General features: G+C 42.2%; 2 protein-coding genes and 4 long non-coding RNA genes across 6 annotated transcripts; 2 read left to right on the top strand and 4 right to left on the bottom strand.

The window, feature by feature from the left end:
* The first annotated feature begins 7,495 nt into the window (after positions 1–7,495).
* On the top strand, positions 7,496–8,515 carry LOC122757845. The gene has a single exon (XM_044011411.1). The coding sequence runs from the start codon at positions 7,496–7,498 to the stop codon at positions 8,513–8,515; it is 1,020 nt and encodes a 339-aa protein (XP_043867346.1).
* A 165-nt stretch (positions 8,516–8,680) lies between these two features.
* Positions 8,681–9,598, top strand: LOC122757844. The gene has a single exon (XM_044011410.1). It carries the CDS (start codon positions 8,681–8,683, stop codon positions 9,596–9,598), a length of 918 nt encoding a protein of 305 aa, XP_043867345.1.
* A 1,345-nt stretch (positions 9,599–10,943) lies between these two features.
* LOC122757656 lies at positions 10,944–18,859 on the bottom strand. The gene is made up of 2 exons (XR_006357762.1): positions 18,290–18,859; positions 10,944–11,001 (listed from the first exon to the last, which is right to left on the bottom strand). It is a non-coding gene; the product is annotated as an uncharacterized LOC122757656 (long non-coding RNA).
* An 8,791-nt stretch (positions 18,860–27,650) lies between these two features.
* Positions 27,651–28,765, bottom strand: LOC122757835. Its single transcript, XR_006358011.1, has 3 exons — positions 28,332–28,765; positions 27,876–28,268; positions 27,651–27,803 (listed from the first exon to the last, which is right to left on the bottom strand). It is a non-coding gene; the product is annotated as an uncharacterized LOC122757835 (long non-coding RNA).
* A 36-nt stretch (positions 28,766–28,801) lies between these two features.
* On the bottom strand, positions 28,802–29,406 carry LOC122757862. The gene is made up of 3 exons (XR_006358023.1): positions 29,045–29,406; positions 28,914–28,987; positions 28,802–28,835 (listed from the first exon to the last, which is right to left on the bottom strand). It is a non-coding gene; the product is annotated as an uncharacterized LOC122757862 (long non-coding RNA).
* A 6,537-nt stretch (positions 29,407–35,943) lies between these two features.
* On the bottom strand, positions 35,944–36,375 carry LOC116804662. Its single transcript, XR_004364665.2, has 2 exons — positions 36,172–36,375; positions 35,944–36,094 (listed from the first exon to the last, which is right to left on the bottom strand). It is a non-coding gene; the product is annotated as an uncharacterized LOC116804662 (long non-coding RNA).
* Between the last annotated feature and the right edge of the window lie 24,573 nt (positions 36,376–60,948).

Below are 60,948 nucleotides of genomic sequence, written 5' to 3'. Positions count from 1 at the left end.
ACGGTGTCATAGGTTTGAGGTTGCTTTTGCTGTCTACTACGCCATGTTTTGTGCGGTTCGTCAACTCCTCAGGGAAGTCTACCTGTTGAATCTTACGTAATATAACAATCCTGGCACGTTCCAACTCCTCATGTGTGAGTGTATTACCATTTTTGTTTGGGTGTCGTAGCCGCATTATATATGCTATAATGCGTTATAGTCTTCGGAAGGAATTATTGTGATTGATGGAATAGATTACATCACATGTTTTTGCGACAGGAGCTGCTACAGCCCTTGGGTTTCCCTTTCGTCCCAATGTGTCGTTAGCGCTGCGCATTTTGACGAACGGCTCTGGCCATTTTGATGGTGATCCATGAAGGAATAATGGCCCGTGTAGCCACAAGGTCGTTGAATCCAGATTCTTCGCTAATGTTCCTCGTGACAGTATATCTGCAGCGTTGTTTTGTGAGGAGACATGACGCCACTGAGTTGCTATAGTCAATTCCTGGATTTTTGCAACTCTATTTGCGACAAAGGTTTCCAAACTGGATGATTGTGAATTTATCCATGATAGTACAATTCTTGAGTCTGTCCATAAATATGCTGGATTGCAGCTGCTCTTCATATTAAGGTCCTTTCGTACTCGAGCAGTGAGTTCCGCTCCTAATAGTGCTGCACAGAGTTCCAGACGAGGCAGTGATTGCCTTGATAATGGTGCTACCTTAGATTTCGCACATAACAAGCGTACAGTTATTCCATTGTCTTTGTATGTCACCCGAATGTACGTTGCAGCTCCATATGCTTTTTCCGAGGCATCAACGAAGGTATGTATTTCCCGTGCTACTGGAATTTTTCCGTCAAACATGTGTCGAGGGATCTTGAGCTTGTTAAGACTTTGTAGATCGTCTCGGTATATTTTCCAATCTTGCTGAAGGCTTGGCGATAACTCCTCGTCCCATCCAATTTTTGATTCCCATAGTTGTTGCATGAATATTTTTGCCCTGACCACAACTGGGGCAAAGATTCCGAGAGGGTCAAATATTTTTGCCAATTCAGAGCATACCGTTCTTTTTGTGATTTTCGTTGCCTTTGCCGCTTCAGCTCGTCCATGCAGGCTGTCAGATTTTGGACTCCATGTAAGGCCCAATGTCTTAATACTGTTGTCTTCCGTATTATCCAATTTCACCATTTGTGTTGTATCTTCCTTAGAAATTCCCGCGAGAATCTGGTCATGGTTAGCACACCATTTTCGAAGCCTTAATCCTGCTGGTAGAAGTATTTTGTTGATTTCATCTCGAAGTCTTATGGCTTCCGTTATTGAGTCTGCTCCCGTTAAGCAGTCATCAACATAAAAGTCATATTCTACTGCCTTTGCTCCGACTGGATATTGATCCTTGCTTGAATTTGCTAAATGCTGCAAACATTTTATCGCTAAAAATGGGGCTGATGTTGTGCCGTATGTGACAGTTTTTAGTCGGTAGTACTTAAGCTGTTCCTGAGGTGAGTTTCTCCAGACAATCATCTGATGAAACTGATCTGCCGGATTCATCCATATTTGACGATACATCTTTTCAATGTCAGCGGTAAAAACATATTTATGAGTTCTAAAACGCAGTAGAATTGAAAATAATTCACTTTGTACCGTAGGCCCAGCGTACAGTATATCATTTAGGGCCTTGTCTGGCGATGATTTAGCAGAAGCGTCAAACACAACTCGTAGTTTTGTGGTACTGCTATCTGGTTTCAACACACAGTGATGCGGAATGAAATAATGCGATTTCGGAACCATCTGCGGTGTTACTTCCTTCATGTGGCCGAGTTTTTCGTAATCCTTCATGAATTCCACGTAGTTGCCTTGTAGGTCTGGATCACGGCACAGTCTCTTTTCCAATGCTAAGAAACGCCTTATAGCTAGCTCCCGAGACTCTCCCAGTTCTGACACATCTTCAGAAAAAGGTAATTTTACTATCAATTTTCCGTCAACTGCCCTTTGTATATTCTCTTTAAAATGTGTTTCACAATGTGACTCTGCTGGTGTCCGATAGGGCTGTGTTGATTCCAGATTATCCAGTTTCCAAAATCGTTCCAATAGAGTAGTTGTGTCATCAGTTGTAGTTGCTACCGAGCATGTGGCGACTGTCGAAGTTGATCTGTTAACTCTTCCAGCTATTATCCAGCCTAGTTTAGAGTTTTGCATCACAGGTAATTTTGGGCTCCTTTTGATTTGCTCCGGTAGTATGAGCTCGAAATAATGTTCGGCTCCGAGTAGTAAGTCAATCTTTCCAGGTTTCGCAAAGGTTGGGTCCGCCAATGGTATGTTGCTTGGTACCCAAGATATGTTGTCTATTTTGTGGTTTGGTTGATCCGCCACAATATGTGGTAACACGAACGCCTCTACTCGTGTCGTGTAACTTCCATTTTGAGATTTTATGAGGACATTGACCCTGGATTTCATTGAACTCGGGTTTCCTCCAATGCCTTCGATTCGCATGGTTGAGTTTTTGACTGCAAGTGATAATGTTTTTACAGCTCTTTCAGAGATCATATTTATCTGAGAGCCTGAATCCAGGAGTGCTCTGAAACTTCCATATTGGCCGTTGTTTCCATGCACTTCGACTCGAGCAGTGGCGAGTAGCACATAATTATTTATTGTACTATGTGCTGCGGCAGTTATTTTGATGTCATCTTTGTTCTCCAGATGTAGCAACGTATTATGTTTTTGGTTGCACTTCATGTAATTGCGTAGGAAACATGATTTTGCCATATGATTGGGCCGCAGACAGTTTAGGCACAGTTTTTGGTTTAGTGCCCATTTTAGTCGTGCGTCTCCAGATTTTGACGCGAACTTGTCACATCGATAAATTTTATGTTCTGCTGAATCACAGAATTGACAGCCTTTATTCTTTTCTGTTGAGGCAGACGCGCATATCCTTTGCTTTTCTTTAGGGACGTAATGTTTCCCTCCTATCGCTTCCAGTGCCAAGAATCTTTGTTCTAAGAAGGCTAAGAATTCCTTGATGGGTTGTAGCTTTCTTGTGTCTTTAATGGATTGCTCATACAGTACATGAGTAGTCCTGTCCAATTTTCTTGCCAGTAGCATTAGCAAAAGTGGATCCCAATTGTTGACTTCTATGCCGCCGTTTCTCAACGTAGCTAACTTTTCTTGAATAATATCGTGGAAACCTTTTATTGATGATGCATCGTTTGTCACTGACGGTTGATCCAAAAGTTTGTGTAGAGACGTTGTAGTCAGGACTCGCTTGTTGTCAAAACGCTCCTTCAGCATCGTCCAGGCAGTTTCATAGTTGGACTCTGTTAGATCAAGTGTCTAACCAGTCTTTCAGCATCTCCAGAGAGGTTTGATTTTAAGTACCACATTTTTTGTACTGTTGGCAATGTTGACTCATGAATCATTTTTGTGAATAGATCATGAAATTGTTGCCATTTTAAATAGCATCCGTCGAATTGTGGTATGGATACCTTTGGTAGCTGTACTTGCGTTTGGGCGGATTGAATTTGGAATATGGCTGCTTCTGCATTCAAATAATTTTCCATGTTGTATCCAAGAGCTATTGGATCTTCGAACAGTCTGAAGATCTCGAAGTGAATATGGTTTATTTTTTCCCAATATTCTGTTACAAGGGGCCTGAATCGGGCCTGTGACTCTTGTGTTATCTGACCAATCAGTCTTTGTAGCGCTGCTAGTAACGCGGTTTGATGCCTTTGGAGAGGTATCAAGTCCGAGCGTGCTGTATCTGGAGGGCTTAGCTCGTTCAATTTTGTGGAAAATTCCTCCTGATATTTAATTACGATGTCCTTGATCTTTGAGAAGTAACCTTCCCTTACATAAGGATTCTCCACAGGATTTTCCGCCATTAGATTCCTTATTTTCTCATTTCCTTGATCGAAGGCACTCCAAAGCTGATTTAACTGAGTATGTTGCATTTGACTTCCGTTCCTGAGGATCCTTTTTATAGTTCCTAATTAGAGCTTGGATCTCCTCACCAAGCGTGGTTTGGTTATTAATTAAACTCTCCATTTTTAATTAATTTGTTTTATTTTTTATAAATTCGTTTCTTTTTTCTTAATTCTTGTTGTCTGATGTTTCATTAATCAGAATGATGCAGTAGTGCTGATGCCTATGCTGACTTGTCGCCAAGATGACAATCCTGGTGAGTCTGGTTGATTGAGTTGAGGCCGATTCAGCGCTTAGTTTGACCACTTGTTGATCAATTCGAAGATATAGGATTCGCCAAATGAATCCACTGTATTTTGTTTGGTTATGAAGATGTTGGTCGTTAAGTTGACCACGTCTACCGGTTGATTTAGAAATAGGGTTCGCCAAATGAACGCTATGATTTCTAAAAATTAGTCTTCCATCACGTCGGGGTCACCAAAATGTTGAGTATCTATTAGACCTTGGTACAAACCAAGACTAGGTAGTTGTATTTGTATTTAATTGTAAGCCTCTAGTACAGAACCAGTGACTACGGGCGTCGCAACAAGTACTTGAACCAGTTGGACAACGGAGATGAGTATCAAATAGTGAAAGACGAGACTCGTTGCTCTATTTTCAAGTGCTATTTTCTTACTAATTTATTTTATGAACGTAATGGCCTTATATACTATTTTTAGGTGGTAGGTATCAATACAAGATAGTGATTATGGAATTTTACTTAGTCAATAAACCTAAATAAATATATAAAAGGTTTTATTACGGTCAGAAAAGGCTATCTTATAACAGATAACCCAATACTTATACCTAGCGATAATGATGGGTTATTTGCTAATTGTCTGGTACTGCAGATAACCATTCTACCTACTATCTTAATTTGTTTAGGATGAGTTATGTAGATTGTTGATTGTAGATTGAACACAAAACTCAGACACATATAATACCATAAAATCTAAGAAAAAGGCTACTACCTATATACCATTAAAATACTTTTGAGCAAAATCAGAGCTGATAAAATACCAAAAAGTATTTAAAATACCATACTCGGTCTCACTGCCCAGGTTGCGGTACAAGTGCCCATTCTCCACCACGTAGTCTCTAAACTTCTCCGGCTCTCTGGCGATGCTTGCTGGCAGCTCTCCAAGGGTTGGCGAGACAATGCATCGGCCGCCACGTTCAGGCTTCCCCGGCGATAACGGACGTCGAACTGGAATTGCTGTAGTTCCAACGCCCACCGGGCGATCCTGCCCGTGGGGCTCTCTATCGAGTTTAGCCATTTCAACGCCAGGTGATCTGTGACCACGTTGAACTTGTAGCCTTCCAGATAGCAACGCATCTTCCTGATTGCCCAAACGATCGCGAGGCACTCTTTCTCCGTGGCCGAATAGTTCACCTCCGCTTTCGTCAATTTTCGGCTGGCATAGGCTATGACTCCTTCCCGTCCCTCGATTTCCTGAGTTAGCACCGCGCCCAGCCCGCAATCGCTGGCGTCGGTTTGCAGCACAAATTTCTCCGAGAAGTCGGGGCATGCCAAGACTAGTGCTGTCGTCAGGCTCCCCTTCAGCATCTGCAGCGCATCTTTTTGCTCCTCAGTCCAGACCCACTTCTGCCCCTTCTTGAGCAGCTTGGTCATTGGTTGGACCAATGAAGCGAAGCTCGGCACAAACCGCCTGTACCAAGACGCCATTCCCAGGCATTGCCGTAGCTCTTTCAGGTTCTTCGGTGTTGGGAAGTCTCGAATCGCCTCGACCTTCGCGGGGTCGGTGCAGATCCCTTCACCACTAATGACGTGGCCTAGATACGCCAACTTTTCCCGGAAGAAGCTGCATTTTTTCTATTAACCTTGAGGTTAGCCGCTCTCAGTCGCCGGAAAACCTCCCTCAAATTGGCCGCAGGTATGCGAACGCGTGGGGCTCCATCTCGGGTCCGATCACCGTATCCAGTGCTCTCTGGAACGTTGCCCCCGCCGAGTGCAGTCCGAAGGGCATTACCCGCCACTGGAACAAACCTTTCGTAGTCGTAGTCGGTAGTACCTCTGTTTAAGAGGTTTATCGTCCCGGATCCTAATGCTGTGTTCCGCTATGTGGGACACTCCTTCGAGCTTCTCGAAGAGTGCCAGCTCGGTCTCCAGGAACTCCTTTAGGCAAGGATCCAGATCTTCCGGCCACATCGCGGCTTCGGGGGCCGGCCTTGCGTCGTGTTCTTCTTCCGAATCTATTGCCTCTCGTATCGGGGGGTGCTCTCCCAGCTTCCGTTCGAGCCGCTCGTTTCCCTTCCTGTCAGTCCTCGCGCAAATGTCCGGCACCCTCTGCGATCCTGCGTCCGCCCAAGCATTCCGCTTCTTCGACGGCGGAGTCCAGCTTGGCGCCTCGGGGTTCAAACACCTCACTTTTTTTTTTTCACTTTCATCATTTAGTTTATTTCAATATTCGACTTAAATTCTAATCGGCTGTTTGCGCTGCTCGAAAACTAATAATAATTTTTCTCCTAGTCAGCCGCCTTCACGCCTCCGCCGCGCGATCCGCCTCGGCGTCGGCAGTGCAACTCACCACAGCGTCGGCCCTTTGAACTTTCGCCGCGAAGGACAGGGTTGCATTGCTGATCGCCGCGACTTGCGCGCGTCCCTTGACCCATTTGAAAATAGCAAAATTATGTGAGGCGGTTCAGCGAGCCGCCTTACAATATTTTTATTCGGTAGTGTTCATGCACATGCATGAACATAGAAATATGATAAGTATGGGAACATATGAATATACGAAGATCGTATACATGCCTCCGACGCACTCAACGACTAGCATGTAGTGCGCTGGGAAAAGATAAGGGTCACATGTACGGACTGTATAAATAGACAAATGGACACCAACCCTTGCAACCCCAGAGTCAGATATGTAAGAGACGAACGCTGAGCCTTACAACCTCAGCGATAGGATAAGAATAGATAATAGAACCACGCGGAGCCTTACAAACTCTGCGATAAGATAAGAACATGCAATAGACCAATGCTGAGCCTTACACACTCAGCAATAGACGCACTAGATTTAAGGGTTGAAATTATGCATGAGTCTGGGTATATAAACCCAGGCTCAGAAGAATAAAGATCAATACGAAATTAAACACCAACATAGTCAAGTGTATTCGTTCATGGTCCTTCAAGCCGGATCACAAGTCTACCAAATACCAAATGTTGTGACAGTTGTATATTAAATTTAAAAAAAAGTGGTTTCTTCTTTGGCTTACCAATCCACGCTGTGAGTAGAGGCACAGCAAGATCAACAAGGCGATCAAAACAAAAACACCTCCAACGGGTTAAGCCAAAAAGAAGATCAATCACAAATAAACAAAAACTACAACAACCGCAACAAAATGCTGTCAGGAAAGGCTATTGATATGCTACAAAAGCAATCAGACCTGTATGACAGAACTATAAAGGCCATAGCTAATAAGGATGCGTTAGAAGTCGTGGATAAGTTGGCAGAAGAATTCACTGCCAACCATTCTACACTGACTAAAATCTGTACCCCAAACCATATATATTTTACTGAGAAAATATATGATGGATTAATGGAAAAAGTCAGGATCTACAAGGAGGCCCTGATGAAGGTCGAAGCTACCGACCTCGATATAGATACCGACAAACCATCCACTAGCAAGAATTGGCATATGCAAACTGAGGTATCCAGGAAACAGCAAACTCAAAAGGAAGTACTGTTTTCACGAAGTGGTTCAACCTCAATGGACTATCTGGTAGAACTTGTGAGTAAAAGAGCTCTAGTGTTAAAGCGGCACATTGAAGAGGTGCATGCCAATCTAGAGCTCAGCAACCAGGAGGAAACTCTAGATAGCAAAGAAACACTAGAGTTCCTCTGGAATAAAGTCCAGTCTACGCTTACCGATTTGGAAGTAAAATATGATATACCTTCCCATGAAATCGACGGCATAGACGCATTGGAGCTTAAAGTCCATACATTGTCGAAGAAACTTAACAGGAAGTTAAGTGTCTTTCACAGTATGAAAGAAGACGTTCCAGAGATGCCAAAATCGGATCTTCCTCAATTTAATGGAAGTCCCAAAGAATGGCCAACGTTCTTCAACTTGTTCTCCGACATGGTTCACAAAAGGAAGGATATCAGCGACACAAGGAAGCTGAACTACCTGAAATCATGCCTCAAAGGAGATGCCCAAATGGTAGTGAGCCATTTGTTAAGTGGATCAGCTGCTAGCTACAATTCGGCGTGGGAACTTATATGTAAGCGCTATGAAAATAAGCACAAGATATTCGCAAACGCCGTTAACCAGCTAGTGGACATGGAACTGCTGGAAAACAATGATGAAAGCAGGATCCGCCAATTCTTGGATACAGCAAATGAGAATATTCACATCGTTAAAGAAGTAGCCCAAATTGGTAACGATGCTGATGTACTAATCGCTCAAATTTTGCTACGAAGATTCTCGACGGAAGTCCTACAACTTTACGAGCAACATGTAAAGAGGGCCAGAGAAATTCAGTCCTTGAAAAATGTACTCGAGTTTATTGATCAACTATACAATTCAATAGACACAGTACAGATAAGGGCCGTCTAGACGGTTATTGAAGCAAAGAGAACGAACTACAAAAGATGCCGTTTTTGCAACCTGGACAACCACGAAATTACCAGGTGTTCAAAATTTAAAGCAGAGCCAGTTAAAAAACGCAAGGAGTTTGTAACTAAAAGTGGTCTATGTTTTAAATGCCTAGGTTTCCATAGCATGAAAGAGTGCCAAAAGGATTGGTCATGCAAGTATTGTACCAAATCACACAACAATCTGCTTCACGAGGATGCGAACGAAAACGAGACCTTCAGCAGCAATTGTCTTAAAGAAAGCAACGGACAAGATACGTTGTTGGCAACTGCGCTTATTCGGATTAAAAACAAGTCCGGAAAATATGAGCAGCTAAGGGCCCTCATCGATGGAGGCTCGCAAAAGACATTGATATCTGAAGAGGCCGCTCAACGACTACAACTGCGCCGAATCAAGCGGAAATTGGGAGTACAAGGAATTTCACAGAATGTTGAAGTTCTAAAAAACAGCGTTTGCTTGACAATCAAACCAAGGATGACAAGCAAATTCGTCACCAGAACGGAGGCACTTGTTATGCCAAAACTGCAAAGAGCTCTACCGAGCAAGAAAATTGAAATGGACATCAATAAGGACTGGATGGGCTGCAAGCTGGCAGACCCACATTTCAATGAACCCAGCAGAATCGATGTTGTGATTGGCGTTGATTTACTCCACTCAATAATGTTGGGAAAAGTTAAAAAAGTCAACGGTATACTGGGGCAAAAAACTGAACTTGGATGGATTGTTTCGGGGAACATAGCTAGAGCAGTAAACAACAAGGTGATCAGCGCAACAACGACGATTTGCCTGGATAACCTCGAACGCCTCTGGAAGCTGGAAAATAACTCAAGCTGTTCAAAAAAGAACAATAAATGGGATGGCCAAGGCCGGCTAGTAGTCTCCATACCATTTAAAAAAGATTTCGAGTCAGGTAAATCGCGCAAGCACGCTATGACACGATTACTGCATATGGAGAACAAATTCAGAAAGCATCTACAAATATTCACGGAATATAAAGACTTCACTTGGCATGGGAACCGCCACCTGAGTAAAGGACCAAAGTAAGGTTCATCTGGATGTCACATTCTCTGGGCCCCGCAGAATGTTCAAGTACGAACATGAGACCTCAAGGATTGCAAGCATGGACATTTCGTCAAGATTATCAATAATTATCATATCTCTATTTCTCATGTACACAAGTAAGAGAAGAAACCAGGGACAGGAATTGTCAGCTATTACTTTCTCTGGCCCCCCGCAGAATGTTCATGCACATGCATGAACATAGAAATATGATAAGTATGGGAACATATGAATATACGAAGATCGTATACATGCCTCCGACGCACTCAACGACTAGCATGTAGTGCGCTGGGAAAAGATAAGGGTCACATGTACGGACTGTATAAATAGACAAATGGACACCAACCCTTGCAACCCCAGAGTCAGATATGTAAGAGAAGAACGCTGAGCCTTACAACCTCAACGATAGGATAAGAATAGATAATAGAACCACGCGGAGCCTTACAAACTCTGCGATAAGATAAGAACATGCAATAGACCAATGCTGAGCCTTACACACTCAGCAATAGACGCACTAGATTTAAGGGTTGAAATTATGCATGAGTCTGGGTATATAAACCCAGGCTCAGAAGAATAAAGATCAATACGAAATTAAACACCAACATAGTCAAGTGTATTCGTTCAGGTAGTGTAAGAATCATTTGTGCCAATCATATTCAAGTATTTTGAAGGCACTTCAAATTTGTGGCAACATTTATTAGATCTTCGCAATCCATAACTATAAATAATTAATCCATGCTTAGAAGGAAGTTACAGTTTTTAATATTGTATTAAAATTATTATTTACCGTATGTGTAAAGTCGAATTAAGCGTGCCAATGTTCATTGAGTTCCATAGCTTCGATTTTACAATGTTCATCTGGCTAAATACTCGTTCGGCTTCCGCGTTTGACCACGGCAGCGACAGTAGTAAAAAAAAATTGAAAATTGAACTTATTTTTTGATTATAGACACAGTAGATAAGAAAAAAAAGTTTTTTAACAAATTTTCAAATTGGTGTCTTTTACAGGTGAAATTTAACAAATAGAGCCGTGTTTCGTGGTGTATTACTTGTTCTGAGCGTGCTTGAGCGCGCAACTAAAAACGACATATTCAAGATTAATGTTTATATATTCGGAATTAATAAGTTTCTTCTGCCCCTTTTTGTTCCTTTTTGAATAAATTGACATGTTGCAGCCAAATATGAGTTTCGGCGCTTAACGTTGCTGGAAGTTTGGGACAACAACAAGCGCGATGATGGTGCACTTATCATATGGGTATTGGAAAAAGTAAACAAATCTGATCTCAGTGCTGCTCAGGTGGATATATTTACTGAAAAAATCAGGATTTTACTGAATCACGTCAAAAAATATTTGCCGCAGTGCAATCGAATGTTGCAAAGATTTAAGGCTCGACACGCAAGGTGGCTTTCGCAGTCAATTACTTTGACGTTAGATGAAAATGTGACGCATCTGGCATCTTGATCTGCAATGGGTAGACCGAAGCTAAACTATTCAGATGCTGGAGAGCGCCTAAAAAGAAAGTTAGCATGTGACCTAGCATCGGATAATAATTTTTCCACGCCTCATTTGCTTCACTCGGCTTCAGTTTCTGCAAAGAAAGCCACACAGGATGAATTAGCGACAGTTTTAAAAGTCGTCAGGCATGAAGACTGCTCTGAACTAAAAAAAAACCTTATTTCCAAATGAAGTCACACCTCTTACTTCGGAAGAAGCACTGGCTTTTTTATTGGAAAATGGATTGACAAAACAGCAGCACATTAACATCCAACAACTTAACAAATCTCGTGGATGCGATATTTTTCCACCGTACTCATCCCTCCTGGAAATGAAAACGGTTTGCAGATCACCCCAAATACACATTTCGGAAAGTTGTGCACAGGTTTCAATGCAAAATATCCTAGACCATACAGCCGAAAGAATTATGGAATTACAACAAGTAAGACGGCTCCAGTCGAGACTGCTCGACTGGAAGATACCCTGAACCCTCCAAGCTTTTATTCTTCTCATTCTGCACTTCTTTTATTCACACATGCATACACACGCATCCACACGCACGTATATCACGCGCTCTGCTGACTGCGTGGTATCCAAAATCTGTTAATTACAAAATCTTTGTATCCATCAACTTTATATACAACGCAAATTTGAAGACTCCAGGTCTAAAAGTGTTCAAATTAGGCTAAAAAACAAAATCAATTTTTCGATTATTCTCGATGCACGTGCACACATACTCAGAAGAGAATTTTAATTTTTGTGTCCTGCTAGCTTGTGCGTGCGTACATACATTTATATGTACATATGTGTATGAGAGCACAGCGATAAAGAGAGAGAGAGAGAGAGAGAGAGTAAGGCGAATACCGCACATATGGTTAAAAAACAAAATCAATTTTTCGATTATTCTCGATAAAAAAGTTATCGAATTATCGAAAAAAATAAAGCAAACTCGTACTGCGTATGGTACTCACGAGTATGCATGCCAAATTTCAGCTCTCTAGCTCTTATAACTTCTGAGATCGACGCACTCATACGGACGGACGGACGGACGGACGGACGGACGGACGGACAGACGGACAGGGCTATATCGACTCAGCTTGTCGCGCTGATCAAGAATATATATACTTTGTGGGGTCTGCCACGCCTCCTTCTGCCCGTTACATACTTTTTCACAAAACCATTATACCCTGATTTCCCATTTTCAATGGGTTCAGGGTATAACAAGTAAGAAAGCTCTAGTCGAGACTGCTCGACTACGAGATCCCCTGAACCCTTGGAGCAATAGATATTTCAATAATTTTTCGCGTCTTTCAGCTTACACAAGAAACACGCACACACACACACACGCACGTACGCACACACAGGCATACATACACACACACGCATACACACACGCATACACACACGCATACACACACACATACAAACACAAACGCATACAGGAGTTCGAGTTGCGTTTTCACGGAGTGCGGTCGATGTCATCGTGGTCCATCGTAGACAATAGCTTGAACTGTGTTTTCCCCTGTGAAAGTGGAAAGAACTGAAGTCAACGTGTTTGCTGTGGGCGCGGCGTACCCAGCGACCTCAAAAAACTACCAGAGACTTACTGCGCGGCGGTTCGTGGAATTCCCAAGCGGTATAATTCGGTGGTGCAAGAGAGGGGGGGCGATAGCGTCAGTGTTTTGGCGTCAGGGCTTCTTTCCTTTCCTTGTCTTTTGTGGGCGCGTAAATTTTGTTACTTTAGGCGTCACACTTGCGCAATAAGAAAAATCAGGGTGCATTCACTCTAACAGCTGTTAGTAGTGCTGGAAATTGCATCGGGCAATCAGCTGCTCACTAACGTTGGTGAGTTGCTAAGCCTTAGCAAAGACAGCAACCTAGCTGCTGGAGTGAAGTAGCAGTTATTAAAAGTAGTGCATACTTTCGGGCTCTCGCTGTAGTCAAGTTGAGTTTAAGTTACTGCGGGTTGTAAACTCAGATTATATTAGTAGCCATTGCCCACTACAGGCTTCACGCCGTGGTAGTCGGAGCAGAAATGGAAGCCATAATGGAGGACGAGCTGCAAGCTTTTGCGCGTCGTTCCTCGTTGCAGCGATCGCCGCAGCAACAACAGAGGGTGTTGGCGCAGCCGTCGACTTCTAACCAGGCTCCAGTGGCTGAGTGTCAGGCACCCAAGTCACTAAAAGAAGCGTTAGCTCAAATAGGAGCTACACTAGAGGGTCTGTCTGCCTTATTTGGGGGTCAGCGGCATATAAATGCCTTAATGAGAGAGGAGCTGGCTAGGCTGCTCAGCCTTCACAAGACGGCCGAAGCGTTCTGCAACCGTTCGGTTAAAAACTGTGAGGTGCAGACCACGCCACTCAAAGTAGGCGAAAACCTTAAGGCAGCGAGCATTAGTGCTACAGTAGGTAGCAATACTCCCAAGCGGTCGAGGGAAGTTGCCTCCGAACAGAGGAAAACTCCCTCAAAAAAGCCGAGGACCAATAGAAGTGCAGCGAACCCAAAAGAACCAATGGCTCTACGGGCTACAGCTGAATCTGAAACTTCAAACCAGGCCGCCCGACAGACAAACCAGAGCAGCTGGACAGTCGTCAAAGGGCGAAAGCCTATGCAAAAACGTCCCAGGACTGACGCGATTGCGATTTCAGGCGTAGGGGGTTGCAGCTACGCGGACATGCTTCGTGTAGTTAAAAACGACCCAAATTTGAAGCATCTGAGCAGCGACGTTCAAGGCATTAGGAAGACAGCTAAGGGGGACCTTTTACTGCAACTGAGTAGGAAGCCGGAGCATAGCGCTGAGGCTCTGCACGAAGCTGTAGGCAAGGCCTTGGGAGACCGAGCGGTAGTTAAAACACTTACCGAATCGGCGCAAGTTGAGATTCGCGATCTAGATGAGTTAGCGACCAAAGAGGAGATCTTGGAGGTAATTAGGGTGGAGTTGAAGGATAGCTCACTCCCCATTGAGGCTATCAAATCGCTTCGGCCAGCTTTTTGGTGGACAGCAAAGAGCTACGGTTGCTCTTCCAATTGGGAAAGCTAAAACTCTGCTCGAGCTGTCCAAAATTAGAATAGGATGGGTAGTTTGCCGTATCCGAGCCGTGGAGCAGCCTAAACGCTGTTTCAAGTGCCTCGATTACGGTCATATGGCAGCAAACTGCGGCAGCGACTGTGACTTAAAGGGCGCCTGTTTCAGGTGTGGAGAAATGGGTCACAGTGCCAAAGCATGCACCAAGCCACCAAAATGTAGCCTCTGCATCCGGAAAGGTGAAAAGCAGACGGACCATTCAGCAGGCAGCTTCAAGTGCCCATCTTACCGTGAAGCTGCTCGTAAAATGAAATGTTAAGGTTTTTGCAGCTTAACTTAAATCATTGTGTTGCTGCCCAAGATCTTCTAGAGCAGACCATTAGGGAAAAATGTATAGATGTAGCTTTTCTCAGTGAGCCTCACCACTGTAGAACCAGCTGCCCTAGGACATGGTCAACAGACGTTAATGGCAAAGCTGCGTTGTGGGTATGCGGCAACTCAACGAACGTACTTTCGAATGTTAAGTCATTCAATGGGTTCGTACGTGGCCGATATGGTAGCTTGTGGCTTTACAGTTGCTATCTGGCCCCCAGCATGCAGCTCAGTGAATTCACGACGGTGCTCGACGAGCTTGCCGAGGATGCTAGGGGGTCGGAAGGCCATTATAGCTGGAGATTTTAACTCCTGGGCGCTAGAATGGGGTAGCCCAACAACAAATGCCAGAGGTCGTATCCTACTGGAGATCTTCGCGACACTAGATGTTGCACTGCTCAACACTGGCCATGAGTACACCTTCAGTCGGGCGGGATACGGGTCTGTTATCGACATTACTTTTGTCACTTCATCCCTCTTTCGGGGAGCAACATGGAGCCATTGCGATAGCTATACAGGCAGCGATCATACGGCACTTCTGTTCACAATAGGTGAGCCACCTGCCAGGGCGTCAACATTGTGGAGGGAGTCGTATCGGCAAGATACTTTTGATCCCGCGGTCTTTTCAGAGGCCATTCAGTCTCTGGGTACAATTGGTAATGCTGAGGCCAGAGCATGCCAAATGGTAGCCCAAATACAGAGTGCCTGCAATAGCAGCATGTTACGCCGCAAGCAGTTCACGCGACAACATGAGCCTACGTATTGGTGGAATACGCAAATAGGTGACATTCGTCGCAAATGCATCCAGGCGAGAAGAAGCTACCAACGGGCTCGCGGTAGGCCAACGTTTCTTGAGAAACAGTTAGCTTACCAGGCAGCTAGAAGACAGCTGAAGAAGGCCATTCGGGCAAGCAAAAGAGAATGTTTTTTACAGTTGTGCGACTCAGCCGAATATGACCCTTGGGGCAGGGCATATAAGATAGTAGTTAAAAGACTATACGCAGGTAGACAGGTGCAGCCTACGGATCGTCTGGAGCTTAAATCGATTGATCTGCTCTAGGCTGGAGACTGCGATTGCAAGCGCCGGAGGCCTGTCACCAAACCAATTTGGATTCCGGAAGGCCCGGTCAACAACGGACGCGCTTAACAAAGTTGTTGGTCTGGCCACTTCCGCTATTCAAGGCACCAGATGGAGGCACGGGACGAAGGAATACTGTATCATCGCGACCCTGGATGTAAGGAATGCCTTCAACACAGCTAGTTGGGATATGATACTGAATGCGCTGTCACAATATAATATCCCTAAATATCTAAGAGAGATAATAAAGAGCTACTTCAGAGGAAGAACACTGGTATACAACACGAGTGAGGGTCCCCAAACTCATACAGTGTCAGCTGGAGTACCCCAAGGCTCAGTGCTGGGGCCTCTCCTATGGAACATCATGTACGACGGCGTACTGCGCTTGGAACTACCAGCAGGCGCGCACACCATTGGCTTTGCTGATGATGTAGCTGTCGTAGCCATAGAAAAGGAGCTCAAAGATACAGAGGATATGTGCAGCGAAAGTATCAATCGCATACGAAGCTGGTTGACAGGAGCTGGGCTCGAGCTAGCGGCACACAAGACCGAAGTGGTACTAGTCAGCAGTCGCAAAGAGTGGAAACTGCCAATATAAAGATCGGCAGCGTCACCATTGCGTCAAAGAGGGCGATAAGATATCTTGGTGTCATGATAGACACAAGATTAACTTTCCGCGAGCACTTAGAATATGTGCATAAAAAGGCAGCTGATTCTTGTAGAGCTCTCTCGAGAATCATGCTTAACACGCGGGGACCTAAACAGCAACGACGTCTCCTCCTAATGAGCGTCATTAGGTCTGTCATCCTCTATGCTGCGCCAATATGGGCAAGAGCGATGGCAACGCCGAGCTACAGCCGAGGCATTTGCGCGATCTACAGGCTGAGCGCAATCAGAGTCAGCTGCGCTTTCAGGACTATCTCCGATGACGCGGCGCTCGTCATAGCCGGTATGGTGCCACTGGAGTATTTGGTCGCCGAAGCCGTGGAGCGGAATTCGCACGGGCCTACGCGACTCAACGCTGTCAGGGCGAACAGCATCGCACGATGGCAAAGAAGGTGGAATAGCTCAGCTAAAGGGCGGTGGACGCACAAGCTCATCCCGGAGCTTGAACCATGGGTTAACCGCAAACATGGCGAGGTTAACTTCCACCTTACGCAGATCCTCTCGGGTCATGGATGCTTTCGGAGCTATTTGAAGCGCTTTGGCCACGAGGAATCTGACGAGTGCCCCTGGTGCGAGCGAGGGCATGTGGAAGACGCCAACCACATTCTTTTCGAATGTGGACGGTTCCTGGAGGAGAGGCGTCGTCTGGAAGAGGCAGTGGGCCGCTCCATCAGAGCGGACAACTTAGTCAACGCCATGCTGGAATCGGAGGAAGCTTGGGAACTAACAAGCACCTTCGCGGCCACAGTGATGATGGAGCTCCGCAGAGTCGAGCGACTGAGAAGACGAGCTGTCCCAGGCTAAGGTAGCGCATAGTGCTTGCGAAGCAATGCTTTACGGCCGTCCCGCAAGCACCGCGCGCTATCCTAGCCACCACACAACTTGCAATTTTTATTTTGTCAATAAATGAATATAAAAAAAAAAAAAACACAAACGCATACACCCACACATACACACACAAGCACCCACGCATAAACACGCATGGGCTGCAGTGTGCGCTTACTATGAGAACTTAATTGTTTAATAACTTTTTTTATGGACTTACGATCTTCATGAAACTTTCAGATTATGATTATAACATGAATATGCATGCAATTGCCAAAGCACAGTCTCTAGTATTTGAAATACGTTTTTTACAAAAGTGAGGGTGAGGGGGTGAATTTAGAGGTGGGGGTAAATTTTAACAAAAACCGAAATTGTATAAATTGCATATAAGCATACATTAAAAATTTGGAGACTCTAGCAATAAAGGTGTAGAAGATATAATTTTATTACTGGTTTTCGATAAGGTTTTTTATCGATCGAAAAAAGATCGGGATGAGTTATCGATTTTTAATGATAAACTTGATATGCGCGCTGTAATCACGGACATTTTAAAAAAAAATTTGAAGTCTCTAGGTCTTATATCTTCGGAAATCGACGCGTTCATACATACGGACAGACAGACGGACGGGGCCAAATCAACTCAGCTCGTCGCCCTGATCAAGAATATATATACTTTGTGGGCCACGCCTCCTTTTGCCTGTTACATACATTTCAACAAAACCATTATACCCTGATTTCCCATTGAAAATGGGTTCAGGGTATAAAAAGAGGTTTTAGCTGAAATTGATGATATTTCACATTGCACATTAATAACAAGCTATGCCTTTGATGGATCAACGGGTCAAAGCATTTATAAGCAACAGTTTCATTCGGAGGAACCTGCTTCCCTTGATCTTTCACTTTTTGTCACCACAATAATACCATTGGAATTAAAAGATAAAAATCAACGTATCATCTGGAAAAACTGCTCTACAGTCTGTTAGGTTCTGCCGGCCTCTAAAAATTGAGTATGCAAAGGAAAGCCAGACTAAAATATTACTCGAAAAAAAAGTTTGGATGTTCAAATCGCCACCTTAAAGAATTATTTATATAAAAAGGGGGACAACGAAGTTGTCATTAAATATGCTACGCAAATGACACTTATTGATGGCAAGGTGCTTAACACCTTAACTGGAACGACATCCACTCAGTGCTGCCCAATATGTGGTGTAAAACCAACAGAGCTTCTGGAAACCACAGATTTTTATTCAGGAAACTTTGCACCAAGACCTGAAAGTCTTCAATACGGCGCGAGTTCATTGCATGCCTGGATTCGTTTTTTTGAATTCGTTCTAAATGTGTCATATAGGCTCGAAATTCGAAAGTGGCATATTAAGCAGGCTGACAAAATGGAAGTAATGTCTCGAAAAAAGAATATTCAAGACATGATGTGGAAACAAATGGGTCTCCATATAAACATGCCCAAGCAAAATGGTTGTGGCAATAGTAATGACGGAAACACAGCCAGAAGAGCCTTCTCTAATACCCGTTTGTTTTCATCAGTAACAAAATTTGATCAAGCCCTTCTACACAATTTCTTCGTGATTTTGATTACCATTTCGTCTCACTATTCTGTAGATGTTGACAAATTTAAGGAATTTTGTAAGAGCACATTTTCAATGTACTTAAGTATATATCCTTGGTACCTAATGTCTCCGACTGTCCACAAAATATTAGTTCACGGCTGGCAAATTATGAACTCATCCTTAGTTCCGGTTGGATGTTTAGGCGAAAATGCTTCAGAAGCTCGGAACAAATATTACAAAAGTAACAGAAAATTACATGCAAGAAAAAAAAGCCGACTAAACACCATAGCTGATGTGTTTTATAGAGCAATGGATTCATCAGATCCGCTTATATGTGCCGTGTGTGTCCGCCGACCCAGAAAACTATTAATTCCGATCCGGAAAATTCAGATTCGGATTCTGATTTAGATCACGAATCTGACTGTGATGAGCAATATAACATTATTTTAGACAACGAGGAAGAATAAAAAAAATGTATTAAAAAAAAACATTTTCATAAAATTTTTTAATGTGCTAGGGCAGGTGGGTGAAGACAAAAACAAAATCCGGAATTCTATAAAAGTTTAGCAAAAATATGTACCAAATTTCAAGGCTCTAACTTTAAAATTGGACTTTATGCCAAAAAATCTGACTTTCTGGCAATAGTGCAATGGCGGTACTATAGATACGTGTTCAATGCCGATATCACAAACATGTATCGCCAAATTCGTGTTGATCCTAAACACACTCCATTCCAAAGGATCCTTTTCCGCAAGCCAGATGGCAACATCGGGGACTTTGAACTAAGCACCGTCACATTCGGAGTAAACTTTGCTCCCTTCCTGGCTTTGACAGTTCTCAAACAGCTCGCAAATGACGTGAGATCCCGTTTGCCTCTCGCCAGCAAGGTCATCTCCGAGTGCATGTATGTCGAAGAGCACACTCCAAGGAAAAGGTGATCGCAACTATTGCTGAGCTCATAGAAGCCCTGGAGAGTGCGGGGTTCCCCTTAAGGAAGTGGTTTTCTAATTCCAAGGATTGTTTAGAAACTAGAGGTCTGCATGAATGTATTCATTTCTAAAACCATGTACAGTAGTAAAATGTTCTCAAAATACTGTACTCATTCCTTGCTGTACAGTATATTCAACTGTAAAAAAAAAATGTTGTTCAACATTTTACTGTACTCACTTAGAATGAGTGACAGTAATAGCTGTACTCTTTTCAAATGAGTACACTATCTTTCTCTTTTTCACATGTTGTACACTATACAGGCATTTGGGTGCAGTAAGTGACAGATGTAAAGATAAATTTCAAATTTTGTACAAAGTAGACATGGTTGGTAAAGGAAATAATTTAAACGCAATAAATGCGAGCGAAAGTGTAAGTTTCTGAAAAATAATATTATAGTTTGTCTATTAATGGTAAATTAATAAAAAAAAAAAAAAGTGTTACATTATTTAATAATTGTGTTTGTTTTGTCTTTGTATTTGTCTTTTGCAAGTTTATGTATATGTAAAATCGTAAAGTCACACGCAAAACTGTGTTTGTTAATATATGTCGCATTTAATGTTTCATCAATAATTTAAAATTACACCAGTTCTCATCGTTGAACTGTTCAAATACGGGAACAGATTTTAAGCAATACGCAGCTAATATAAAAGCAAAATTATTAGCAAATGAGCTGCACCCATCTTTAAAACGAGGTCGGAGCAAGGTTTGGGACACATTTTCTCGAATTGTTGATGAAGCCGGCGTAGAAAACCATGATGTGGTGGTGTGCAATACATGCAAAAATGTGTATAAATTTGAGAAAAGCACATCAAATTTAGTAAAGGACAAATGCTACGTAATGGCAAACAGTCATAGGCGCAACCATTGTGAGGCGGCTCGCCGATCACCGCCTCACGATGATTATCAAGTTGAAGTTGGCGGCGCAACCCTGCGCGGAGAGTTTTGAGCGGAGAGTTGCGTCGCCGTGGTCGAGCGCTTTGGGCAAGGAAGAAAAAAAAGCGAGAGTTAGTCGGGATCGAGCAGCGGAACCCGTCGGATGAAAGAAAAACTATAACTAAATTGTGCAAGTAATTTTCCTTTAAGTGCGGTTAAGTTAGTCGAAAAGTGAAAAATAAAATAACTTGGCGGAAAACAAATAAAACAAAGAGGATAGTTTCATTGAGAGAGGCGACGGCGAAGCTAGCAGAGGATCAGACGGCGGCGAGGCAACGGCGAGTGTGAGGTCGGATTATAAAGCAAGCGGTGCACGTGAGTGGCGGTTCCCATATTGAATTTCTCCCCCCTCTTTCCCTGTTCCCGGTCACATTACTAAACATCTATTGGTGCGAAGTTCGGAGAAGACGTGAATGTTGAATCGTTACTGCCACATCCCACAACAATTTCACGGAACATCGAATCTCTGTACGAATTTCATTTCAATGAAATAAAAAAAGAGATTAAGGAGCATACGAAGTTTGGGTACAGCATAACGTCGGATATATGGACAGACGACTGCTACAAAGTTTCATAAATATCGTTGACGATACATTATGTTGCAGATGGAACCCTTAAAAATCGATTGCTTGCAAACAAGTCTATGGAAGGACAATCCTGTACCGGTAAGAAATATTGATGATCATTTGATAATACGCTTCCAACTATCCAACACTGCACCTAGCTATTCCACATATAAATAATTTTTAAAAATTTTTAGCAGCTAATGATAATGATGTGGAAATCGTAAAATGCAAGCTTGCTCTTGAATCAAATTTTCTAAAAATAGTTCTAGATAATTTTTTTTATTCCCGCCGACAAATTTACGGAACTGGAGAAGGAAGAAACTCTCAAAGATCTTGAATCCATAATGATAGAATCTCACCTAAAAACCCAAACAGAAGTAATAGATAACATTAATCCACCCAACTTAGCAATAGATCCAGTTTGTGCAGATTATATGCAACCCAAAAAAAAACTTTAATATTAATTCCCTTATAAAAACTGAAATAAGCGCATATCAACATGTAAATTTGCTATAGATCAGACTTTCATGTTCTGCATTGGTGGAAAATTAACCAACAACAATTTCCACTACTTTTTAAAATAGCATGTAAGTTGTTAGCAGAGCCTTAAGAGCCTTTTCGGTTGATAAAAACCTCATGCACACCAAAGTAGTGTACAGTGAAAGCACTGTACAGTATTTTTTACTGTACTCATTTAATACTGTACAGTATGAAGTTAAGTGATAACATAAACTGTTCATATACAGGGCTGTACAACTTAAACTAGTACTCATTTAATGCTGTACAGGAAAAAAAGTGTGCTCATTTAAAAATGAATGATTCAATAGCCCTTTTGAATACATCCATGCAGATGTCTATTAGAAACCATCCCGAAGAGTCGCCGGCTGTGCGACGACTTCTTAGAGCTAGAAGATTCCAGCACAGCAAAGACTCTAGGCCTCCGTTGGCCGACAATTTTCTCCTTTCCTCTCCAGGACTCCTATACGAAAAGGTCGGTTCTCTCCCAGATCGCCAAGTTGTTCGACCCGGCCGAGTGGCTGGCACCCTTTGTCATCCGTTCCAAAATATTTATGCAAGCGCTCTGGCTACGAGGTTTAGATTGGGACCAACCTCTGCCTGGTGATCTCCTCACCCAATAGCAAGACTTTCTCCTCAGCTTCTCCAGCCTTCGGGAGATTCGTGTGCCTCGATGGGTACATTTCCAACCTCGAGCCACGATCCAATTTCATGGGTTTTGTGACGCATCTGAGCGTGCTTACGGAGCGGCTGTCTATCTGCGTGTAGAACTTGGCAATCAGATCTTCGTCAATCTGCTCTCCGCCAAAACGAGAGTCGCTCCGATAAAGTCCCTTTCGATACCCCGCCTGGAGCTTTGCGGTGCTGTCCTTCTAGCCGACTTATGCTCGGTACTGCTCCCGGCATCCCCGGCAGTCAGTTTTCAGTCCTTTTACTGGACCGATTCGACTGGCTAAACAAGCCTGCTCACAATTGGACAACCTTCGTCGCTAATCGGATCAGTAGAATAACTGAGCTCACCAATCCTGGTGACTGGCATCATGTGAGCTCAGAACATAATCCTGCGGACCTAGCTAGCAGGGGAGCTTATCCACAAGAGCTTCTCTCAAATCCGCTATGGCTCCATGGCCCAGACTGGCTTCGACTTTCTCAGTCTCACTGGCCACTCGTTCCCGCTCTTAGCTTGGAGACTGCTCTGGAGCAAAAAGCAGCTAAAAGTCAAGCTGCAACCTTGACTCCTCCAACTGAATTCACAAGCAGGTTTTCAGAGCTTCATCGGGCCCTCCGTGTCACCGCTTGGAAGTTTCATTTCATCATCCGGTGCAGGAGATCCGCCCCCTCCGTCGCAAGAGCACAGTGCTGATGAATTGCACTTTATTCAGTCCAGGTTCATCTCCTTGTGCCAAAAAAGAGTTTACGCAAAAGAGATCAGGTGTTTACGCGCAGAGCAACAACTTCCGGCCTCAAGTCCCCTCCGCAATCTTAATCCTTTCCTGGATAATAAAGGAATCCTGTGCTTTTTTCTTATCTGGACGCTCCACTACAAACATTGGCCCTTCGAGCCGGATCGCATCTCTACATATCTACACCTACATCTACACTCCAGCGATTCACTGGCATTCAGCTAAGTCTTTCATTTCATTTTTATTCACCCATAGGTACATCCTAATACACATCCATACATACATATAGTCCGCCATTGGTCCCTCATACCACATATTAATTACCTTAATCCCACGTACCAGTAAAAGTTATCAAATTTCAAGTTCACTGTGACGACCCATTTCTTTCATTCATTTGCCAGTCACAATATCCTTTGTGTTCTTAATTACATATGTACATTATATCCGTAGAATATCCTTTCTGCTCATAGCTACATATGTATATTATTTTCACCGATGATTTAACTTGCTTTTGCATGTATGTACATATGTCCGTATAAAAGATCTTCGATCGTCCGAATTCTAATTTCTACACACATACATACAGTCCACCACACCACTTGATACATCCAAATAAATATCAATAAAATAACCAGCAATATTCTTTGAATTTTTATACCCTGAACCCATTGAAAATGGGAAATCAGGGTATAATGGTTTTGTGAAAAGTATGTAACAGGCAGAAGGAATCATCGCAGACCCCATAAAGTATATATATTCTTGATCAGGACGACGAGCTAAGTCGATATAGCCCTGTCCGTCCGTCCGACCGTCCGTCTGTATGAGCAAAAGGCTCTCAGAAGATATAAGAGCTAGAGAGCTGAAATTTGGCATGCATACTCGTGTATACCATAGGCAGTACGAGTTTGCTTTATTTTTCCGATAACTCATCCGATAAATTTTTTATCGAGAATAATCGACTTGGTTTTTATACTCATTCACGAAAGTAAATCAGTATATTGGTTTTGTGCAATGTCCGTCTTGCTGTCCGTCCGTCTGTCCGTCCGTCCGTCTGTCCGTCTGTCCGTATGAACGCAATCTATTTCGGCGCTATTGAAGCTAGAGACTTGAAATTTGGAACACATACTCGTATATATCTCCGATTTATAAAGTGTTAAAATTTTCCCGATCCGCCCACTAGGGGCGTGGCAAATCGGAAAATGCATTTTCCGATATACCAGAAATCATGTTTGTTGAAGAGCTAAAAAGCTGAAATTTGGTATGTAGGTCCGCGTTGACCACCTAAGATCACGAGCTATGGCGGATATATCTACGCCCATTGGGGGCGTGGCAAATCGGATAAAACTGTATCTCCTAAAGTTGTAAACCTAGAATGCTGAAATTTTGCACGTCAGCTAATGGTATGATTCTATAAAGTCTGAAGATAAATTATAAGTCTACGCCCATTGGGGGCGTGGCAAATCGGACCTGAAGATATAGTGATTTTTTAAAAGTTTATATCTCCTAAAGTATAATAGCTAGAAGCTTCAAATTTGGATAGTTGAGTTACTGGTAGCCTCCTCTATCGATTCCCCAAAAAATAATTTTTACGCCTCTTTAGGGGCGTGGCATATCGAAAAATACCCTGTAATTTTCACATTTTTTGAGGGTAAGCATTCAAACTTTGCAGTTAGGGTACCGTTATCTCTTTCTAAAAACTGACCAAAAATGAGGTGTCTACGCCCAGTTGGGGCGTGGCAAATCGAAAAAACCTGTATATTCTACAGTATTAGAGCGAAACTTAACTACTAAATTGTTGATGGGATGTGAATGAGTATTCCGCAGTCGGTAACGCCCGACTGCAACGTTCTTACTTGTTTTAGCCTAGTTTGAACACTTTAAAACCTGGAGACTTCAAATTTGCGTTGTATATAGAGTTAATGGACACAAAGATTTTGTAATTTACAGATTTTGGATACCACGCCCCCTTCGCCCCCAATTTGTAAAAAACTCATTTCAAGTACTAGAGACTTGTGCTTTGGAATGTACACACATTTTAAACATATGATTACGCTCTGAAAGTTTCATTAAGATCGTATGTCTACAAAAGAAATTATTCAACAAATAAATTGTCATAATATTGCCCACTCTGCAGCGCAGCCGCTGCTTACTGCGCAGTTAGCAGAGCGCGTGCTTATAAGTGCATGTGTATGTATGTATGTATGCATAAAAGAAGTCTAAAATGATTAGAATATCAGCTTGGAGGGTTCAGGGTATCTCCTAGTCGAGCAGTCTCGACTGGAGCATTCTTACTTGTTTATTATATTTATCTACACTATCACTTTTGTGTTTAAATCCATATGTATGCCCATACATACATGCGTGTATGACCTAATTTCTGCACACATACATACATTCCATTTTTTGCACAAAAGCAACACTTAATACACTTAATAATAATAACAATATCCTTTGTGTTTTATTATATTTATTTACAATATTATTTTTTATTAAGGCTCCATGTGCACATACATATGTATATAACCTGCCGCAGCAACGTTACATACATACATATGTGTGCATGTGCACATAAATAAAATCACAATTGGTGTTTTTTTCTCTTATCCACAAATTTTTTTTTTTTTCACTCATATAGATTCTTAGCAACAAAAATTAAATAAAATTAAACAAAATCTTGTTGTTTCATTACATTTATTCCTTCTCTTTAACTTTTTATATTTTTATACCCTGAACCCATTGAAAATGGGAAATCAGGGTATAATGGTTTTGTTAAAAGTATGTAACAGACAGAAGGAGGCGTGGCAGACCCCACAAAGTATATATATTCTTGATCAGGGCGACGAGCTAAGTCGATTTGGCCCTTTCCGTCTGTCTGTCCGTCCGTCCGTCCGTCCGTCCGTCCGTCCGTCCGTATGTATGAACGCGTCGATTTCAGAAGATATAAGAGCTAGAGACTTGAAATTTTTTTTCCTAGGTCCGTGTATATCACGCGCATATCAAGTTTTTCTTTATATATCGATAACTACTCCCGATATTTTATTATCGATCAAAAACCTTATCGAATGCTAGTTATTTAATTATATCTCCTACACCTTTAGAGCTAGAGCTTCCAAACTTTAAATGTAGACTTATATATATTTTATATAATTTCGATTTTTGTTGTAATTTCCCCCCCACCCTTATATCCACCCCCTCACCCTCACCTTTGTAAAAGACGTATTTCAAGTACTAGAGACTTGTGCTTTGGAATGTACATACATTTGAACATTATAATTATGTTCTGAAAGTTTCATTAAGATTGTACGTCTAGAAATTAAAATTTTCAACAAAGAAATTCTTATAATGTTGCCCACACTACAGCGCAGCCCAAGCGCAGTCGCTGCTTACTGAGCTTACAGAGCGCGTTCTAATACGTGCGTGTGTATGTATGTGTGCCGAAAAGAAGTGCAGAGTGAATATTAGATTATAGGGTTTAGGGTATCTCCTAGTCGAGCAGTCTCGACTAGAGTCCTCTTACTTGTTCATATTTTGCATTTATATAATTATATTTACATTTCCATTTCTTATACGTGTTTGTGTGCTAATTGTGTCTCCGCTTTGCTCTACCTACACAATCATCCGGCTCGAAGGACCAATGTTTGTAGTGGAGCGTCCAGGTAAGAAACAAGTAAAAGAAAGCTCTAGTAGAGACTGCTCGACTAGGAGATACCCTGAACTCTTCGAGCAATAGCTATTTCGCAACATACATAGCAACATACGATCTTCATGAAACTTTCAGATTATGATAACAACATGGATATGCATGTCTTTGCCAAAGCACAAGTCTCTAGTATTTGAAATACGCCTTTTACAAAAGTGATGGTGAGGGGGTGGATATAGGGGTGGGGGGTAAATTTTAATAAAAACCGAAATTACATAAATTGCATATAAGCATACATAACTTTGGAGACTCTAGCAATAAAGGTGCTGCAGATATAATTTTATTACTGGTTTTCGATAAGGTTTTTTATCGATCGAAAAAAGATCGGGATGAGTTATCGATTTTTAATGATAAACTTGATATGCGCGCTGTAATCACGGACATTTTAAAAAAAATTTGAAGTCTCTAGGTCTTATATCTTCGGAAATCGACGCGTTCATACACACGGACAGACGGACGGACAGACAGACGGACAGGGCCAAATCAACTCAGCTGATCAAGAATATATACACTTTGTGGGATCTGCCACGCCTCCTTCTGCCTTTCAACAAAACCATTATATCCTGATTTCCCATTGAAAATGGGTTCAGGGTATAAAAAGCACAATTTTGATATTTTAAATATATTTTATTCACACTTAATAATTGGCGGTAAGCCCAGTACAAGTGAAAAAAAAGAAGTGAAGTCGTGTGAGAGCCCAACACCGAGAGCAAGCGGTTATGCCATTAACAGAATTCTGTTAATAGCATAATCGGACTAAGTGGGGAGCAGTGTTGCCGCTGGCTTGGCGAAAAAATAGGACAGATTGACCCAGAAAATAGGACAAAAAACGGACAGATTTTTTTTAATAGGACAAAAAAATAGGACTAAAAAATTTTTCTTCAATAAAACAAAAAGTTTAAGTAAATTTATACATTTTCATGCAAATTTATTAACACTTCGTCGAGTGTTTCATTTTCAGATTCTAAAACATTGATGTTTGTGCCGATTTGGCGCAAAAATTTTTCAGGCACTTCATAGTTATGGCAGCAAGTTCCGTTTCGACGTAATCCAAATCTGAATAAGAAGGAAATTTAATTTTTTTTAAATATTTTGTACGTAAGTATTTTTTTAAAAATAACAACTTACCTAACTGCCAAAATCTAATTTAGCGTATCGATGTGAAGCCTGTTCCTTAACTTTGTTTTCACCAAGTTAACTTGGCTGAACACGCGCTCCACTTCCGCATTCGACCATGGCAGCGACAACAAATTTAAGGCAAATACTGCCAAATCTTGAAACTGTCTGTTGCCAGCAGAATCCATAAACGTTTTCACTTCTGCCCAAAACGCTACCGTGTTCTCTTGGTTTTCCCATCGCTGAAGATGAATTGTATTGTATTGACAAACAATTTTTTCAATTTCTTCGCCTTTTTTATCAAAGATCTCCAAAATTTCTACTATCGATTGTTTGTTAGCTCGCAAAATATTTTCGACTGAGAAAATATCTATATTTTTCAAGATTTTGAAGTTATCTGGCAATCTGAAAATTATAAAAAAAAATGTTATTTAATATTTAAATATAATGCAAAAAGAATTCTTGTACCTATGCTTCAGTTGACAAATTAATTCAATAATGAATTTCGTGCAATGTTGACGAATAGTCAACTCTGCCTCATCATCGATGTTGTTTTTGATTTTTTTTAAAATGAGTTTCAAACTCGTATCCTAGATATAAATCACGTTTTGTATGGGTCTCAAATGGTTCTTCTAGAATATTAATTTCGCAGTCAGGTGGTATTACCTTTGAGCGAAGGTAATTTATTCCAAATATTAAGTCGCCCAATAGCTTAGTCGGGTTTGACTTATTTGACTGAAGGTTTTTATTGATCCGTTGCATCACTTCAAGAATGGGTTTTAAAAATATAAGGTACAAATAATTTGTGCCCGTGTATAAATCACTTAAAATTGTTGCTTTGTGGCATTTCTCTGCCAGAGCTGATGTCTCAAAGTGGAGCTTTAACTCTATCCACTGAGCTAATATGCGTTTCACGGCATGCTCAATAGAGAGCCACCTCGTATCGCACACCCTGGGAATCTGAAGGGGTTCCTTATTGAAAAACAATATATATAAAAACAAAAATTAATTCAAATTCAAACACTACAACATATAACATATAATATTTACTTGGGACAAGTTTCAGGACAACGCATATATTTAGTACGTGGTTAATATATAAAACAGGTACACAAATTAATAATCTGGAAGAATAATGTTAATTTTATATATGTAACACAAATATAAAAACTCCACCATACCTTATCATTATTTATGGCTTCGTACAATCTTTTGTAAGCCATCTGTCTACTTGAACTTTTTGCGAACCAAGAATAGGTTTCGCTGACAATAAATTCAAGCGACATTGGCAGTGCTTTTTTGCATGCTGCATTCACCGCCAATTGTACCGAATGGCACACACATTTTATTAATACTAAGGACGGTACAACCTTCTTCAATTCGACAAAAACACTTTTCTTATTACCCACCATTACACTGGCATTATCTGTTCCAATGCCAAAAAGGTTTTTAACCGGAATTTTCCGTTTTATTAATTCGGACAATAGGCACTTGGCAATACTCTCTGCGTCTCCATTTTCCAGTTCAATCAGACCTAATAGTTGTAACGATCCAATTTTCAGCTGGGGCAGCGTCAGTCTGCCCAGGGTGGATGCCACAAGAAAATTTATTAATTGCGGTGACCGGACTTTAGAGAGGGGGGGGTATAGGGAACGATGGGGGACAATGCCGAGGGTTTGGCCTCTCAGCGAACGGGCATGGCCGCGTTCTCTACATTGACATTAACTACTTTTACAGTCGGGCGTTGCCGCGACAGATTTCCTAATAAAACGTAACAAACAAGGGGGGGGTAGGGATTCACTATCGTGTGTTAATATTCAACTGATTTAAATCACAATATATAAAAGACACTCCAAGTTAAACTTTCAATTCATATTTCATTTATTTATCACATTTCATTTAAAAATAGCTATTCATTAACTATTTGCATGCTCTTATTATACCCTGAACCCATTTTCAATGGGAAATCAGGGTATAATGGTTTTGTTGAAATGTATGTAACAGGGAGAAGGAGGCGTGGCAGACCCCACAAAGTATATATATTCTTGATCAGGGTGACGAGCTGAGTTGATTTGGCCCTGTCCGTCTGTCTGTCCGTCTGTCCGTCTGTCCGTATGTATGAACGCGTCGATTTCAGAAGATATAAGAGCTAGAGACTTCAAATTTTTTTTAAAATGTCCGTAATTACAGCGCGCATATCAAGTTTATCATTAAAAATCGATAACTCATCTCGATATTTTTTTTATCGATAAAAACCCTTATCGAAACCCAGTTATAAAATTATATCTTCTACAACTTTATTGCTAGTCTCCAAATTTTTAATGTATGCTTATATGCAATTTATACAATTTCGGTTTTTGTTAAAATTTACCCCCCACCTCTAAATTCACCCCCTCACCCTCACTTTTGTAAAAAGCGTATTTCAAATACTAGAGACTTGTGCTTTGGCAATTACATGCATATTCATGTTATAATCATAATCTAAAAGTTTCATGAAGATCGTACGTCCATAAAAAAAGTTATTAAACAATTAAGTTCTCATAGTAAGCGCACACTGCAGCCCATGCGTGTTTATGCATGGTTGCTTGTGTGTGTATGTGTTTGTGTATGTGTGTGTGTATGTGTGTGTGTGTATGCGTTTGTGTATGTATGCGTGTGTGTGTGTATGTGTGTCTGTATGCGTGTGTGTGTATGTATGCCTGTGTTTGTGTACGTGCGTGTGTGTGTGTGTGCGTGTTTCTTGTGTAAGCTGAAAGTCGCGAAAAAGTATTGAAATATCTATTGCTCCAAGGGTTCAGGGGATCTCGTAGTCGAGCAGTCTCGACTAGAGCTTTCTTACTTGTTTTTAATTTGCTTTCGTTTTATTTCTATCACTTCGCTTAAAACTCTAATCCGCTAATTACGCTCACCCGCTTCTATTCGCCGTTCGCTAACTAATAATTATCTTGTTCTCGGCCGAACGCCTCTAAGCCTCCGCCGCGATCCGCCTCGGCGTCGGCAACGCAACTCACCACGGCGTCGGCCCTTCGAACTTTCGCCGCAAAGGGCAGAGTTGCATTGCCGATCGCCGCGACTTGCGCGCGTTCTTGACCCATTTGAATTTCGGAAGTTATGTGAGGCGGTTCGGCGAGCCGCCTTACACCCCCCCCTTACTTTGCAGAGCGATGGTCACGCTTCCCGAAGGCGCGACTGTCACATTTACAGCGACCCCCTCGATCCAGATGCGGAAACGCGTCCTCCTGTGTGGCAGCCTCCGCCTCTGCAACTCCCGTTGCACCGCCTCGATCGTGAGCTCGTCCAGCGTCGCGCCTGCTGGACGGATCCGCCAGCCGTCCGGGATGGTAGGTGTTGGCTCGCATGGGATGGAGCCCTCCCCCATGAGGATTTCGAACAGGTTTGGCTCCCACCCGTCCAAAATGTCGGCCATGTCGGCCAGCAGTCTGGCTTCATCTTCCTCCGGCTCTGGCACTGCGCTCGGCTCTTCTGGTGGGTCGTGCCCGCCTTGTTCCGGACCCCGGGCTCGTTCCCCTTCTTCCGGGATACTTTGATCCGGCTCAAAGGGGGTTGTGTTGCGATTGCCTCCCGTCTGGCGTAACTTCGCCGCCACTTCCGCCAAATCGACCCTCGGAACCTTTCTGGCCGGGCTCTCCGACGGACTTCGCCGGCACCGGCGTCGGAGTGGGGGGCTCGACTCGTTCTCCTCGTCGCTGCATTCCGATTCGAACGGTACGGCTCGTGCCTTCCTCCTCTCGCCTCGCCGCGTCCACAATGACGGGGATCGTCGCCCTTCGTCCCACGCTGCAGTCTCCGAGTCGAGGAGTGCGACGAAAGGACTGTGCTCCCGGCGGCTATCCTGTCCCCGGGACGGGGATCGGTCTTCGGATGACTCCGCTTCCCACTGTCTCCTTTCTTCCTCCGGCGACTGGACCTCCCGCATCTCCTCTTCCTCGCTTTCGCTCTGGGGGGCGGCACGTTCCTCCGGCCCTGATATCGCTGGCGGCGGCGGGAGGGATTGTGGCTCCTCCACGTATGGCGGTGCCCCTCGCGACTCGGGTATCTCCACGTAGATAGTGGTGAACTCTACCTTCATCAACATGACACATCCATCGAGCCTCTCGGCGATGTTGATCGAGGATCGATGGACCGTGTGTTTGTATTTAGGTGGGGGTCGCTCCTCACGGGGCCTATAATATTCCCGGCCCATCCTCGGATCGCCCCGCCTTTGGTACTCCGTACCCGGGAATGGTTCGGTGTCAGCATCGCTGACATCTTCGACGCGGGCCGCCTCTTCTTCCTCCCACTCGTCCTCGCTGCTGATAATGATAGTCTCGTCCTCCATCGTTGTTGTATCCGAAAGCTGAAGCATTAAGTTATACGCTTTTAGGATATTGCTTCCCAAAACTACGGGTTAATATCACAACTTTTACGAGATACTACGGGGGGAATTGAACAACACGTTTGAGGTGAGGAAAAGGCGTGGTTAGACTGAGGTATGTTGCCGTCAGTGATCAGGGACGTCGATGGTCCCTCGGCTTTCATCCTGCTCTTCTTCGCTCTCGTCGCCGTCGTGATGGAAGGGCTTGAGCTGGGAGACATTAGCTACCCTTCTTTTTCGTTCGCCGCTTTTGGCGAGGCGCACGATGTTGGGAGAGACAAACCCAACGATCCTGAACGGCCCGTCATACTTCGGCGCCAGTTTTGCTGCGAAGCCATCCGCCGCGTTAGACAACTGATGCTGCCTCAACAGCACTAATGAACCTAGCTTCGGCCTCCATTCGCGTCTACGCAGGTTATAATAGCGCCCTTGGTCGCTCGAGGCCCTCTGCAGGTTGTTGCGAGCGATTGCGAACACTTCTCTCATCTTGTCTCTTTTAGCATCTGGGTGAAGCCCCTCTGTCGCCGATCCGGGTGTTACCTCGTCATATAGGGCAGCTGGCAGGCGTGGCTCTCGCCCTAACATTAGGAACGCCGGGCTGAACCCCGTAGAATCCGCCACACTGGAGTTGATAGCCAGCGTTATTTCTGGCAGTAACTCATCCCATGAGCTCTGGTGACCCTGGACGTATTGTGCGATCATCGTTTTAATCGTACGGTTAGCCCTCTCCGTCGGATTCTCCTGTGGCGAGTACGGCGCTGTATGTTGGAGTGTCACCCCCAGGGACTCCATGAACGTCTTGAAGCTCCTACTCGTAAATTGAACGCCATTGTCGCAGACGAATATCCTAGGCACTCCAAATCTGCCGAGTATTCGTTCCCGGAACGCCGACTGCAGATGTGCGGTAGTGGCCTTTCTCAACGGCACCAGCTCCACCCATTTAGCGAAAGCGTCGTGGAACACCAATAGCATTGTGTTCCCATGCTTGGATCGAGGCAAAGGTCCCACGAAGTCCGCGCACAGGACCGCCATCGGCTCCGCTACCTGTCTGGTCAGCATCTGTCCGGCCGGCTTTTGTTGTACGCCCTTGAATTTCTGGCACGTGACGCAACGCTTCACGTAACGAGCGGCATCTCGGGACATACCTGGCCAATAGTATCGCTGTGCTAATCTTGTCGCCGTTTTTCTCACACCTTGGTGTCCCGCCGTGGGGGCGTCGTGGCACTCCTGGAGTACCCGGTTCCTTTGGCCTTCCGGGACGCATAGCTTCCAGGGGATGTAATCCTCGTCGTCCGTCCGATGCCCCAGGTTGCGGTACAAGTGTCCATTCTCCTCCACGTAATCTCTAAACTTCTCGGGGTTGTTAGCGATGGTTGTTAGCGGGGTTGATGTAACGATCCAATTTTCAGCTGGGGCAGCGTCAGTCTGCCCAGGGTGGATGCCACAAGAAAATTTATTAATTGCGGTGACCGGACTTTAGAGAGGGGGGTATAGGGAACGGTGGGGGACAATGCCGAGGGTTTGGCCTCTCAGCGAACGGGCATGGCCGCGTTCTCTACATTGACATTAACTACTTTTACAGTCGGGCGTTGCCGCGACAGATTTCCTAATAAAACGTAACAAACAAGGGGGGGAGTAGGGATTCACTATCGTGTGTTAATATTCAACTGATTTAAATCACAATATATAAAAGACACTCCAAGTTAAACTTTCAATTCATATTTCATTTATTTATCACATTTCATTTAAAAATAGCTATTCATTAACTATTTGCACGCTCTTATTTTAATTTGCTTTCGTTTTATTTCTATCACTTCGCTTAAAACTCTAATCCGCTAATTACGCTCACCCGCTTCTATTCGCCGTTCGCTAACTAATAATTATCTTGTTCTCGGCCGAACGCCTCTAAGCCTCCGCCGCGATCCGCCTCGGCGTCGGCAACGCAACTCACCACGGCGTCGGCCCTTCGAACTTTCGCCGCAAAGGGCAGAGTTGCATTGCCGATCGCCGCGACTTGCGCGCGTTCTTGACCCATTTGAATTTCGGAAGTTATGTGAGGCGGTTCGGCGAGCCGCCTTACACCGTGTTGACGTTATTTCCATCCGCTGATGGCTATAATAGATTATGGCGACACCTGAAGAAAATTCAAATGTAATTATTGAAATTGTTTAGGTGCTAAAGATAGTTTCTTACCTAACATCTTATTAATTGAAACATCGGTCGACTCATCAATTAACAAGCTATACTTGTTTTCCCCTACTTCAATTTTCAACTCTTCTTCGAAGTGCGGGGCCAGAACTTTTTTAATTATTGATGTGCACTTTGTCCTGTGCAATTGTATTTCTTTCGCATAAAATTGTAACTTGCACAATTCACTTAAATGACCAATGGGGCTTATTGCACAATGTTGTGCGCAAAACAGTGCAAGTGCCGCCTCTTGCCTACAACTCGCACTACTTACAAGGGGCTTAAATGTAATTTTGTTCACTTGTTAAAAGGGCTTTGCATTTTGCATATGTTTTTTTGAATGCCCATGCGCGCGGAGCTGGTCGATTTTAGCATTTAACGTGCATTTACAATATTTACAAAATGCTTTATCAGGATCTTTAGAATCCTTCAAGTCGCATTCCTTCATCCAGGAATCTCTAAATTTTTGTTTGTACGTATCTTTCGGCATCCTTTACTTTTAACAATTATAACTCGAGTGAGCGATGTTCGATAAGTCAGATTTCGATAACACATATAAAACAGGGTTGCATTGCATTGAAAATGTTCAAAAAATCATGATCAAAGCGATGACATGCAGTTGAAAATAACAAATTATATATGAGACTCAGAAAATTAAAAAAGGATAGAAATAGGGCAAACTAAAAAAAAGGCATTTTTTCCGGACAGGGGACGTTTCAAAATTTTTCCAGCTGTCGCAGTCAAAAATAGGACAGATCTGTCCGGAAAAAGGACAAAACGGCAACACTGGTGGGGAGGAACAATCCTGTTAATGGGATCTGGCTTTAACACCATATTTAATCCGGATTATCCGATCGAACTGCATTCTGATACCAGTATAGATTGATACGGAGCGATTTTGCTGCATAGAATTGATGGTAAGCCTCGCGTAGTTGATTATTATAGTAGACGAACTTCTTCTGCTGAGTCTCAATATCATTCGTACGAATTGGAGGCTTAAGCCCTTTATAACTCAATGAAGCACATTCGCCACTACTTACAGAGCAAATATTTTGTAGTTTATACAGACTGCAATTCGTTGAAAGCTTCACGTTTAAAGGCTGTTCTGACGCCAAGAGTCCATCGTTGGTGGGCTTTTATGCAACTTTGACATACAATATAGGCCTGGTAGTAGAATGTAGACTTCTTTTCTAGAAATCTTTTACCTAATAAAATAAGTACCCAAGCACCTATCAAGCGAGTATAGCTAGCTGAGATTTCGAATAACCTGCTTTTGACGGAGCAACAGAGAGATCCGAAGACTTCTTTGATATTTGCGAATCTCCAAAATGATGAGCTTGAGGAAAGCATAGCAAAGACTTATAAGCTTCGATCAAAAATTGTTTATCGGAAAATTCAAAGGAATGGAAAAACACGATGCCTTCCAGTTATTCCCTGACCGTTTAGATGGTCTGTTGTGAACCATGTCCACGAGGCAAATGTACACCTTGGTTGGGAAAAGACCTTAGACAAAATGTATGAGTTTTACTGGTTTAATAACATGTGTGCCAATTTGTAGACAACTACATTACATGCAAATTTACAAAACCATCATCGGGTAAACCAAAAGTAGAGCTCCATCCCATATCAAAGGTAGATATTCCATGGCACACGGTTCACATTGATATCACTGGTAAATTAAGCGGAAAAAGTGATCAAAAAGAATATATAATAGTTCAAATGGATGCTTTCACTAAATTCGTTTACTTATATCTGTTGGCGAGTATTTGTGCGCGAGTGGATGAGAAGAACCGCAACGCTTGGTTGTTCAAGTGAGACTGATTTTATTATGCTTCTTAATAGCTAAGTACATGATAGCGTTGCCAATAATATGAGAATTGCCATATCAACAATATCACACAGTCAATATTAACTCAGAAAGTTGCATTAGTGCAGTCAAATCCTTGATATCGTTTTTTGGTGTACCAACAAGAATAATTGTAGATCAGGGCAGATGTTTTATGGGCAATGACTTTAGCAAATTTTGTACCATGCAAAAAATTGACTAATGTACATTTGATAACAACAGGGGCTAGTCAAGCAAATGGACAAGTTGAAAACGTTATGAGTGTGAACGTCAGAAGGGCCGTGTCGTGCCCACACAATATTATGAATATCGTGTTATCACTATTATAAGCATCGTGTCATCCCTATATTTTAAGATTAAGAGCGTAAAGAGGAAAAAAAAATGTACTTCGCAAAAACGCCTAATGTTGTATGTGTGTCTGTGCGACTGCCCTTATTTCAATTCCATTCGTTTTTTCCCCGATCCGTTATTCTAACTTGGCAGACGTTTCTGTCTGACCACTGACCAGAGAACACATAGACTAGACATGTAGAACAAACTTTTTCAACACCGAAAAAATGCGCTGAACGGACCGGACAACTTTGTATTTGGTCGTCTCGGTCTTCTGAGGCTATAGCAGTGAAAATATTGCACGAGAAAATCAGTGTGCTGCAAGCGCTCAAACAAAATGGTGTTATTTTTTTATGAAGCACAGCTATGCGCTATTTGTCCTACTCTCTCTCACTCTATCTCTCTCTATGGTCTCTCAAATAGCAGCAGCGCACAGAAATTGAAAATTGTTCGCGACAATCCCAGCTCTTTCCTCTTGAGTGAAGGGTATACCGAAATCATAAAAGTATTTGTCACGCTCATGCAAACAAAATGTAAGCGTTTCGATGGTTATTCGTGGGAAGGGTATGAAAGCGTTGATACGCATAAAAAATATGATTTTGCGACGGGCAAGTACACACACACTTGTAGCCCCTTGCTACATGTCTGAGCATTTGTGACCTGCGTGCGTTACTATTGCTGCTTGTAGCAATTTTAAGGCCCAGCATTTGTATTTGGACGGTCTTACGGACTGTCATAACCACTTTACACAGATGTACTATGTATGAACATACATACATATGTACATAAGTACATTTATATATTATTATTGCTAATCATGTTTATATATGTGTTTATATCCGTAAATAATTATATATAATTAAAATTATTTTATACACATTTTCAACCGAAAAAATTATCGTAAAACACTGGTGTTGAAAAAGTTTGTTCTACATGTCTAGTCTATGTGTTTTCTGGTCAGTGGTCTGACGCAGTCTGGGCTCGACAGTGAGTTAGAGTGAGATAACAATAACAATTGCAATACATGAGAGGGAGAATGTGTGTGAGCACACATATAACAGCAAAGAGATGGTAAAGCAAAGTGATGGCAGTTTCGTGAATAAATTGAATGAACGAACATGTCGCGGCCCAGAAAGCGTTCGGTGATAGATTTTAACGAAATAGAAAATGTTCATCCGACATATACATATATAATATGGATATTCTAGCTTTAAAGATGTAGGTAGATATAATTTAAAAACTGATTTTCGACAATGTTTTTAATTAATTACAAAATAACGGGGCAAGTTATCGATATTTAAAGCAAAACTCGATATGCGAATAGTATACACGGGTCTAAGAAAAAATTTCAAGTCTCTAGCTCTTATATCTTCTGAGATCGACGCGTTCAAGCATACGGACAGACGGACAAACGGACAGAGCTAAATCGTCTCAGCTCGTCGCCCTGATCAAGAGTGTGTATACTTTATGGGGTCTACCACGCCTCCTTCTGCCTGTTACATACATTTCAACAAAACCATTATACCCTGATTTCTCATTTTCAATGGGTTCAGGGTATAAAAAAATGTTATCAGAACATGCATTCATTGTTTTTGAATTTTTTGGCTGTGGTTGACCTTTCTGGAGAAATGCCCATATGTATGTATGTGAGTATATTGCACGTGGTCATAAACGTTTAAGCGCAAAATAATTGCTGGCAAATATATAGCCAGAACTGCAATGTATGTGTACACTTAATACAGTCCAATTACCGTATTCATTAATTTAATGCAACAAGCCAATTTTACATATATTTATATGTATTTTACTGCGATATACTTTCCGAACGGCTCAATAGAATCAGAAATGTGACGCGTCGCCGTGGGTAAAACGAAAACAGGAGTCACCACACATATGCAATTGTGCACTTCCATTTACACTCATTAAGACTAGAAACACAAATAGAATAGGCATGGACAAAGAATCCAAACGAATGAAGAATGAGTGCCATACACAAAACGGTAAAATCCAAAACAAAATTCGGTAGACGTAGCGGCGTCGTCCCGACGCAACGAAAGACGAAAATCGTTTTTGGATTGCACACTGGCCGGAATTGCCAAATAAGTGGCATAAAATCGAAAAAGATATCTAGCTGAAACTTGGTATATCTGATAATTATGGCAATTTAAATATGTATACAACATTTTAAGTTAATTTGACTACGCCTACCCGAATATCCCACATATGGAAACTAAGCGTATACTTGATATCAAATGAAATTGTAAAAGCTTTAAAAAAAAGTGCAGCAATTTTTAATAAGCATGATATTTTTGAATTTCTTATATGATAAGCTAGTAGTAATAACAGGTCTTAATTTATATATTTGACATTAAAACTCATTTGAACAATTTGTTGTAAAATTACTACAACTAATTCAAAAGCATATCGATTAATGTTAATGCCAGATCCCAGATCTCGCTCTCGTCACTTGCCTCTCTTGGGTATTTTGACTACTTTTTTCTATGCAACTAGTTGTGAAAGCAACATAACCTTTCGTAAAGAATTTTAATAAACATCTTTTTTAAATCCACCCATAACGTGTCCTCACTTATCCGACGAATCCACCCTGCACAATTAATATCATCCATATCTGCATCATCAGAATCATCAGTTAAATCTTGAATATTTGAGAGGATATTAAAATTGGGCGTATCTAAGAGCTCTATGACGTCAAGCGGAAGGGTTTGAGTTATAGAACGAGCTGCTTTTTATACTCATTCACGAAAGTGAAATGAGTATATTGGTTTTGTGCAATTTTCCGTCTTGCTGTCCGTCCGTCCGCTGTCCGTATGAACGCAGTTTATTTCGGTGCTATTGAAGCTAAGCACTTGAAATTTGGTACACATACTCGCGTATATCTCCGATTTATAAAGTGTTAAAATTTTCCCGATCTGCCCACTAGGGGCGTGGAAAATCGGAAAATGCATTTTCCGATATACCAGAAACCATGTTAGTTGAAGAGCTAGAGAGCTGAAAAATTTAGTATGTAGGTTGTAAAGAAGTTATTTCATGGCCGGGGTACAATTCTCAGTCTTTCGCCAGGGTCGATTACAAGAATATTTATAGATCGCAAGATCGGGATATGAGGGCGGATAGTGGACCAAGAGAGAGCCGGGCTATCCGGGATCCGGGAAACTACAGTGAAGGTCTTACAGCCGCAGTGAAATGGCCTGGAAATGCTGTAGCTCGGCTCTGGCGTATAGCGCTCAGAAGCGGGGCGACAGCACCTGCCGTACACTGCGACTGACTGTCTGGGGCACGATGACTCAGTCTCGAGCGTAGCCACGTGAACCGCCGCTTCGACCCAATCCTGCCGTATGACGCTCAGAGCGGGGTCGCTTCGCACCCACTATGTGCTAAGCGTCACCTGGTACTCCCGAGGGCTGATGGCCAATCCCAGAGAGTCACGAGCCACCCGACCACGGTGACGACTCAGCTACGGTGTATGACACTCGAAGCTCTAGCGCACTGCACCCACTATGGGCTTTGGCCGGATGCCCAGAAAAACTAACCCCAGCTTGTCTCGACCACCGCCACGCGGATTCCCCCCACGATCCAGACCCGGTGTATGACACTCGGCGTGGAATTGTGTGACCAATGGCGCGGGCTGCGGCGAGACTCCTATGGCCAAACCTGGAAGGCAGTACGCCAACGGTCCCCCAGCCCAGAATCTGGCGTATAACGCTCAGAATCTTCTGTGCGATCCCGCTTCGCACTGATTCCCGAGTTGGCCAATGGCTGATCTCCTCGTACTCGGCTACCTGGCTCCCGATACGCAACCAAGTCGGCCGCTGCCACAACTCAGCTCGGGCGTATAACGCTCAGCGCTAGATTCTGCAACTCCCGCAGGGCTGCGGCGAGGCGCGTGGATGCAGGCGGTCCCTCACGTCAGGCTCTGACGTATGACACTCAGAGCCCTCGGTGTAATTCCGCTGTGCTGAACCTAGAATGAGTCAATCTTGCTCACAGCACCACGTGCGACAACCTAAGTCTCGACCGTAAGAGCTTTTGGTTCTGCTCGCCGTGGCGTCGCTGCTTGCGTTGCGTGAGAGTTTTTGGTGCAGTTTGCGCTCTTATTCTCTTTATCTCGAATGCGCTAGTGAAGATGAAAGAGATGCGCCGCTAGATTTCCAAAAGTTGTATTCTGTCCGCGTCCGTTTTGTCGTTATTGTTGTTTGATGCAGCGCTATTACTCCATTGCTTGTTATTGTTGTTGTTGGTGATTTTTGTGCGTTCTTGAGTGCGTGGTGCAGACTGTACTCTGTTTTGATTTTTAGGCGTCGTTTTCTGTTGCTGTCCGTTTGTCATTGTTACTGTCCGATATTGCGCCGTTTTGTTACTCGCTGTTTTTATACTCATTCACGAAAGTGAATCAGTATATTGGTTTTGTGCAATGTCCGTCCGTCTGTCCGTCCGTCCGTCTGTCCGTCTGTCCGTATGAACGCAATCTATTTCGGCGCTATTGAAGCTAGAGACTTGAAATTTGGAACACATACTCGTGTATATCTCCGATTTATAAAGTGTTAAAATTTTCCCGATCCGCCCACTAGGGGCGTGGCAAATCGGAAAATTCATTTTCCGATATACCAGAAATCATGTTAGTTAAAGAGCTAGAAAGCTGAAATTTGGTATGTAGGTCCGCGTTGACTACCCAAGATCACGAGCTATAGCGGATATATCTACGCCCATTGGGGGCGTGGCAAATCGGATAAAACTGTATCTCCTAAAGTTGTAAACCTAGAATGCTGAAATTTTGCACGTCAGCTAATGGTATGATTCAATAAAGTCTAAAGATAAAATTATAAGTCTATGCCTATTGGGGGCGTGGCAAATCGGACCTTAAGATATAGTGATTTTTTAAATTCTCCTATATTTTGGACACTATTGATGACAGAGACCTCAAATTTTGTATATATACTCGGACTGATCACCCAAGACCAAAAAGTTTTGTCGGATATATGTCCGCCCACAGGGGGCGTGGCAAACCGCAAAAGTTTATATCTCCTACAGTTTAAGAGCTAGAAGCTTCAGATTTGGATAGTTGAGTTACTGGTAGCCTTCTCTATGGATTCCCCAAATATAATTTTTACGCCTCTTTAGGGGCGGGGCATATCGAAAAATACCCTGTAATTTTCACATTTTTTGAGGGTTCAAACTTTGCATTCAAACTTTGCAGTTAGGGTACCGTTATCTCTTTCTGACCAAAAATGAGGTGTCTACGCCCAGTTGGGGCGTGGCAAATCGGAAAAACCTGTATATTCTACAGTATTAGAGCGAAACTTAACTACTAAATTGTTGATGGGATGTGAATGAGTATTCCGCAGTCGGTAACGCCCGACTGCAACGTTATTGTTGCTGTTGTCATGCAGACTAACCGCTCGCTGAGCGCCGTTAGAGTTTCTTTGTTGTTTTCTGTCCTTGTTCGTATTGTCGTCATTCTGCTACCCTATACTATGAATAAGGCGGAATAAGGAATATGTATTTCCATTCATTTTCTTTGCTATATTACTTAGATCTACTACAAGAGGAAAGTTTTCGGGGTCAGGGAAAAATGTGATTCTTCACACCCCTTACTTTGTTGCCGAGGGGGTTTTCCGCGGGCTCGTCGACTTCGTTGCTTCGTCTAGCCGCAATATCGCTGGTGGCCCGGTGCGGTACCGGCTGATCCGGTAGCGGCGACCGTCGGGGCCGGTTCCTGTATCTCCCGCTCCACGTGTTTCACGAGGTCCTGGGACAAGGTGGTCTCACTCGTTAGCCATCCCTCAGGGGTGGCTACCCAGCGGCCCGGAGTTGGGAGTGCCCGACCGAGGGTTACCGGAGGTCGAAAGAGGTCGGTGGGCTCCGCTCCGCTCTCTCGTGCCGTCGTCGCTGTGCATGGTAGCCTTCCCCCACGCGGCTACCCGGGTCGACCAGCAGGGTCTGTGGTAGGCGGGGTGGGGTGGCGAGAGGGTCTTCGATGATTTCCTCCGGGGAGCTCTGCCGTCACTCGGTCTCCGCTTCGTCGTCCCAGCCGCTGTCATTGGGCAGGGTCCAGGTCGGGGTAACGCCTTCAAACGGGGGCGGGGTGCAGGAACTGGACAAGGTTGGGGCTTCGGCGATAGGTGTGGTTGTGTTTATGTTGGCTTCGGTGGGGTTACGGTTGTGGCGGCTTCGGTGAGTCGGCAGGCTCGGACTCAGATAGAAGCTGGAGGTCTGACATCGACAGGGGGTGGCCTCGGCGGTGTCCGGTCTAATAGCACAGCTCGATACACCTCCTCGAGCAACGCTGTGTCCGACGGCCGTCGGTGGCCTGGTAAGTAATCCACCCACTCCTCCCCGGCCAGCCGGGTACCGGGCCCGAAGGCCACTGCTCGTTCTCGCCGCGCTTCGAGGCGTGCTCGGTGGCGTTCCGCCGTCGCAATCGGGTAGTGTTGATTGTGGAAATTGACCCACTTCCGCTGATTAATTGTGATGTGGGGGCGTTTTAATCGTAATACTAGTAAGAATATGTGTAATGCCTGCGCTTAACCTGATACCTAGTGCCTTTGCTTCACATGATACCTACCTAGAGTGCCTTTTGTCTAACCTGATCTTTAGTTCGAGTAACTTAAAGTTAATATAATGTAAGGAGTTTTTTCGCCCCTTAAACTATCCTTGTGTTCGGGCCCTGATCTTCCTCATCTCCGAGTGGTTCGTGGAACTCCTTTAGGTCGGCCACGTTGGCCGTCCTTCGTTGTCGTTGAATCTGTGAAAGATAAAAATTAACTTCCATGGCTCAAGCTCAGGGATAAGAGTATGTGTCCACCGCCCTTTAGTTGAGCTGTTCCACCTTCTTTGCCATCGTGCAATGCTGTTCGCTCTGATATCGTTGCGGCGTATAGGCTCGTGTGCATTCCGTTCCACGGCTTCGGCGACTAAGTCCTCCAAAGGCACCATACTGGCTATGACGAGCGCCGCGTCGTCAGAGACTGTTCTGAATGCGCAGCAGACTCTGATTGCGCTCAGTATGTAGATGGCGCAAATGCCCCGGCTGTAGCTCGGCGTTGCAATCGCTCTTGCCCATATTGGCGCAGCATAGAGGATGACGGACCTTATGACGCTCATTAGACGGAGACGTCCCCGCGTGTTAAGCATAATTCTTGAGAGAGCTCTACAAGAATCAGCTGCCATTTTATGCACATATTCTAAGTGCTCGCGGAAAGTTATCTATATGACGATGGCACTTCCGGTGGCTTGCCAGCCTTGGGTAGCAATACCAGGTTCTAGGTTTTCGATTTTGCAGGGAACGTGTCCTGAATTAAACATTCATAGTATAATTCGGCAAACGTACGAGGGTGCAAGGCGAGGGCTAGCTTTAACGCACGATTTGGGATCCCGTCCGGCCCTGGAGCTGTGTTAGTTCTAAGACCTCTGAGAGCTACTAAGATTTCCTCGTCTGTAACTAAAACAATATGAGTGCTCGTTGAGCTCTGCCTATGTGTGTATGCGTGTGTGTGCGTGTTTGTGTGTGTGTGTGCGTGTCGAGCAGTCTCGACTAGAGCTTTCTTACTTGTTTTTTTTTCTGCTTAAATGAGAAGCAATACACTTCGCTGTGTTTTCACTCCCTTTTTTTCGGAAAAAAAGAACGAAACAGCTCTTGCTCACCCGTGTCTCCTCTCCACGGCTTGAGATCCGCCACATGCGCCGTCTTGGTCCGCTTCTCCGCCTCCGACCTGATCCGGCAGATGACTGGGGACACAAAACTGGCCACTATATATGGGCCTCCGGCAATGCGTCGTCCCAGCATCTCTGGTCACCTCCAGCGAACTGCGCAATCATCGTCTTCACTGTTCTATTGGCCCTCTCAGTGGGATTCTCCTGAGGAATGTATGATGCTGTTAGCTGGTGACGCACCCCTAGCTCCTCCAGAAACACCTTGAATGCCCGACTGGTGAATTGGGTGCCATTATCCGTAATGAGCACCTTTGGCGTGCCGAACTGCGTCAAGATCCGCTCTCGAAATGCCTTTTCGAGAGCCGCGCTATTCGCGCTCCGGAGCGGCACCATCTCCGTCCATTTCGAAAAGCGATCTATGAAAACCAAAAGCATAGTGTTCCCATGCGTTGATCTCAGCAGTGGGCCAACAAAATCGGCACAAACTGTTGCCCATGGCTCCTCGGGCACCTGCATTTGCCCAGCAGATTGCAGCTGACTGGGCTTATATCGCTGACACACTTCGCAGCGCTGTACGTATGTTCTTACATCCCGGTACATACCTGGCCAGTAATACCGCGCTGCCACCCGAGCGATTGTATTTCGGCTCCCAAGGTGGCCAGCGGTGGCTGCGTCGTGATTCTCCTCCAGTACTTGTTTGCGCCGGTCCGCCGGCACGCACAACTTCCATGCAGCCACATCCTCGTGGCCGGCTTGATGCGGGATGTGCCGATATAAGTTTCCGTCAATTTGGCCTTTACCGTCTCGAACGCTCTTTGCCGCACCTCCGTCCACTCCCACTTCGTGCCCTTTTTGAGCAGTGCATTTAGCGAATGCACTGTGGCTGCAAAATCTGGTACGAAGCGGCGGAACCATGAAGCCACGCCCACGTATTGACGTAACTCCTTCACGTTTGTGGGCGGCTTCAGCTCGGCAATAGCTGCAACCTTTTCTGGTTCTGTGCAAATACCATCCTCCGTGACTTTGTGACCCAGATACTTCAGCTCCTTCTCGAAAAAATCGCACTTGTCGATGTTGATCTTCAAGTTGGCTGCCCGCAGTCGCCGGAACACCTCTCGCAGGTTGTCCATATGCTCCTGTCGCGTTCGGCCGATGACGATGATGTCGTCCAGTAGGCAAAGGCATGGGGCATCATCTCTGGGCCGATAACCTGGTCCAGCGCTCGCTGTAATGTTGCCGGCGCAGAATGGAGCCCTTTAGTGCTGCAAAAGAATTGATATTTCGTAATATCGATATTCACGATATTTTCAGAGAAAAATATCGATAATAACGATGTAACGAACACTTCTTTTAAATGTTAATTTTCTTGCTTATAATCTATTATAATATTTATATTAATTATTTACTTCTTAATGGAAAAAATGGCAACCATTTCAAGATTAAAACAAGTAAGATGGCTCTAGTCGAGACTGCTCGACTAGATGATACCCTGAACCCTCCAAGCTGTTATTCTAATCATTCTGCACTTCTTCTATGCACACATACATACACATGCACTTATAAGCACGCGCTCTGCTAACTGTGCAGTAAGCAGCGGCTGCGCTTGGGCTGCGCTGCAATGTGGGCAATATTATGAGAATTTATTTGTTGAATAATTTCTTTTGTAGGCATACAATCTTAATGAAACTTTCAGAGCGTAAGCATATGGTGAATATGTGTGTACATTCCAAAGTCTCTAGTACTTGAAATGCGTTTTTTTCAAATTGGGGGCGAAGGGGGCGTGGTATCCAAAATCTGTAAATTACAAAATCTTTGTGTCCAATAACTCTATATACAACGATGATTCCTTCTGCCTGTTATATACTTTTCACAAAACCATTATACCCTGATTTCCCATTTTCAATGGGTTCAGGGTATAATAAAAGCAACAGATCAAACAAAAACAAATTTATTAAACCAAACGAAGTCGTATAACAAATTATTTGTCATTAACTTAAACCTAAAACAATTCATTAAAAACTAAAAGCTCAAATTCACTATACTCCTCAGTTCTTAGAACGAGATAACGGTACCCTAACTGCAAAGTTTAAATGCTTAAAATTACAGGGTATTTTTCAATATGCCACGCCCCTAAAAAAGCGTAAAAAATATTTTTGGGTCATCGATAGAGGAGTTTACTGGTATCTCAACTATCTACGCCTAGTAGGGGCGTGGCAAATCGGGAAAAACTGCATTTTCTAGAGCTAAACTTAACTACTAAATTGTTAATGGGATGTGAATGAGTATTACGCAGTCGGTAACGCCCGACTGCAACGTTCTTGTTTGTTCTATATTTCTTTTTACTCGTTTAAAAAAATAGTTGGCTAAGTTCAGTTGCCTCATTGGGTTTTGGAGAGATTTCTTTGGGCAGCTGCAAGTCTTTATTTAAAAGTGAACCTTGGATCCAGCAGTGTTCCCAATCTCGTTGGTGTGCGGTACTCACAGTCCAAGAGCCTAGCGTTTATTTTGTTCACGAAAATATCATGCATTTGTAGACCTTAGTTAGAAGCGTATTTTTTTTTTAAATTTCATTTTATCCAAGAGTTCGCAGACCAGAGGAATTAATATGGACGCCGTCACTGTATTTGAGGAGCATGATTTTTTGTGGCAACATCAAATGGTTGCAAAAGGTGCATAACATCTATTTCCTGTGGGGTTGCGGTGCCTTAACCGTGTTTAAAAGGACTTCAGCAAGAGCATCCTTGGTGGCCAATACTCTGTCCATCATAGCAAAAGTGCTATTCCACCTGGTGGGCACTTCTTGTTTAAGGCTGCACGCCTTGGTTTCTGGCAATTGCGCTTACCTGAACTTAGCATAAGTTATATTGCTCTGTTTGACAAAAGTAACAATCTTTTTGCATTTGGCGACTATTACGTGCATATTATATAAGTTAAGACATTCTTTTACTATTAGGTTAAGCGTGTGCGCGAAGCACGGCAAATTTCTCTTTGCGGTAATTTTACACATCTTGACCATCATCGCACCATTGTCAGTGACAACTGCCGCAGCTTTATGGAGTAGGTTCCACTCATTGCAAATGCTTGTCAGCGAATCTACAATATTTTCTGCAGTATGATTCTTCTGTTCATTAAGTGTGATCGTCAACAACACTGCGGAACGCAATATGAACTCTTTATCAATAAAATGGCAAGTTACGGTTATGTAAGACATATTTGCCAAAAACGTCCACAAGTCGATAGTTATGGCCAAATTTTCGATGGATTCAAGAATATCAAACAATGCGGTCTTCATAGACATATATCTTGTCTCCAATTGAACATGTTTTAAAGTACTCCTACACGGCAATCCGTAGTGTGGATCAAGCACTTGGCAAACATGTTTAAACAAGTGAGAACGTTGCAGTCGGGCGTTACCGACTGCGGAATACTCATTTACATCCCATCAACAATTTAGTAGTTAAGTTTCACTCTAATACTGTAGAAAATGCAGTTTTTCCCGATTTGCCACGCCCCTATTAAGCGTAGACACCTCATTTTTGGTCAGTTCTTAAAACGAGATAACGGTACCCTAACTGCAAATGCTTAAAAGTTTAAATGCTTAAAATTACAGGGTATTTTTCAATATGCCACGCCCCTAAAAAAGCGTAAAAAATATTTTTGGGTCATCGATAGAGGAGTTTACTGGTATCTAAACTATCTAAATTTGAAGTTTCTCGCTATTTTACTTTGGGAGATATAAACATTTGCGCAATCTATTTCGGTGCTATTGAAGCTAGAGACTTGAAATTTGGAATACATACTCGTGTATATCTCCGATTTATAAAGTGTTAAAATTTGCCCGATCCGCCCACTAGGGGCGTGGCAAATCGGAAAATGCATTTTCCGATATACCAGAAGTCATGTTTGTTGAAGAGTTAGAAAGCTGAATTTGGTATGTAGGTCCGCGTCGTGCTAAAATAGAATAGTCTTATAAGAGAGCGTCAGCAGACAAAACTACAGTAACGGCTAGAAAGTCCAGAAATCAATCGAAATTCTAAGAATGTGAGGAAAGGCGCGCTTCTGTCTGTACGCATAGAATAGACGATGAGTGTGTACACGTGTATAGGAAAATCGCGCTGATCTGCTGCTAGCTTGAAGTCGGTATCCAATATATGGATATAAATATATAATAAAAATCAAAATTGTATAATTTATATATGTATGTATGTAATTTGAATGCAATGATGCAATGATCATAGCAATAGCTATCGATGATTTTCCAATTTTAATGGGATCATGCCCTGTTTTTTGTTACGCACTAGACTTGAAAATTGCACTATATACTCTGGTTGACAGCGTTTGGGCTGTGAATGAGTCTTCTGCAATCGGTATCGCCCGACTGCAACGTTCTTACTTGTTTTTGTTGTTGTTGATCTATTTAGTTACTTATTTATATTTCATTTTCTTATTCATCTAATTCAATATTATAATAATTATTATCCTCATTATCATCAGAATCACCCTCCAGTTCGTTGTCATTTGAAGCTGCACACCGAAGCTCTAAAAGATTTAGCACCTCTTGTGAAAATGTTTTTTTTGCTTTGTATTTTTTCTTTCTCTTTCCTCTAAGCAAGCACTTGGTAATAATGGATCCGATGAGTCCATAGCTCTGTAAAATATATCAGCCATAGTATTGATCCGATTTTTTTTTCGTGAATGTGACAATTTGTCTTTTTTGTAAATTTTATTGCGTGCTTCTGAAGCGTTTTCGCCAAATGATCCTAGGGGAACCAAACCAATATTTTATGAATTGTTGGTGACATCGGATACCATGGATAGCTATGCATATATAATGAAAAGATTGTTTCACAAAATGAGCGAAATTTTTCCGAATTTATGTAATAGTTTGACGAAATGGCTACTAAAATGACGTGGAATTTATTTAACGAATTTTCGCTAAAGCTGGTAATAGATGCAAATAGCTTAGTATTGGCAAAAGCTCTCCTTACCATCATTGCTATTTCCGCTGCCATTCTGTTTTGGCATGCTTATTCGTAGACCCATTTCATTCCAATATTTTTCTTGAATGTAGTTTTTTTTGTGTGCTCATTTTAATCTTATCATCACCTTTTACATGCCATTTCTTTAATTCTATTTTAGTTTAGTATTTTTAGTTTTAGTTTTTTTTTTTCATCCGACGGCTTCCGCTGCTCGATCCCGACTCTTCGTCATCCGACGACCTTTGCCGCTTAACCCCGACTAACTCTCGCTTTTCTTCTCTCGTTCGCTCAAAGCGCTCGGCGTCGGCGACGCAACTCTCCGCTCAAACTCTCCTCGCAGGGTTGTGTCGCCGATCGCCGACAAATCATCAGCGCTTTGGGCGGCCTTTCCAAATACAAATTTAAATGCAAACTAATACTACTTAATTTACTAAATCAACCTCTAATTACTACGTCTAGATCTTAACAAACTAAACTTAAAAGAACATCTATGTCTCTTATTTAACATAAGCAACTTATTCCATACCCGAAATTCCAATTTCATACTTCATTTTTTCCTCCCTCATTAATTCGACTAAACTAAAAAACTACAACTTCAACTTGATACTTCATCGTGAGGCGGTGATCGGCGAGCCGCCTCACAATGTGCGCAGTCGTTTCTTTTACTAGTTCAACTGTTAGAGGTCTGCACAATCGTATGGATTGCGGTGTTCTATTATTCCATATGTTACGGTTTAAGGAACCTATAATTTTTATGGGAATAACACAAGTTACGAAAATGGAGTGATCTGAAAGCTGTTCGGCTGGTGTTTCAGTAACGAATTTCTGCTTGTACATATATAGAATGGCCGGTTCAAATCCATAGCTGCATATTAGTTTCATTTCAGAACTGTTTGCGAAACGATTTAAAACATCGGTTTGACTTTTAATTATTCGGTGGGCTATATGATCCAAAAGGTTTTGTAAAGATACTTGGGCGACCGTTTCCGATATTTTTTTATCCACAGGACGGCATTGTAATTTAGATTCCATGGCTTTACTATAGCTTGGATAAATGTTGCTGTGGTGACTTTTATTTATTACTCTATTGTTCATGTATTGCTGATTTGTAAGTGAATTTTCCAGGAGGTAAGCCAAAGCTTCATCGGGTGCAATTGTATTTCAGATTGTTTTTTCTATTCAGTTGGGTATTCGGGTGTTGTAATGGTCTTCTTAAGAACAAGAGTTGCATCCTTCTTGCATTCTTTCTTTGCAGCGACTGCTGCAGCATGTACAAGAAGATTTGTATCACAATTATTTTCACTTGCAAGCTCAGACGCCAATTTTCTTTTTAATCTTGTACCTGCATTCATGTAGGATACGGTTTGGCGTCCCGTTTGCCGTGGGGTCTTGCAGTTTTCATTAATAGTAATTGATATTTTCGACGCCAGCCATACAGTATGCTTAGATATGAACCGTTCAAGCATATAGTTACATTTGGGTAGATATCTATGAATGTAACTATTAAAATTACTGATTTTTTGATCTATTTCTTTCTTCATCTCATATTCGATATTGTTTTTATTTATATTGGTGTCAATCCAATCCGATACCGATTGAATTTGCCGGTTGTTGCTGCGCCATATATCAATATGTTCGTTGTTACTAAACACGAACGTGCCTATAAATTAACAAAATGTGAGAAAAGGGGGACGAACGGGGATGAGTTTTTGGCTTCCCATGAAAGACAAGACTCACAAGTACAATCTGGACCAATTAGTTGCTTTCAGCATGTAACAGCTTATTAGTTATATTCCACGAAACACGGAGAACGCACGTTAATTTTCTAAGAAAATACACATAAATTGAATATTACACAAGACTAAAATTCACAAACTATACATAAAATAAAACATTACATTAGATAGTGCATACCTGGAAGTTCACTTTCCATAATTAAGTTTAATTTTCTGGATTAAATTTACGCGTGTGGCAGAACACAAAGCAACAGATAATTTTTGCGCCAATTTGTATTCAATAATCAGCTGATCGATAGTTCACTTGTAAAAGCTCTCATGGCCATTACACTAAGAACTCATACAAGCTATTGCAATCATGCACAAACACGCGAAAAGCTAATATTTTTTCCCAACTACGATGTTTTGTAGTCCGCTCAAATTACTGGAGCAAACCTTGACCTGATAAAAAGACTGTCATTTTGCGTTCCATGTCTTCAGGTTATGCAATAAATGCCGACAGCTTTAGAGAATATACGATGGAAACTGCGAATATATTTGTGCAAGAATATTCTTGGCTTTACATGCCCAGCTCATAACACAAAATATTAATTAACGGAGCCGAAATTATAGAATGTGTACCACTTTCAATTGGCGTGATGTCAGAAGAAGCTTTGGAAGCAAATAACAAAAATTTATGAAATTTTCGGCTCAAGCATACACGAAAAAACTCGCGTGTAAATACAATGGAGGATTTAATGAATTCTTTATTAGTTACTTCAGACCCACTTATAATAAGTTTGAACAAAAGCAAAGGAAATAAATTTAGTAAAGAAATAGTATTTGATAAGGAAGTTCGAAGCCTGCCATTGAATTACTCTTCGGATTCAGAAAATTCCGATTCGGACTCGGATAACTGATATTATTAGTAATAATAATAGTTAAAATAGTTACAAATGCACCCAATAAAAATGTTAAAATCATGTGAACAAAAAAAACAAGTAAGAAGGCTCCAGTCGAGACTGCTCGACTAGGAGATACCCTGAGCCCTCCAAGCTGATATTCCACTCATTATGCAGTTCTTTTATGCACACATGCATACACACGCACGCATAAGCCTGCGTTCTGCTAACTGGGCAGTAAGCTGCGTCTGCGCTTGGGCTGCTCTGCAGTGTGGGCAATATTATGAGAATTTATTTGTTGAATAATTTCTTTTGTAGGCATACAATCTTAAGAGCGTAATCATATGGTTAATATGTGTGTACATTTTAAAGCACAAGTCTCTAGTAATTGAAATGCGTTTTTACAAATTGTGGGCGAAGAGGGCGTGGTATCCAAAATCTTCGTATCTTCGTATCGATCAACTGTATATACACAGTAAATCTGAAGTTTCTATGTCTCAAAGTGTTCAAATTAGGCTGAAAAAATAAAATCAATTTTTTGATTATTCTCGATAAAAAAGTTATCGGACGAGTTATCGAAAAAATATTATAAACTTGTACTGCGTATGGTACACACGAGTATGAATGCCAAATTTCAGCTCTCTAGCTCTTATAACTTCTGAGATCGACGACAGGGCTATATCGACTCAGGTCGTCGTACTGATCAAGAATATATATATGTCGGAGATGATAATATTATTCGAATAGAATATCTTATCGATATATCGGTTCATGCATAGTATTGGGTAATATTGATTGAGTGAGATGTTAGTTAACACTATTATCGAATGTGGTCCCGACGAGGTTGCCAGTTATTTTATTTTTTATTTTATAAAGTTAGATAAAATTAAAAATTAAGATCTAACTTAATTTTAACAGCAATGGCTACTATGGCCTTCGGCTCTAACTTATCCTATGCATTTACATTTATATACATATTTACATTGTTTTGTTGGTTGGGAACTAAATGAGGTGGTATAAATCTGTTATTTTTAGAAACTTGATTATTGAGCATATGTTTTCAGGGGTTGGGTTTGAGAGTAAGGATATGGGGCAGCTGTTGTGGAAGATTTGGGTTTTCAGGTGGGAAGTTGCAGGGACAGTTAAAGAAAATATGTTGGATGGTGAGGTCTGTTGTGGTGTTGCAGTTGGGGCATGGGATTATGTTGTCGGGGTTGATGTATTGTTGTTTTGTAAATCTTGTGTGTCCTAGTCGGAGTCTTAGTATTTTTACTTGGTCGCTGCGTGTAATAATTTCTTGTTTTATGTTTTTTAAGTAATAGGTTGTGTGTGTCAGGTTGTTGAGTTGCTGATACCAACTGTTGCAGACTTCTATATTTTGATGGAGTTTTTTGGATGATTCGTTGGCAAGGAATTTGTGTATATCTTTAGAATTGAAGTTTGGGGTGTAGTGGAGGGGCATTTTGGCTGTGGATTTGGCTGTGATATCGGCAAGCTCATTCCCATCGATGCCACAGTGGCTGGGTACCCAGAACAGTTTTATTTTGGGGGCAGATTTTGTAAGGAGTGTTCTTATGGTTGCGGGATATAAGTTGTTGTTGTTGGTATTGGAGATGGATTTTAGGGACGAGAGGGAGTCGGAGCAAATGATGTATTTTCCTGTTCTTTTTTTTGTGATCAGTTCTATGGCATGGAGAATAGCTATGGTTTCGGCGGATAGGATGGATGAGTAATGGGGTAGGATACATCTTTTTAGGACTTCATTTTCTGTAGTAATGGCAAAAGTGGCTGTGTCATTTTGCAGTGAGCCGTCGGTGTAAATGAATGTATGGTCTTTGTATATATGTTTGAGATTGGCGAATTGTTGTCTATATGAGCTGGGAGGTGTGTGGGGTTTGCTGAATTGGTGTAGTGTGGTGTTGATGAGGGGAGCGGGAAATAACCATGAGGGGGTGATTGTTTTGTTTGGAGGTGGAAGGTAGGGGATATTGTGTTCTTTGCATGAATTTATTATTTTTTGCACTGTTGATGTTAGTTTGCTGTTTCTATGGTTGCAGTTCCGTTTTATGTATTTATGGAGTGGGGAGTCTGAGCTATTTAGGAGTGTTTTATAGGATTTGGCTGTGATGAGGTCTCTTTTTGTTCTATTGTGGGTATATTTGATTCGAAAAGCAAGTTGGGGATAGGGGTCGAGCGTAGTGCTCCAAGGGATATGCGGATTGCAGCGTTAAATAAGGTTTTAAGTCTATTGAGGGTTGATTTGGGGGCATGGCCGTATATGAAAATCCCATATTCTATTTTTGATAGAAGCGTAGCTTTTGTAATGTTTATGAGGGTATGGGTGCTGCAATTTTGTTTGGGATTGGCAAGAAATTTTATTATATTTAGTTTTTTTGTTAGCGCCGGTTGTATTGCTTTTATATGGGAGTCCCATCTATATTTATTATTTAGTGTTAGGCCTAAGATTTTTAGGCTGGAAACGGAGGGAATGGGGGTGTTGTTGGACGATATGGTGCAAATGCAATTATGCCTTCGGCAAATGTGGAGGTGTTTTGATTTGTTGAGTGCGAGTGATGCTCCTGAATATGAGCACCATTCGTGGATTTGGGCAAAGAGGCTGTCAAGGTTATGGGATAGGTTTTTTTCTTTATTGAGGGGTATAAATAGGAAAAAATCATCGGCATAGGCGCAGAATTGCAGCTCCCTATGTAAGCCGATGATGTTGGAGAGGTTGTTGTAGGCAATTAGGAAAAGGATGACGGATATTGGGGATCCCTGGGGGATGCCGTTGAAGAGTGGATAGGGGCGGGTTATTATGTTTTTAATTTTTATTTTTATTTTCCTATTGTTCATGAAGTTTTTTATGTAGTTTATTATTTTTGGGCCGACTTTCCACCTGATGAGTTGGTCCAAAACCGTATGCACCCCAACTCTGTCGAATGCTCTTGAAAAGTCAAGGGCAATGACGGAGGTGTGCTTCTTGGCTTGCAGCGACTTAGTTATCAGGTGGTCTGCGAGGAGCAGACCGTCTGCAACTGACTTGCCGTGCTTAAAACCTGTCTGGTTTGGGTGTATCAGTCTGTTTTGGGTGACAAGCCACCATAGGCGTTTGGCTATTATTTTTTCAAGTGTTTTTGATAGGCAGCAGTTGAGGGAGATTGGTCTATAGTTATTGATTATTGTTTTATTTGAATTGGGTTTAAGGATAGGGATGACTAGGCTGGTTTTAAAGGTTTGAGGGATGTGGTTGTTGAAAATATTATTGAAAAGGTTTTTTATTCTGATCTTTAGGGCGTAGGAGGTGTTTTTTATTATGGGATAGGATATTCTATTTAGGCCGGGAGTTGTTCCTTTGAGGGTCTGTAATGAGGATAGTAATTCAATCATTGTAATTTCAGATTCTATTGTTTGTGCTCTCGAGTTGGGTATGTAGTTAATTGGTTTATTTGAGTATTTGTTCGTAGTAAAGATTTGGTGGAAATTTTCGTCTTTGGATTGGTCAGACCAGTGTTTAGCAAAGAGATGGGCTATATGGGTTGTGTCTGTTGTGAGTGAGTTGTTAGTTGTGTCTGTTATACAGTGTATAATTTTGGTTGGGTTAAGTCCGCAGAGGCGTCGGATGTTAGCCCAAATTTTTTCAGAGGGGGTATTGGGTTGGATTGTCGACGTGAAGGTTGTCATAGCTTTTGTTTTTGTCATTTTAAGTTCTCTTCGAAACATTGCATTAGCTTTCTTATATTTTATAAGATTGTCATTGCTATTATTCCGCTTAAAATTTTGCCACGTTTTAAATTTATTTTTCCTTAGTTGGGTCAGGGTCTTATTCCACCAGGGGGTGTTCTTACTGTAGTGGTGTGGAGTTGTTTGGGGTATGCTGTGATGGGCAGCTTGCAGTATTATCTTGTTTATGGTTGCGGCCTCTTTATTAATGTTAGTAGATGTGGGTATGATTTCATTTATATTTTCTGTTAGTTTCACGAAGAGTGGCCAGTCGGCTTCTTTTATTTTGAAAAAGGGGCGGGAAAAGTTTGTGGTTTGTGTTTGAGGGAACAATGAGATTAGGATTGGAAAGTGATCGCTTCCGTGTAGGTCGTCGAAAATTTTCCAGGTAGTGAATGGTGTGATTTGGGGGAGCATAGAGAGAGGTCTAGGTGCGTGAATGTATTATGAGTGGAGAAGTGGGTTGGGGAGCCGTCGTTAAGTATGGTGAGGTTAGCGTTATGGACAAATTTTGCTAAAATTCTGCCTCTCTTGTTGTCCTGAGGTGAGCCCCAGCTATGGTGTCTACAGTTAAAGTCGCCTAGGATAATTTGGTTGGTGTTGCTGTTATTTGTCTCAAAATGGTCGCTTAGGTTTTTAGGTGTGAAGGCTTTGCTGGGTGGGATATATGCTGAAAAAATGTTGATTTTTGTTTTTGACAAGATTTCTATTGCAAGGGTTTCTAATTGTGTAGGTTGGCTTAATTGTTTGTGTTGTATGGACTTGTGGACTAATATCGATACGCCACCAAAACGATTGGAGGCTGTATTTGTGTAAATTTGGAAGTTTATTGGGATGGGGATGGGGGCGTTTTTTGTTGTAATAGTGTGTCTCTTGGAGACATATGATTTGTGGTGAGCATTGTTTTATAATAGTTAAGAGTTCGTTATAGTTGTTTGTGTATCCTTTTATGTTCCATTGTATTATTTTTAACATTGCTATAGTTTAAGGTATTAGTTTATGCTATTGGGTATTGGTTTTTTTTTTTTTTTTTATATGGATTCGCTGTCGCTGTTGGTTGTGTATTGGTTTTTGTTTGGGGGTTTAGTTTTTGTTTTTGTTTTGGAGGGCTTAAAGTTAGTAGTTAGAGTGCTAGACTTATCTTTAGTAAATATTCTAAGTTTGAGGTCTTCAGTGGATTGTGTTGTGTAAGATTTGTTTTCCACGTTGGGGAGGTTGGCTTCAGTTTCCATGTCTTCTGTTATGGTTTGATGTTGATGGTGTTGTTGTTGTTGTTGATGTGCTTTTTGATGTGGTTTGGGTGTTGTTTCTGTTGAGCGGGCTGTGGTTGATTGTGTTGTCGCTGCGCTAGGTGGAGAGTTTCCTAGCTGTTGCATCGTGTTGGTTGGTGTGTGCGTGTATCGGGTCTTGGGTAGTGTGGTGGTTGGTGTGTGTGTTGTTGTTGTGTGTGGTGCTGACTGTGACAGTGTTTTGGCGTAGGTAATTTGTTGGTTGTGCCTTTTGTGATATATATCAACTGCAGTTTTATGATCCACTTTTTCCGTTATTTTTATTGCTGTCAACTCCTGTTGTTTTAGAAAAGTAGGGCATTTGCGATCGAGTGTACTGTGTTGATGGTCGACTTCTGCGTTGTTTTTGCAATTCAGGCATCTTTGTGGATTATTACATAGTTCTCCTTCGGTGGTGTGCTTGTTTTCTGAGCACTTTTTGCAGGTCTCAGCACTTTTGCAGGTGGTTGCAGGGTGTCCGAAGCGGAGACAGTTTTTGCATCGCAGTGGGAGGGGGATGTAGGGTCGCACGCGGACAGATTCATAGCCAATTTTAATTGTCTCAGGCAGTTTATGTGTTGCGAAAGTGATCGTGATGAGTCCGGTTTCTATGAGTATGTTGTCTTCTTGGTTTGTGTTGTTTGGTTGTCTTTTTAAAATTTTGCGAACTTCGGTTACTTTTTGTGTTTTTAGTTCTTCTTGTATTACGCTTTCACTTATGTTCCGTAGATCGTTGCAGTATATTACACCTTTGGAAAAATTTAGTGTTTTGTGTTCTGTTGCCGTAATGTCGATGTTTGTCATTTTGGTAAGTCTGAGTAGTTTTGTAGCTTGCAAATTGTTTTTTGTTTTAATAAGTAGGGAGCCGTCTCTTGTTTTTTTGCATGTTTCTACTTCTCCTCCACAGGCATAGTCTATAGTTTTTTTATTACGAACGGTGACATTTTTTCAAACGATTCATTATCATTTCGTTTTAAGACAACGTATTTGGGTTCGCTTAGATGTGTGTATTTATATTTGCTTATGTCCGGCGGTTCGTGCATGGTTGTTGTTGTTGGGCTAAGCCCGGTGTAACTGTTGTAGCGTGGGTTTGTTTTTGGTTTTTTTGTTTTGATTTTTACTTTTCGGTTTGATATTCGTTTGTTGCGCGTTTGCTGATAAGTTTTTGCTAATGCGTTTGCGAAGCGGGGTTTTAATGCAGCACGTCTTATCTCCTGAGAGGTTGAAGTGATACTGAGGTTGCCAGTTGGTTACGATGGATGTAATCGAACGTGCTAGTGAAAATCGGACAGTTGATTAGCAAGAGGAAGAAATGCAACAGTGCAGGAACACGCTGCACTCCACAAAATTATCTAATCTGCAGAAATATTCGAGATCAGAAGTGGGATAAACTTTTCGCTTACAAATATGGCTTAACATGTACGGGCACTAATGGAGAATCAACATCTGAATTGTGTGGAGTTAATAATAAATAATGGTGTAAAGAAGCTGTGCCTGCTAAAAAAAAAGAAACTGAAACATGTGTGGCAGATGAACAGAAGATAAGTATGCTGTTCCGAGGTTAAATCTTTCCAATTTCATTTGCCTGTGGTGAATTAAAGATAGCTTTGCAAAAAAGCTAAGCAAAAAACAAGTAAGACCGTTGCAGTCGGGCGTTACCGACTGCGGAATACTCATTCACATCCCATCAACAATTTAGTAGTTAAGTTTCGCTCTAATACTGTAGAATATACAGGTTTTTCCGATTTGCCACGCCCCAACTGGGCGTAAACACCTCATTTTTGGTCAGTTTTTAGAAAGAGATAACGGTACCCTGACTGCAAAGTTTGAATGCTTAACCTCAAAAAATGTGAAAATTACAGGATATTTTTCGATATGCCACGCCCCTAAAGGAGCGTAAAAATTATTTTTGGGGAATCGATAGAGGAAGCTACCAGTAACTCAACTATCTAAATTTAAAGCTTCTAGCTATTATACTTTAGGAGATATAAACTTTTGTGGTTTGCCACGCCCCCTGTGGGCGGACATATATCCGACAAAACTTTTTGGTCTTGGGTGATCAGTCCGAGTATATATACAAAATTTGAGGTCTCTGGCATCAATAGTGTCCAAAATATAGGAGAATTTAAAAAATCACTATATCTTAAGGTCCGATTTGCCACGCCCCCAATAGGCATAGACTTATAATTTTATCTTTAGACTTTATTGAATCATACCATTAGCTGACGTGCAAAATTTCAGCATTCTAGGTTTGCCCCCAATGGGCGTAGATATATCCGCCATAGCTCGTGATCTTGGGTGGTCAACGCGGACCTGCATACCAAATTTCAGTTTCTAGCTCTTCAACAAACATGATTTCTGGTATATCGGAAAATGCATTTTCCTATTTGCCACGCCCCTAGTGGGCGGATCGGGAAAATTTGTTCATACGGACGGACAGCAAGACTAACATTGCACAAAACCAATATACTAATTCACTTTCGTGAATGAGTATAAAAATTCACTTTCGTGAGTATAAACACGTTAAATGACATCGAATATTGTGCAAAATCTTCAGACTGCTGGACATCAAGCAGCAATTTGACTGCCATTTGTCATTTCATTGACAATGATTTTGTGTATTGGGAACGCAACCTCTTGCTAATGCAATGAATCACAACAGCGAGAATATTGCAGATACACTACGATCCATTTGTCAAGACTTTAATATTTATGCCTAGTACAAGAAGTTCCCACTAGGTGAAACAGTGCCTACAATATGAGGAAACGAATTGTGATTACAAGAGATGCTGCATTTACTGCACTGTTCCATTCTAACAAGGCGCCAATACCCTTAAATGAGGATCAATTTCATATAATTGAAGATTTGTGCGCTCTTTTGGAGTCTTTCAATAGAGCTACAAATAAAGTCTCTGCCTCAAAAACTGTGACCTCGCCATTTATTATTCCGAATATATGTGGAATCTGAAGTTCTTTAGAAGAAATTAAAAATTCTTTAAAAACTTCAGTCGGAAGTCGGCGCAATGCCGACTTTTGCCTTATGAGGAACGTACCATACCGAGGCTGGCTACCATGCTTGACCCAAGATTCAAAAAAGAAGGGCTTTGGTCTCCGTCAAACGCACTGCAGGCAGCAAAAGCGCTTGAAAATTAATTAAGTACTTTTGGAAAAGATGTGGAGAATACTTTCCGGGAGGCACCGCCAACCGACACGCAGCAAGATGTCTTTAAGTTATGAACAAAAAAATAAATTATAAGAAGAAAACCAAGAGGAGTGACGCCATAATATCCATGAGGCAATATCTAAAGCAACACAATGCACGTCATAATACAAACCCAAGGGATTATTGGAAGGTAAATTTGTCATACATATATTTAATTTATATTTATTATCGCACACTATCTTCTAGATTAACTCTATTCAATTTGAAACATTTGCACAATGTGCAAAAAAAAAAAAAAAAAAAAAAAACAAGTAAGTAAGCTCTAGTCGAGACTGCTCGACTGCGAGATCCCTGAACCCTGACTGAACCCTTCGAGCAACTGATATTTCAATAATTATTCGAAATTTTGAAATGTACACACATATTAGCCATATGATCACCCTCTGAAAATTTCGTTAAGATTGTCCATCTACAAAAGAAATTATTAAACTAATAAATTCTCATAATATTGCCCACACTGCAGCGCAGCCCAAGCGCTGTCGCTGCTAACTGGATGCATGGATGCATGTGTATGCGTGCATAAAAGAAGTGCAGATCAAGTAGAATATCAGCTTACAGCTATTAGTGTGCACTATACTTTGGCATTCATATTCGCTTCGTTAAATGCAACGGTACTTAAAACAAGTAAGAAAGCTCTAGTCGAGACTGCTCGACTATGAAATCCCCTGAATCCGTCGAGCAACTGATATTTCAATTTTTATTCGCATATGCACACATACACGCACACACACAGATATACAGTGGGCCAAAAAAGTATTGGCACACTTGAAAAATCGAACTTCTAAGAGCTGTAACTTTTTTTTTGAACACATCTATAAATATATATATAAATAAATTAAAAACGGCATTTATTAAATCCATGTTTTCTA

Source organism: Drosophila mojavensis, unplaced genomic scaffold (genome assembly GCF_018153725.1).
Source record: "Drosophila mojavensis isolate 15081-1352.22 unplaced genomic scaffold, ASM1815372v1 contig_136, whole genome shotgun sequence".
Classification (NCBI taxonomy): domain Eukaryota; kingdom Metazoa; phylum Arthropoda; class Insecta; order Diptera; family Drosophilidae; genus Drosophila; species Drosophila mojavensis.
Note: the sequence above shows the minus strand (reverse complement) of the source record. Positions and strands in the feature narration are given on the sequence as shown.

What these genes read in the sequence shown, in the direction of transcription:
- LOC122757845 (XM_044011411.1), top strand. Translation starts at nt 7,496, where the DNA reads ATGGAAAAAGTCAGGATCTACAAGGAGGCCCTGATGAAGGTCGAAGCT.
- LOC122757844 (XM_044011410.1), top strand. Translation starts at nt 8,681, where the DNA reads ATGAAAGAGTGCCAAAAGGATTGGTCATGCAAGTATTGTACCAAATCA.